Consider the following 72,089-nt stretch of genomic DNA (forward strand, 5'->3'; position numbering starts at 1 on the left):
GGGGTCTGTTGTTATTTCATCTCTTCCATTTCTGATTTTGTTTATCTGGATCCTCTCTCTTTGCTTCTTGGTGAGCCTGGCTAGAGGTTCATCAATCTTGTTTGTCCTTTCAAAGAACCAGCTCTTGGTTTTATTGACCTTTTGTGTATATATATATATATATATATATATATATATATATATATATATATTATTTATTTTTTATTTATTTTTTGTCTCTATGTCATTTATTTCTGCTCTGATTTTATTATCTCCTTCCTTCTGCTCACTCTGGGGTTTTCTTGTTGCTCACTTTCTAATTCTTTAAGTTGTAGAGTTTGATGATTTAATACCATTTTTTTCTTGTTTTTTGAGGTAGGCCTGTAGAGCTATAAAGTTCCCTCTCAGGACTGCTTTCATTGTGTCCCATAGATTTTGGATTGTTGTGTTTTCATTGTAATTAGTTTTTAGGATGTTTTTAATTTCTTCTTGGATCTCTTTGGTAACCCAATCATTATTTAATAGCATGCTATTCAGCTTCCAAGTGTTTGAATTTTTTGATTGTTTTTATTGTAGTTTGTTTCTAATATTATGCCATTGTGGTCTGAGATGATGCTTGAGATGATTTCAATCTTCTTGAATTTGGAGAGACTTTGCTTGTGACCCAATATGTGGTCTATCTTTGAAAATGTCCCATGTGCACTTGAGAAGAATGTATATTTTGTGGCTTTGGGGTGAAATGTTCTGAAGATGTCAATTAAGTCCATCTGATCTAGTGAGTTATTTAGGATTGCTGTTTCTTTGCTGATCTTTTGTCTAGAGGATTTATCCAGTGATGTCAGTGGTATATTAAAATCCCCTATTCTGATTGTATTGTCGTCAATCTCTCCCTTGATATCTCCCAGGAGTTTTTTTTTTTTATGTATTTGGGTGTTCCTGCATTGGGTGCATATATGTTTATCAGGGTTATATCTTCTTTTTGTATTGATCCCTTTAGTATTATGATGTGGCCTTCCTTATATCTTGTTACGGCCTTCACTTTGAGGTCTATTTTGTCAGATATATGTATTGCTACCCCAGCTTTTTTTTTTTTTCATTTCCATTTGCCTGAAAGGTATTTTTCCATCCCTTCACTTTCATTTTGTGTGAGTCCCTTGTTGTGAGGTGCATCTCTTGTAGACAACATGTATATGGGTCATGTTTTTTTATCCATTCAGCCACTTGATGTCTTTTGATTGGAGCATTTAGTCCTTTTACATTTAAAGTTATTATTGATAGGTACTTGTTTGTAGCCATTTTTATTTTTTGTGCCTGTATTCCTTCTTCCCTTTTTATTTCTTCTTTTTACAGCAGTCCCTTTAGCATTTCTTGCCTTGCTGGCTTGGTAGTGATAAACTCCCTTAGCCTTTTTTTGTCTGTGAGGCTCCTTATTTCCCCTCCAATTTTGAATGATAGCCTTGTTGGATAGAGTATTGTTGGATTCAGTCCCTTGCTTTGAATCACTTTGTAAATTTCCTTCCATTCATTTCTGGCCGGATGTGTTTCTGTTGAGAAATCATTTGATAATGGGAGATCCCTTGTACATAACTTTCTGTCTCTCTCTTTCAGCCTTTAAGATTCTCTCTTTGTCCTGAATATTTGCTGTTGTAATTATGACGTATCCTGGTGTGGGTCTTTTTGGGTTCATGTTGTTTGGGACTCTCTGTACTTGTGTGACTTTTTTCTTCCCCACATCAGGGAAGTTTTCTGACATTATTTCTTCAAATAGGTTTTCTAACCCTGTTCCTCTTCCTGTCGTTCTGGCACCCCTGTTATGCATGTGTTGCTCCATTTCATGTTGTCCCAAAGCTCCCTTAGGCTCTTCTCCTGTCTTTTAATTTTTTTCTCCAATTGCAGTTCAATTTGGGTGTGTTTTGCTTCCCTGTCTTCTAATTCACTAATTCGGTCCTCTTAGTCTACTGTTGAAAATTTCCATGGTGTTTTTTATTGCAGCTATATCACTTTTTATTTCTTCTTGGTTCTTACATAAGTTGTTTATTTTTTCATTCATCTGGTTTATAAACTGTATGACCCTTTTTCTGAATTCTTTTTGTGACATATTGCATGCCTCTATTTCACTTAGCTGCTGCTTTTCTGGCAATTCCTCCTTTTCTTTCCTTTGGGGGTTTCTTTGTCTACCCATTTTTGTTCTCACCAGAGGATCTAGGTATTGAGTTGTGCAGGGGCTGCTCCTCAGTTGGCAGCAACTCCTCTGGTGGGCGCTGTTTGCAGTAGTGGTGCCTCCTCTGGCTGGTTGGGGGAGGCTGCTCGTGCAGCTGCTGCTCCTCAGACAGTGGTGGTCTTCTCACGAGGCTGCTGCTCCTAGGATGGTGGGGGGCGCTCACACAGCTGCTGCTCTTTGAATGGGAGCGGGTTGCTCGCCTGGCTGCTGCTCCTCGAACTGGGGTGGGCTGCAGCGAGGTTGCTCCTCAGACAGGGTGCGTGGCACTTGCCAGCTGCTGCTCCTCAAATGGGGGTGGGCTGCTCATGGGGCTGCTGCTCCTCGGACAGAGGTGAGCTGCTCATGCGGCTGCTGCTTGCAGATGAGTGTGGGATGTGTGTGGCTGCTGCTCCTCAGATGGGGGCGGGTTGTACGGGGCTGCCATTCCTTGGACGTGGGAGGGCTGCTTGTGCGGCTGCTGCTCCTCGGGCGGGGGCAGGCTGCTCCTCAGACCGGGGCAGGCTGCTTGCACAGCTGCTGCTCCTCGGATGGGGGTGGGCTGCTCATGTGGCTGTTGCTCCTCAGACAGGGGTGGGCTGCTGCTCCTCGGATGGGGGTGAGTTGCATGCAAGGCTGCTGCTCCTCGGATGGGGGATGGGCTGCTCGCACAGCTGCTGCTCCTTGGATGGGGGCAGGCCATGTGAGGCTGCTCCTCCTCAGCCTGGGGTGGGCTGCTCACGTGGCTGCTGCTTGTGTGGCTGCAGTGCCCTGGGCTAAAGCATTGGGCCGGTCTGCAGGTAGTGTGCTTTGGAACTCACAGGAGCCTGTGCCCAGAGTGGGTGGAGTCTTGGTGACCATGGGACTTCAGCCAAGGCAGCAGGTTCCTGGTGTGGGTGGCTGTAGAGTCCTGGGTGTTATCTGAGGGCACTCTGGGAGGAGGTGATTCTGGGATCCCAGTCACAGCAGCTCTCCCCTTAAAAAAGGCAAGGCCTCTGCAGAAGAGCCGACCACTCCGGGACTGTTTGCAATGGTAGAAGAGGCTGCCTGGTTAGGTGAGCCCAGTTAGCCTGCCCCTGAAGGTCCTGTGGGATCTAACTGTGCCTCACTCACACACACACACACCCCACATGACCATACACTCCTCTTTTGCTCCCTCCCTCACTCACGCTCTCTCCCTCACTGCTGCCTTCTTCCTGACTCTGTAGTTGCGTCTGGAGTGTTATTGACCCATTCGTGGATGGAGTCTCCTCTCCGGGTGTCTGGTTATGTAGCTTGCTCTCTATCACATTGGCCAAACAGGATAAAATTCACCTCGACACAAAGGAAACAAAACACGAAAGTACTTACAACACCGATAACCCCAATATAAGTGACCACCAGAGAAAAGAAAATTAGGGGAGAGAAAATGATATGATATCGAAGACAGAAAAAATGGTATGAGAGAAAGGGAAAAGAAGAAAAAGGAAAAAAAAAATATATGGGGAGAAAACACCAGAGAACAAACAGATAAACCAAAACATACGAACACCAAATACCCCGTAAAGAGGGTGGGGGAAAAATCATATATACAGAAAGTAAGGTTCAGAATTGGATGAATATGGGGAGGACCTGAGTTCACTATCAAGGATGTAGAAAGAGGATGAGTGGATGAGAAGTAAGAGAAAGAGAAGAAAAAAAATAATAAAAATTTGATTAAAAAATAGGATAAAAATAAAATAAATTAGAATGATGAAAAATAATGCAAAAAAAAAGAAAATAAGAAACAAATGAAAGATGGAAAATAAAGAAAAAAGAAAAAAATAATAAAATAATAATAAAATAAAATAAAAATGAAAAAGTGAAGTGTCGTTCCTTTGGCTGGTTTAAGATCCTACTCTTCTATACTGTCTGCAGCTTCTCAGAGTCCTGTTGCTGGGATTGAAGGCTTCTCTTTAGGCCAGTGTGGACTCTCAGCGACTATTCAGGGTTTTGTTTTTTTTTTTTTTGTATTCTTTGTGCCACTCAGGGTGTAGTCTGGGTGTGGCTGTATTGTTTGCCTGGAGACTGCAGGTAGGGGCTGGCTATCTCTTCAGGAGAAAATGGCTGCCTAGGACCTACAGGTCAGGTATGACTCAGTGCCAGGCTTGTGGCCACCTCTTCCGGACCCTCTCTTCACCCCAGCCTCTCCCCAGACTCCACAAGTCCACACCTCTACCTGCACCTCAGCCACAGGTGAGTGTCTGTATTTGAAAGGTCCTATTTGAACTAGGTTCAGCGAACAAAAGCAAAGACCAAAAAAGGGGAAAGAGCTGCGCCACTGCGAGCCCCTCTCCACCCGGCACAGCATGGCCTGGGCAGCCGTCCAGAATGTCCCCTCTGGGCTCGTTCTCTCGTGACTGAGGACCCAGATCTAGAATCCCCTGCCACCAGCAGTCCTGCCGACCTTTCCACAGTCAGATGCTATGCCTGTCCCAAGGGACGTGGCCTTGGTGTTGTTCCGTTTCCCTCTGACCCTCTGGGCTTGGAGGTCTCGCAGTTCTCTCCAGCCCAGATCCCTGATTTTACCATTCTCCACGCATCCTCTGCCCTTCCCGGCTGCGAATTGTCTCACCAGCTGTGTCTACTTCACCAATTCTGGGTGGATGTTATTTGATATAGTTGCTCATTCTATCTGCTCTGGGACAAGACTTGGGACACATCCGTCTATTCTGCAGCCATTTTGTCTCTCAAAAAAAATATTTTTATTGACTTCAGAGAGAGGAAGGGAGAAGGAGAGAGACAGAAACACCAATGATGAGAATCATCAAGAATCAAACCATGACCACCTGGTTCATAGGTCAATGTTCAACCACTGAGCAACACCAGCCAGGCATGGTGAAGACAAAGTTTTGGTGTGGAAAAACGCATTGCTTGAAAAAATTAATCATTTGTTTTATAAGAGAGGTTAACTGGGGAAGAAACTAGAAACAGTGATACCATTTACAGGTTATTGTAATAGCTAAATCATGAAGATGCTAAACTTGTAAGGTAAAAGCTGTGAGACTGGAAAGAATGGGATGAAATATAATGAGTAAAGAATTGACAGGATTAAAAAAAATTGCATTTATAAATATTACACATAGAAAAGTCTCTACACCAAATGTATTCAATTGAATTTTCTGTGCTGTTGGGAAGTGTTCTTTACACTGTATAATATGCTAGCCGTTTAGCCACATGCGATACATGGCTAGTGAGACTGAGGAATTTAAAATTTTATTTGATTTTAATTATTTTAATTTTAAATAGTTCCACGTGGTTAATGGTTACATTATGAGACAGTGCATCATCTCTTCCACAGTGAATTGCCATATCAGCACCTAGTTGATAATTGGATATTTTGAATACTGCATTGGCAGCATGGCTCCTAGTCAGTGATTTGAGTTTGGCACTATTGCTCACTTTGGCAATTAGTTCAAGGATTTGAATATTTTATTACATTTTTTCTCTGACTACTTTATGGAAATAGAAAAATAAAAATGCTATTACTAGTCTTAATAAATGTGGGTCTCATAAATTAGATATAATTAAGGATAAGTGGAAATCATTAAGTGTCCTGAAAGTGGTAAAACTTCTGTCTCAACTTTCCTGTGAAGTCAGTTGTGGAGAAAATATAAAGATCATATATAAGAATGAGACTATATTGCAAAGTGTAATTCTGAACTTAAATAATAATTATTATTTAATAATGATAATAATTTTACAATCTATCTATATATTAAAGCCCAAGTGATTGTCTGACTAGCCGACTGGCCAGTAGCTATGATGTGCACTCACCACCAGGGGGCAGATGCTCAATGCAGGAGTTGCTGAGCTGCAGTCACTTGGCAGTGGCGGTTCTCAGGTGATGCACCTGGAACCAGAGAGGAGAGAGCCCTATTCCGGGGTGAGTCACCTGAGAGCTGCCCTCTCGTAATCCGGGACCCCTCAGGGGATGTTGGAGAGCTGGTTTTGGCCCGATCCCTGCATGCCAGGCCGAGGGATCCCACCCTTGCACGAATCTGTGCACCGGGCCTCTAGTAATAATAATAATTATTATTATCACTGCGATCATCATTATTATTTATCAACAACTCTTGTAGATGTGATGATATGGAACATTATCATACTTTTTTTCACATCCCATTTCTCTTTATAATTTCAACAATGTATTGTATATGAATGCAGGCATTTTTTCTATATGTTGCTTTTGACAGTATTGAAAGTTAATATTATCTTCATTTTGTTAATGAAGAAAATGTGATAATTTTTTCCTACAGTTACACATCTAGTATATCACAGAATTAGAATTTGAACAGATCTAGCTGATTCCCAAATTTCCATTTTTGGAAGTAGATAAACATGGGACAAAAAAATCCTCAAACTATCACATGCAGTACTCTATGTTTTAACATCTTAATTATGGTTTTATAGATCAGGTTTATTCTCTCACCAGATTTGTATGGTTAGAGATTTGATTAATTACACAAGCACAATGTATTATCATATTACTAAACTAGAGGCCTAGTGCATGAAAATTCATGCAAGAGTAGGCCTTCCTTCGCCCAGCTGCTGGCACCGGCTTCCCTCCAGCACCTGGGACCCAGTTGGCTCCCCTCCAGCTGTCGGCAGGAACCCAGGACCCAGGTGGCTTCGCTAGGCCCCGGCTTCATCCGGAATGACGTCCGGTCTAATTAGCATATTACCCTTTTATTATTATAGATAACATTTAGTGTTTATTAATGAAGTGAAAATTAATCTATTGATACAAGAAATATGTTTTCTCATGTAATATAATAGAAATATATCATCTAAAAGAAAATCTACACTTGACAGTGACAATTACTGTTCCCCACTTTTTTCCTGAGACTAAAATGTTCCTGTTCTTTAAGTTCATGAAAGGAAGTGCAAGAATGATTGTTCTTTGGTTCTAGTCCCAAGTTGCAACAAAACTGTTTGTAAACTCTTCCCAAACAATAAGCAGGGATGTTGCATTGGTCACTCATGCTTCTGAAAGTCAGCCAATACCTATATACTCCCATTTCTAAAGATTAGCCAATCCCTCCCTGCACTCCACGCTCCCTCCAAACCCAATTCAAGATCAGGATTTTGCTTTGTTCAAGAAACTGTTGTGCCCTGTCTTTTTTTGCTTTGTATGAAAGACTGTGTTTTGCTTTCTTCAAAATTTTGCTTTGTTTCAGAGACTATGTTTTGCTTTGTCTTAGCCTGCAATAAATTCATCTCTGTTTTAGATATAGTTGAGTGGTGGTCTCTTCCCTCAATATCTTTTTCCTGTTTTATTAGGTGGGTGATACCCATCTACTATCTATAACTAGATATTTCTTTGGGGACTAATGATCAAGAGGTTATCTGAAAACCTGCTAAAAATGTCTGGAGATGCTCAAAATGACATACTGAAAGATGTATGGAGTGACTGATTACAACTAAATCTTATAAAATTATAAATATTACATGTCTGTCCTTCCTCTGTCTCCTCTGTCTCTTAAGGTTCCTCCAGTACTCACCAAGAATGGGTTGAACTTACATAAGATCCAAGAGAATTGGGAGTCTTTCCCTGACCTCAAAAAAGAATGTGTTAAACATATGATTTCTTTTATTATATAAAATCCACTATTGATTTAACACTAAATTTCAGAGGGTCATATAATTGATCTCTTGTAACTTACGTTGCAGAATATTCTTCTGCCATTGTAATTCCTAATGAGGGATCTGGAATGTCATTCCAGCACTTTCCCCTGTAGCACTGCTGCTGCTGGATGGCAGTACTCAGTCATTAACAGTGGTCTGTTCTCGCAGGCTACAGAATTCCTGGGCCTGCAGAACTAGGACTAGCAATCTGACAATATTTGGCACACTGTAATACCACAAAATATGTCCAAATCAAAATCATCAGTTAAAATTTGTCTTAAGAGTAAGGGAATAAAATTGTGAATGGGATTCCTATAAGAGACCAGAAAGGGACAAGTGGCATTAAAGGGTAGAATCTTGGTTGGGGAAACTCTTTCAATCATGTCTCTCCCTGAAATGTAATTTCAATATATTTCATCATTTGTGAGTAGGTAATGATTATTTCAGTAGGAACAAGTTTAGCACATATATAGCAAGAGGTAGGTAAAATAAGCTGGATATTCATGTGGTGTGCTGAAGTCCTCAGGTATTGACTCACCAGAGCCAATTTTTATATTTTTAGGAATTTTCATAGCTGACTGATATTGCATTGGTAGCTTGAACTCTGCCATGGTGGGAGTATTTATACCAGGAAAATTGACAAACACTACAAATCAAGGCTCCCTCTCTCTGCCCTGCCCCCTGTGTTCTGTCTAGTTATAGTTACCTTTGTCTGAAGAATTTGATACCAATATATCTCTAGGAGCCACATGGACCCCATAATGGAAAGACAATATTCTTATTTCTTTGTGGAAAAGAGATAACAGTGGATAGGGATGTTTTCTGATTAAATTGGAGTTATTTACAAATTCTAAGATGAGATTGATCTAGTTTGCTTTTTCTTTTCTTTTTGTGAATACTTGGAGAAACTATAGATTTATGGATATCAGTGTTGTCCATAGTGGCTACACCGTTTTACATTCCAATTGACAGTGTACAGGGCTTCAATTACTCTAATAGCCTCATCAACATTTGTTGTTATTTATTATTTATTTATGATAACAATCATTCTAGCAAGTATGAGGTGATATATCATTGTGATTTTGATTTGCATTTCTCTGATGATTAGTGATGTTGAGCACCATTTCACATGCCTGTTGGCCATTTGTATATCTTCTTTTGAAAATATCTACTTAGGTCTTTAGCAGTTTTTAGTCAGTTTTTTTTTTTTTTTTGGTTATTTACTCTTTATCAGATATATGGTTTGCAAATATTTCCCCCCCATTCAATAAATTGTCTTTTCTCCTTTGTTGATTATTTCTTTTTCTCTGCAGAAGCTTTTTAGCTTGGTGTAGTCTCCCACAATTAAAAATAGAACTACTATATGATTCCGCAGGTCCACTTCTGGGTATATATCCAAAATAATTGGAATTAGTATTTCAAAGAGATATCTGCACTTCCAGCTCTTTGTAGCATTATGCACAATAGCTATGATAAGGAACTATCCAAATGTCCATTGACAGATTAATGGATAAGAAATGTGGTATATGCACATGATAGAATATTATTCAGCCTTAAAAAACAAGGAGATCCTACTATTTGTGACAACCTGGATGGACCTGGAAGAAATTATGCTAAGTAAAATAAGTCAGTCACAGAAGGACAAATGCTATGTGATTTCACTTATCTGAGGAATCTAAAATAGTCAAATATATAGAAGCTGAGAGTAGAATGGCGATTGCCAGGGGAGTGGGAAGTAGGAAATTCATGTTCAATGGATATAAAGTTTACATTATCCAAGATAATAAGTATTAGAAATCTGCTGTTCAACATGGTTCTTATAGTTAACTAAAAATTTGCACTTAAAAATTTGTTAAGAGGATAGCTCTCATGTTATGTGTTCTCATCACAAAGAACAAACACACCCTCCTCTCCCCCGCCCCCCAAAAAACCCCACTAAAAGGACACAAGGAAAGTTTTGGCAGTCATGGATAGGTTTATTACCTTAATTGTAGTGATAGTATAATGTGTGTAAAAATATGTCCAAAATACATCAAATATGTGTAGTTTTTTGTACATCAATTATATACCATTAATTTTTTGCTCACTAATGCTGTGAAAAAAAGTTCAAGTCTAATGACTACATCTTGATCATAGATTCTTGGTAACTTACAAAACTGAGATTCTGGGTCTCTGAGCAAATACTACCTCAAGTAATTGTAAAAAAAAACCCAACATGTTTTCAGCAGAGGTGACCTCTTCTTTTTTCAGGCTAATCTCCTAGAAAGGGTTTCTAGGGCTGCACCAGCATCATTATCATGAGTAAGCATGTAATGATTGCCTTCTTTGTGTCCTGTGTGACCTCTGGCAATTTTGGAGCTGGATCCAAACAGCAACGAATGAGAGAAGTATGTTCCTTAGTACTCTGTGGAAGGGGATTGGCCACACTTTTGAAGATTCATCTCTACAGAAGCATGGTTGGTTGCTCATTGATGTTAAACAAAGTTAAATGACCATTTGGATGAATGGGGTTATATTTTTAAGGCTCTTTTTATTTCCATTTTTGTGTGTGCTATACTCCAAGAAATTATTTAAAGGTAGATCTAATTTCCCCTTTTAGTTTTTCTTCTTAATATATTACATTATTCTCATCTCTGGCTGCACAGTAGACTCACCCATGGTGATGTAAAAAAAAAAAAAATCCTGATGCCTAAGAGCAATTGAGAACTACTGCTTTGGAATATAAATGTTAAAATTATTATCCAGATTTTATATATTCTGTAATAGAAAATTTTAATGGTGTCAAGAAAACGTTAATTTTGTTTCATCATTAAGGAATTAGTTAATCTCTAAATGATTGTTAGCTAGCACATTTCATATAGTTCTCTTACTTTTTTTGTGAGTGCATGAAATATTTTTGATCAGATGACACCTACTGGAGAAGCTGCTCTTTTGTCCAGGACATCAGTTTTATAAGCTGTAAATCTGATAAGCCAGTTGTATGTGCTTTGTTTTCCTTGATATAAAAAATAACCTATTGAGACATCAACACATCTGGGGGAAAACATGCTTTTAATATTTAGGTTGTTATTCATTTTGAATACAAAGCTATCAAATTTGACATGTATCTTTTTTTTTTTTTAAATAAATGAATCCTTATGAGTAACGAATCTGATTTTGAGAAGAAAGCCAACTAGGCAGGGAGCCTTAAGGAGCTTTCCTCACTGTTATTTATCATAGCAGAGGACCTGTGACTCTCATCTGTTGACCTCATAAGAGCTACAACTCTTGGTAAACATGGTTACATTGTTTTTTGGTTTTGTTCTGCTGGCTTATGCAGCAGTTTGTTGATTTAAAAAAATCCTCAAGACATGAAGTCAAATGAATGCCATGTTCTGGTGACTGGTATATAACAAACTGGAGGCAAATTCACATGAGAAAAGTGCTCGACAAAAATATTTCATCTAAGATATTTTCCAGCTGAGTTGCCTTGCATTCTGTTCCCACCACATTCTCTGAATTGCACGGTGGAAAAGCTGAGACTTTTAACTTATGCTCTGCAAAGTACTGGGAACTTGGGCACAGAAAACCAGGTCATTTTTTTTTTATTGCTGTCATTCTGCAAGGGTTTAGTTCTTTTTTATATTGCTTATGTAAGAGAAGGACAAAGTTAGGAATGATTTACTTCCTTTAAGAACTGTCAACTACCTCAGTCATATATTCCCATGCTTGTTGTTACTGACAAATTATATAGATCAAATGATAATTGCCTTTGTAGCCCTAATGTGTGTTACACATGCTGCAAGTATAACAATATAAAGCCTAATATTGTATGTAAGAAAATGTTTATTAATAGCATATGTGTCAATCAACAGAGACCAACGTATTTTAGTGAGAGCACATTGCCTGAATTTGGGCTTTTATCAATACTGATTATTTCATGCCAAGAATGTGTTTGGGTCTCTGTAGTAAACATAAAGTTTCTTCCTTAAGTGCTTACTATCAAAATTGCATATTATTCAGCAGGACTATCCAGGCATAAAGTGAACATGTTACTTGATTCTTCTTTATATTCTGTCTTCCTTTCTAATTTAGATCACAAACCATTTGAAAGAATCGTGCTTAATCCTATAAACACTTAGAGACTAGTAAGTGAAGTAGATCCTTATTTATTTATTGAAGAATTTCATTAGGAGATACAAAACAACTTTACTAGAGATTATAGATTATATTGAGGAAATCTGGGGAGTTTGGAAAATGGCTGAAATAGAAGAGTAGTAGTTCATTCAATATTTATTAACCATCAGTTTTATGAAAGGCACCTCTCTCTCTGTCTCTCTGTCTCTGTCTCTTTCTCTTTCCTCCTAAGGAACTCAGAGTCTAGTTGAGTGAATGACATGGATACCAGTAACTATAAGGCAAGATAGACAGTGAAAAGTGTCAGACTAAGATTTATATTTACTCCTGGTTCTACTCTTAGCTAGTTATGTGACGACAGGAAGAACATGTAGCCTTTCTGGGATTTAGTTTCCACATTTGTAAAATGAGAGTATGAACTGCTTTGTCTCCAAAATCTTTTCTAGCCCCTAAATAAACATTATTAAAAGGGGATATATTTATATTATGTACATTTTAATCCACTGAAAACATAGTCATTCTTTAGTAAGACATTTTCATAAAAAACTGATAAAAATTGAGTGCATCAATAATAGTTAGAGGAGACTGGCATGTGAATCAGCTTATGTGAGTAACCAAGAGAAAATTTCTACCAGGGTTCTCTTCATTTTCTCTCCTGAAATGACCTTTCCCTGTACTTTCTCCTGGCTATTTCCTCATCTCCCAGGTTTCTCTATAAACAGATCACCTCTTCTGAGACTATTCACAAAAGTCTCCCCACCCACATCTCTATCCCACAGCTTGCTTATTTTTTCTCATAACTCTTATTACTATCTATCATTGCAGCATATGTATTGGCTTATATAGTTAATTATCTGCTTCTCCCACTAGGATATAAGCTCTATTATGAGATAAATTTTGTTTATGTAATTTCATTGGTGTTTCACTAGCATCTAGGATAGTGTCTGGTACATCGAAGGCAAATTATCAATATTTATTGACAAAAAGTAAGCTTTCTTATAATGACACCAATTTTGAACAATAGCTTTTTATCTTTTTCTACTAGAGGCCCGGTGCATGAAATTCATGGACGGGGGTGGGCGGGGTGGGGGGCGTGTCCCTTAGCCTGGCCTGTACCCTCTCGCAATCCGGGACCCCTTGGGGAATGTCCGACTGCTGGTTTAGGTCCGACCCACAGGGTTCCCTGCAGGATCAGGCCTAAACTGGCAGTTGGACATCCCTCTCGCAATCTGGGACTGCTAGCTCCTAACTGCTCACCTGCCTGCCTGCCTGATCACACCTAACCACTCTGCCTGCCTGCCTGATCACCCCAACTGCCTCTGCCTGCCTGATCGCCCCTAATCCCTCTACCAGCCTGCCTGATCACCCCTAACCGCCCTTCCTTGTCAGCCTGATCACCCCTAACTGCCTCTGCCTCGGCCCCCGCCACCATGGCTTTGTCTGGAAGGAGGACCTGATGACCGGAAGATGTCCGGTTGACCCGGTCTAATTAGCATATTACCCTTTTATTAGTATAGATAATATCTATTTGCTTTTAGAAGTATTGCAGTAATTTGTACTAGCCTTTGTACACGAGATCCTTCCTTCCTTCCTTCCTTCCTTCCTTCCTTCCTTCCTTCCTTCCTTCTTTCCTTCCTTCATTCCTTCCTTCCTTCCTTCCTTCCTTCCTTCCTTCTTTCCTTCATTCCTTCCTTCCTTCCCTCGCTTTCTTTTGAAATGTGGAAAGGAACTTCAAGTTAAATAGTAAAGAATGTTGAGCCTTTAGTCACTTTTTGCCTAAATATCAAACTAGAAACCTCATGAGTTTTCTGTTATTTCCAAGCTTCTTCAAAACAGGTGTAAGAAACAATTCTTGCAGATTGTTTTCCATCCTATTTTTTAGGAAAACCTGAATGTACATGGAGACTAAATATGCATATTTACTTTTAATATTAAAATTAGCTTTTTGAATTTTGTAGATTATTTGTGTCTGCTCAGGTCAGAACAACAGATTGCACCTTTATTTTTGATTAATTCAAAATAGTGTCAGTGCAGTGAAAGCGAACTGTAGCTAAATTTGGTTCCCATCATGAATCATTAGAATACTTAGACAGTCACATTGTCACCGGCTACAAAGTCGATGGGAACAGTTGCATAGGATGAGTTAACTCTGTAAGGACAATCTCCTTGGGAATTCTGTAGGTAAAAAGTGGTTTGTCTTGTTTGGGGAGTGGGTGGGGGGGCGGGGAGGAGGGAATGGAGTTAAATTGCTTACATAAAACTTCTCTTCTTTCTAAACAAAGTCTATAGAATTCCAAACAAAATAAAGGAAGTTGGTTGATTGCTTATATGAATCTAAATTATAAATTTATAGCAAAAGCTTAAATTATTTGAATGAAGCAAGACAAAAGGAAAGCAATCATTGTGATTTCATAAAGCCTGTGTTTCCAGTATAACTGACATTGATTTGTAGTTTATATTTTTTATTAAATCCAATTATATTTATGAATTTTTGCTTTTTGGTATCAATAGGATACCACATTTACTTCCAACTACATAGATATAGTTATATATACCAACTACATAGATATAGTTATATATATAAATTTGGGTGTTTTTAGTTTGATTTCATGAATTAATACAATCATAAAAGAAAAGACCTTAAGTAGATTGAAATATCAGTTTTAATATTTGGATATAGGCTATTCTAACATCTGATATACTACATATGTATTGTTGGTCCCTGTTCAAGAAAGAAGCCATGGACAAAAGCACTTTGTGTAATGTGGTGCTATTTGCTGCTTGACCCACTATTATTTTAATGTTACTTCTGGCAATAGAAGGCTTTGATGGACTATGTTCATGCTACACTGTCTGCTATTAACAGGAGAGAAAATGAAGGACTCCAGTTTCAAATAATATGGGCTTCTTAATCATCACAAGCACAAAAAGTCAATCAAAATATAATACTTGTTCACCATCAGTATTAAGTTTGGATCTCTGTCCTTTCTGAAGCTGTGCAAATTGGATATAAATTTAGATAGTTAGGTTTATACAACCAAAGCAATCATGTTTGTGCTGAGTAGTGATTGCATTTGTAGCTCTGTTCGTTTTAAAACTGACTCATGGCTGAATTATGAATAGAACATTGGCCTAGAATTCACAAAAGGAAAATTTTGGACCATTGCCTTATCACTGAGGCAAAGGCAAATTTTGTCTTTCTTTTCTTTTCTTTCTTTCTTTCTTTCTTTCTTTCTTTCTTTCTTTCTTTCTTTCTTTCTTTCTTTCTTTCTTTCTTCCTTCTTTCTTTCCTTCCTTCCTTCCTTCCTTCCTTCCTTCCTTCCTTCCTTCTTTCCTTCCTTCCTTCTCTTTCTTTCTTTCTTTCTTTCTTTCTTTCTTTCTTTCTTTCTTTCTTTCTTTCTTTCTTTCTTTCTTTGCTTCTCTTTTGTAGGCATGATAGGACAAGAATATTATAAACCACTTATTTTACTAGTTAACAACATTGAGAATTTGTACTGGAGGTGACTGAGACCAGCACAGATAGACTTTGCTGGGTATAGTCTGAGTGTTGGTTACCATCTGGCATGGCTGCAGGTTCCTACATCTGGGCTAGATTAATAAATATCTCTTCTCAAGACAATTTGGTAGCTGCTGCTATACCCACCTTCTTGAGTTTCAAAACATTATACTTTTTAAAAGTAAAACGCATAGTAGTAATTTGATACAAATCCAAATTATGCAAATTCGTGCTTGGGGTCTATAAAAATATATCTGATTTATTGAAGAGTTTCAACCAAATGGATTATTAACATTTTAATTTCTGCCTCCAAGCATACTGTTAAGAATCTTTGTCTGGGTTGTAGAGCAAATGCTTAACTTTCTGGGCTGAGTCAGTTTAGTTCATTTAAAACCTTTAATTCATTGTCTGATTTGAATTGTATCACATCCCTCCTTCCAAAGGAGGATGGGCCAGAAGTGAGGAAAGGTGTGAGGTCTGTTCTTTCATCTCATTCTAGCATGTTGGAAGGAGGTAGGTCTAGCATACTGGACCTACCTCCTCTGGCATTGTGGGAGGCAGAGAGAAAGGATGAGGGGAGAGGGAAAGGGTCTCATACCGGTTTTCACTTAGTTGCTATTGTTTCTCTGGTTTTCGTTTTTTCTGGTCCCTGCATACCAGGCATCTGAAGGCTATCTCATCTGAGGGCATGTGTGTGACTTCTTCAGGGAGCCTGGGGGCGGAGGGGCTGCCTCACTCTATCTTCCCTGCTGTGTGGGTTGAAGTTGGAATGGTGGTCTTCCTCTTGGGTGGAATTCAGGTTAGAAAGCTCAGGCCCAGCCATATTCTGCAGTGTTCACTTGAATCATGGAAAACTGATGTGAACCTGCCGGTTGTTTTCACCCAACTATCCATCTCCCCAGTTCTCTCTCTTTTTTTTTTCCTCCCGAAATAGGCACTGAGGCAGATGAGCAAGTCCACTGCCTCGGAAACTATCATGTCGAAGAGTGACATACTCATCTTCTTCTCCATATGGTCTCCTCTGAACTTCACAAGTGATTCTCTTAGATTCCTTCTCATTTGTTTGGTAGGGGGAAGGCACCCTTTTCCCCTCCCGATGAGGAGGCAAGATAATTTTTTTCTCACCAAACGAATTGTGCAACTGACTCCTTTTTTTTCCTGGCCATGGCTAATGCAGAGGAGAGAGACAGTGGTAGGATGGCAGTAGTTAATTGGGTAGAGTCCTCTCAGTTGACTCTTAGTAAGCCTTGGGGGAAGGTCTTTGTCTCCAGCTTTGGTAAATCTCTTTGACATTTGGAGGTATTAAGCTCTTTGCTTTTCCTAGCCTTGAGCTCTAGTTGCTCATTTTGGGATTAGTATAAAATCCAACATCTGTTTCAAAATATCAATCAAGTCTCACTTTATGTTCAAAATTTGAAGCAATGACTCTTCCTAAAAAAAAAAAAAATGTTAATAAGGCTACCTGGTGGGTCAGGTAGACCAAGTATTGAATATATATTTTCCTTATTTCTTCCTGGTAACATTTAGGCTTCAAATAGTAATACTCCTATCCTTTGTAATATTTGAATTATGCAAAATGTTCACTCATCCTGTATGTAAAGTGTGACCAATGTATATATCTGAAGTATCATAAAAATTAGGGTATAAGAGAAATAAGTTCTCTGCAATATTTTATATAACTAGATTTCAATGAAATAAGCACTTCAAATAGAGTAATTCCCAATTTGTGTGGCCCTAATGAGTCTCTGGCTCTAGCTTCAAAATTAATACCATAACTGGTATGAATGGCAATTATTATCCACATACTGTTTAAAATATTAATTTAGAAGAAAATTTATGAGTTATTCTTGCTTACATTTAATCTTTGTCCATATCATTTTAGGCCTTGACATAAAAACAGATAAGTAATTTGACAAAGAAAATTTGATGTACTTGCATGAGATTTACAAGGTAAATTTATATTAGGATTATTTATTATCCATGAGTAGGATGTTTAAAGAAAGTGGTAAATAATGGTATATCAGGAGGCTAGGAAGCTGGTTTAAGGTGAAGGCAAATCAGTGATGCATTGCCAGTGATAGAAGGCAGAGATTAGGAGATAGCCTTGCCCTGTAATCTGGCTTTGGGTCAGGTGGGAAGGGAACAGAACTCACATAAATTATGAGAGCTGTCAGGGAACTTAGGGAAGGGTATGTGAGTGGTTGCGAGGTAGAAAACATGAGATGTCTTCACTGATAAAAGAGGTTTCAGTGGGTACTGTGATAAATCTAATGATCACATTAAACATATGTGTGATAAAATATACATCCATACATATATCTGCGTATATACATAGATATTTCTATATTTTATATTCTTGATCATATTATGATTACATAAAAGGATGAAATAACAAATGTGTATGCTTCAAAACGAGTGTAGATTGTATTTTCTTGCTCTATCAGTGTGCGAATGTGGTTCCTTAATCTATATGTGAGAGAGAGAGCTGACTCAGAGTCTCACTTATTACTGTTTGCTAGGCCCTTACCTGTTCCTGCCTCTCAGCAGTTTTCATTCCTTCCTCTTAACTCTCTGTGAGGCTAAAATGGAGTTGATTTGGTGGTCAGTACAGTGTCAACAGATACCTCATCATAATTTCCCCTCTGTTATAAGAAGGCTATTCTGGTTACAACTGCAATTTCTCCCACCTCATAATATTCCAGACCACAGAGATTCCTAGAAACTCTTGTCCCTTTACATAATCATCTCTGACTTCTATGCCACTTGAACCCCGGAGACTAGCTCAGAGGCATATGGCATCTCTGGATGGTGAGTAGGGGAGGTGGTTGGGTAGGACTGGGGCTTTGGTTGTCTAGTACCTGGCTGTAGGGCCAACCTAAAGGAAGGTGTTCAGGAGTCCAGTCAGTATCCAAGGGACTGTGCCCATTGGGGCTGATCTGGGTTGACATGAAAGTCTCAAAGTGCGCACAATAATATTTATCACGGAGTGGGGTTGCTCTGCTTCCAAGGAGATCTGACCAGATTAAAGCAGGATTCTGGTCAGTACTGAGGAAAGGAAACTGATGAGAGATACACTGCAGTCAGGGTCCTAATCCAGCAGGACTGAAATAGCCCCAGGAAACCAAGGATGGCCCTATTCATGAGAGAGGAAGGGGAAATAGGGTCAATGCTGGGGTACTCTAGTTCAAAGGTAATACGAATGTTTGGGGGCTCAGGAGTCCCTCACACCAAATTTAGGTCAGAATGACTAGTTTTTCTAGGCTCAACCTTCTGGTTGAGGAAATGACACCCAAAATGCCACCAGGCTTTGCCAAACTGGACATAGGACCTGTGGGGGTTGAAGGTCACCAGTACATTGGTGGGCAAGGCTAGGGAAGGCAGGTACTTTGCCCTTAATCTATGTTTTAGTTCACATTCAGGCCAGAGGCATCTTTAGAGGGTGTGGGCGAGTTGTGTGTGTGTTCTCATTCTTTACATCTAACTGAAAGGCAAAGTTTTGAAGGTTTGTATGTGGGTTTTCTAACAATACAGTGTTTCCAAGAAGGAGGTTGGGATATGTGGGGCGGGTTTATGGCACAGAATCTAGCAAATTTAGACTCCTTTAAGACTGGGGACTTTGTGTCTTTAAACAAAAGTGGGAGTGGATTCAGAAGCATCCATTGGTGGTTTCTTTTTTCTTTTTAAAGGCTGGCTTATTCTTGCCTGAAAATTTGAAAAAAAGTTCCTGAGGTTAGATTTCTGTCTTTTATTTATAGTTGCTATCTAGACTTTTACTTTAAAATGTTCTGGCTCTGAGCTTGGAAGGAGGAGGATTTGCAATAAAAAATGTACAGAGCGAAAGCTATAAAGAAACTCATGACAAAGGGATAAGCATTTGCATTTATGTTTATAACTGACTCATAAAGTAATGAATCCCGTTATATTTCCCCAAATGAAAGTGAAGTCAAAGCTTCTCTAATCAGGTCTGTCCTTTACTCCATCCTCCAAAAATTTCATATGGAACTTTTGGTTTTCCCTAAAAAAGAGATGGGAGTATCTATTTGGATCAATTAATTGTACTGGGAGGAAACATTAGTGAATGTTCTCTACAGCGGGTGAAAATTGGAGGTTGCTGTAAGGACGAATGCACAGGAGTGGCATGCCAGGACTGCTTGCAGAGAAACTCATACACTTGGGCTCAGTGTTTGGCCTCAGGCCAAAGGCTGCAACTAACAGGAAAGTGTCAGCATCTCAATATAATTGCATGTCCCGGAGCCTATTATTGCACTAATAAAAATGCTTTTCAATAAATCTGAGAAAGGAAGAGGGAGAAAAAACCAGGAAGAAAGAAATTGCCTGAAATATTTTATTATATTTAATAAAATTCTCATTAATGGAAAGAGTAGCTTTTTGCTAAATAAATGTGCTTTAATTTTATTTTCTGATTAATTTGATTTGGGAGAAAATGCAAGAAATACACATTTTTCCAGTGTATTTTCTAAAAAGAGCAGAGTAAAAGGCAAATAGGCATCACTGTAGGCAAATGTTCTCTCAAGGAGAGGGAAGAGGCAGCAGGACCATGGCGCTGGAAGCCTAACTAGTAATTCTGTCACTGATGTACTGAGTGACCTTGGGCAAATGATTTAACCTCTCCATCCCCACACATAAAATGTTAATGTTTCATGCTTACAAACATCTTTGAAATAATAAGAATGTCAAAGGTATTTGACATATGCACTGGTATTTATAATGGGTGTAATAGAGAGCATATATGCCCACTAACAATGATCTTAATCACACACAGCAGCATATCTGAGATCCTTTCCTCTTTTGGCATATTCTATATGAATAATTAATATTTGAAACACTCATGACAAAACCACCTGGGTATCCTTATAGAAATAAGCCCTAATAATGTTAGTATATGAATGTAATCTATAAAGAATTTTGTTCTGTGCTTTCTATAAAACAAAGAAACACAAATAAGAGGAATAATGATACCTAAATTTTGTTTCTCACTCATTATGGACAATGTTCACAATCATAAAGGAAAGGAAATACTTTTGTTTTAAGTCTCTACCATGATGAATACACCAGCTTGCCCTCAGATATTTATATACATTACCTTTCTCTTAGTGTTTAGCAAGATTTCTGACACATAGTAGGTGGTCTAAAAGTATTTGTTGTGGGAATAAATGCTTCTTGCTTTTTTTCATGATTCTAAAATTAACTGTATGAAAAAAACATTATCTCCATTTTATAGAACAGAGTAAGGTTAAAAAAAAAGTGTAAATGTTTGATTAAGAGGATACAATTAGCAGATGGCAGACCCAGAATTTGAACACTGGTTTGTCTGTCTCCAAAATGAATGTTTTTAATAATAGGAGTTTGGCAGTATTTTTATTAGAAGTTTACAAATCATTATGATGGATTCATTGAGTGAGAAAGAAGTTGACATAATGAGATCACCTACTCACTTTGGACCCAAAGGATGTGGTTAGCACCTTACACGCAAGAAAGTGTGAGAGAGGGAGGTGCTGAACGCCTCTCCCTGGTGGGAAGCTCATTGGTTGAAGTGGCCTGTGTGGGATCTTGTGGACCAAACTGAGTCACAAGAGCATTTCTCACACACAGTCATGGATATGAGCAGCCGATGAGTGGACAATTTAAGTCATGAAAGTAAGAAAGGCTCAGGTACTGTTGTGAGCTGGGAAACAGGGCGGGGAAAGGGAAAGAACAGCAGGTAATGGGAGGTGGTTGGGACAGATCCTGGAAGGAAACGGCTGCTGCTGGCTGAACTTTTTTGTCTTGACTACTTTGGTAAATTCTAGGGGGAAAGAACCTTTATTATCCATTATTGGTAGAATACTGTTTTTGCTCTGTTGTGCTGCTTGTCACTTATTGCCTCTCTGGTCCCAATCTACCCTTGTTTTTCCTGCTTTGTCCTACTGGTGTTGGAACCTGTGAACATTTCCCTTAGCCAGCTGGCACAGTGTTAAGCTTTGTGGGTAGAAGGACACAGCAGGAGGAAGGAGTTGCTCTTGCCTTCTCAGTGTATTTGTTTCTTCTTGCTCCCTGTCAAGATCACTGTCCTGCTAGTGTTACTAACACCCCAGGGGCTGGTTTCCCAGTGAGTTTCAGCAACACTGGGAAGGATGGCCTCCTGGCCAGTTTTGCCAGCAGCTTCCTGGAGGGTCGCATCAGAACCCACAGGGCAGCTTCCCAGAGAGTCTTTCTCACTTCCCAGAGGATGACTTCTTCTTTTGCCACCCCAAAAGGCAGTTTCCTGCTGGCCAGCCCTGGCCAAGGGCAGTCCAGCTAATTTCTCATCCATCTGAGGACGGCAGCCACACACTCCCTAATGAGGTTTGATTTAGCCTTGGGGAGAGCCCTCTTGCAAATGTATTCCTTATTTGAATACTTTGTCTTAGCTCTAGAAATAGTGACTGCTTTCCTTATCTGTTCTTCTCATGTTCTTTACTATTCTCTTACGCCTTTGCAATTAATCCCTGTTACAAGTTAATAATTCTTTATATTACATTTTCTCTGTTCAAATTTTGGTGAGGTTTCTGTTTCGCAACTGGACCCTAATGAATACACCTGCTTTCCCTCAAAAGCAGGGCCTGAGGCAGAGGCCTCTGTGAGGAGTTATTTGTGAGTATAATCTTAGGGAGCTGAAGACAAGGAGAGGGGGGTGACACAGGAAGAAGGAAGAGCCAGTTCACCAACGTGTTAATCAAGTTGGTCATGCCAATGGGCAACTGGTTTTTCAGTCCCTTGGGACCTCCTGAGAGGCCATGTGAAATAAACCTCAGAACCAATGAGGGGAAGAATGGAGATATAGTATTTATCCACTGACTTCTCGTCCCCATTGTTCAGAGTGAAGGCCTGTCAGATTGCATCCTATCGAAGGTGGTTGAAGCCTGCCTAGAACTGGTTGCTGCAGCAGTGGTTGGAATAAAGAGTTGAAGGCAGAAGAATGTGTAAACTGGTGCATAAAAGGTGTGTAGTGTAATGACCAAAAAAAAAATTAATTAATATTTAAAAACCTTTTCTCCAATGTCTTATAAAATTTTAGCTAAAAATTCAAGCTAAGAAAATTAAGGTAGTAATTAAAAAATGTATAAGCTGCATTTGCAACTTGGTTTCTTTATTTAAAGTGTCTATATCTAGTAGGGTGAGGGTGGGTGGTTGATCAGCCCTGTATAAAATAAACACTGAGCAGGGCAGTGTGCAGTTGATGTTAAATTAAGGCACGTTACTATAGGAATTTACCAGGAGACATGCATATACTGGGGCAAGAGGTCCACTAGTCCAAGAAATGGCATTATCTCTGTCGAAGTCAAGAAGAGGTCGTATATATCTATGGCAGGAAAGAGGAGACATTATGAGAAATGCAGGAAATATCAAGAGTCAGATCAAGTTGCTAACAACTTAAAGCAAATACTAGAAACTGAGTATTATAGGATTTTTATATTCCTGGGGTTGTGGATGTGATTAGAGAAAAGTGACTACAGGTGAATTCTGATATTGAATGGGGTAAGTTATGGAGGAATAGTGATTCCCTATATTCTATTGCCTTCTCCAATAGACATCTCCTTGTCTCCTCCTAGTAATTTTCTACCTTCTATTTCAACTCAATAAGAGAGGGAAAAGTCAATGTCTTTCTTATTCTTCCTTCAGGACACTTCCTGACCATATGCCGTAATTTTCTCTCATCCTCATCATCTAAGGCCCATGCCATATTTTCCCCCCACAACTGGTTTCAACTTATCATTTTCTAATCTGTGAGCAAAAATCACAAGGCTTGACAGTTATTTTGAAAATATACTTATTTTTATAAAGTATTTTGTTTGTTAGTTTATTTTGTTCATTAGATTCCACATATAAGTGAAATCATAAGGTACTTGTCTTTATATGACTGGCTTATTTCACTTAGCATCATACTCTCCAGATCCATCCATGCTATTGCAGATTTGATTTAGATGTCTTCAAAAATATTTTTCAATTTTTATTTTATAGAATTATTTTAAAAAGATTTAGCATTTTGAATACCAGTATGTTGGGAATTTATGTGAATCATGGGGAAAGGATATATAATTTTCTGTGAAATGGTTAATTTTTCCAAATAATGTAAAGGTTAAGGGTGGAAGGAAATTGAAAATAAATGTTGGAGATGGCAATAAGAACCAACATTGATTGAGTTGTCAGGCTTCATGTGAATGCTTTCATTTGATCTACTTCAAATGCTACCAGAAGTACATTATCTTAGATGTATGGCTGAAGGAACTGAGTGCAGAGGGACATGAGGAACATGCTCCAGGTCATACAGATTACCCTTCCAGGACTCCTATGTCCACAATCATTTCTTCCTCCCCTGTAATCCTGTTGCACATTTAATCTGTATTATGTGTGCTTTTTGGCCTTTTGGATATCCAGAGCTATACTGTCAAAATGTTTTTAAGCTCTTCAGTTAGATTAAAGACAAGGAATATTTTTTTAATATTAGTAGTGCCTAGTGATGCTAAAAGGATGAGTTCTAGGGTGCAGGGAGCAGAGGATAGATTTGGTGGATTGATGCCAATTCTGTTGCTTACCAGCTGGTGACTATAGGAAAGTCACTTAAACTTTCTGTGTGCCAGTTTATTATTTTATAAAACAGGCATAATACAACTTATCTGCCAGGGTTTTTAGGATGATTAAGCTATATGCTATAGCCATCCCCAAAGTTGTGTTCTTTGGAATACCAATTCCAAAAGGTACTCTGCAAGAAAACTCCTTGCATAATTACTTTGCGAAATGTAATGTACTGCATAAATCTTTTAATGAGTCACTAATGCAAATTACCACATTCAGGAATCTGAAAAGTTCAGCAAGAAAGAAGGCTGTTTATCTTTTTTAACCAAGTATTTCTCATACATACCTGACTAACCATTCTTTTATTTAACATATAGGTAGAAGATGCATTGGAAAAATATACATACAATTTTGTGCCTGTGTTACGGTATCAGATTTCAGGATTTGATCATTAGATGGAAAAGAGTATATGGCCACTAGGATCAGATGGGAATATATCCAAAAATGTTATTAACTTAAAAAAAAAGCAAAGTGCAGAAGATGCTCCCATTGGTGTTAATAAAAGGATATAATTCCTATATCGTATTGAAAAATTTTGAGAAGGATGCAATGAACTATTAGTAATAGTTTCCTTTGTGATGTTGTCTATTGTGGAAGGGAATTATATATGTAGGTATAGTCACCCTTTTGTACCGTTTCAGTATCTATACTAATAAAAGGATAATATGCTAATTAGACCAGGAGACCTTCTGGGAGACCTTCTGGAAGTCCTTCTGGACAAAGCCATGGTGGCAGGGCCAAGACAGAGGCGATTAGGGGCGATCAGGCCAGGAGGGGAGGGCAGTTGGGGTGATCAGGCTGGTGGCGGGGAGGCAGTTGGGGGTGAGCAGGCTCGCAGGGGGTTGCAGTTGGGGGCAAGCAGGCCAGCAGAGGGGGCAGTTGGGGGCAAGCAGGCCGGCGGGGGGGCAGTTGGGGCCAGCAGGCTGGCAGGGGGGATAGTTGGAGGCGATTGGGCCAGCAGAGGGAGCAGTTGGGAGCAAGCAGGCCGGTGGGGGGGGGGGCAGTTGGGGGTGAGCAGGCCAGCAGGTAGAGTGGTTAGGGGTGATCAGGCAGGCTGGCAGGTGAACAGTTAGGAGCCAGTGGTCCTGGATTGCAAGAGGGATGTCCGAACTGGACATCCCCGGAGGGGTCCCAGATTGGAGAGGGTGCAGGCCGGGCTGAGGGACACCCCCCGTGCATGAATTTCATGCATCGGGCCACTAGTCTATACTAATAAAAGATTAATATGCTAATTAGACTGGGAGACCTTCTGGAGACCTTCCAGATGTTCTTCTGGACAAAGCCAGGGGCTTGGCTGGCCTGCAAACCACCCCCAAATGGCCACGTCTCTCAGCAGAGACCCCTACCCTGAAGAGCCAGCCTGAAAATGGCCCTCAGCCCCTCGCCCAGGCCAGCCACACCCCCCAGTGGAGACCCCCACCCTGAAGGGGGCATGACTGGCCTGCATACTGCCTCAGCCCCTTGCCCAGGCCGGCACCACCCCCAGTGGGGACCCCCACCCTGAATGGGGCGTGGCTGGCCTGCAAACCGCCCGAGGCCCCTAACCCAGGCCGGCCCCATCCCCCAAGGGGACCCCCAACCTGATCTGGGACCCCCTTCAGGGCAGACCAGCTGGCCCCCACCTGTGCACCAGGCCTCTATCTATACTAATAAAAGGGTAATATGCTAATTAGACCAGGAGACCTTCTGGACGTCCTTCTGGACAAAGCCATGGTGGCAGGGCCGAGGCAAAGGCGGTTAGGGGTAATCAGGCCAGGAGGGGAGGGTAGTTGGAGGTGATCAGGCCGGCGGGGGGCGGGACAGTTGGGGGTGAGCAGGCCAGCAGGGGGGTGCAGTTGTGGGTGAGCAGGCCGGCGGGGGAGGGCAGTTGGGGGCGAGCAGGCTGGCAGGTGAGTGGTTAGGAGCCAGTGGTCCCGGATTGCAAGAGGGATGTCCAACTGCCGGTTTAGGCCCAATCGGGTCCCAGATTGGAGAGGGTGCAGGCTGGGCTGAGGCACACCCCCCCCCCCCCCCCCCCCCCCGTGTACAAATTTTATGCACCGGGCCACTAGTTTTACTATAAGCAAGTATTTCTTGGCTAAAAACAAAGTTAAATGTGATAAAGACGACATACTAAGAGGCACCTTAATTTCTGATTATTTTAATAGATTAAAACTTTAAGAAAGCTTTCATGGTATTAAATCATTTATTAATCACTGTTTTTATGAAAAGTAATTTTATGATTCACAGACCAGTTTCTACTTTTGTTAAGGAAGCTTGCCAGTTTGGTAATGTAAATATATAACATTTTTTTACCTTGTTATGTGAAAGCTTCAACAAAGATGCTAACCTCCCAACTTGGAAGCCACCTTCTAGATCCCCTACACTAGAGAAACCAATACTAGAGATCCTTAGTAATATCGATCTGTAGAATTAAGTTTCCCTTTGATTCTTTAATTCAGATTCAACTTACTCTAATGTTGTCTTTGAGAATTTCAGAATAATTCGTGAAATATTTTTGGTAGTTATGAGATTTCATATTTCCTGGCTTAAGAATTTGAAACTTCTTTGAGGCCAATAGATTCATTTCAAAAGGTCACACTGTGTGACATCTTAGGGTTTCAAATCCGAAAGGTACAAAGTGTTATAAAGTACATCCTATTAAACAGTTTCTTACAGGCAGAAGAAGTGGATTTGAATATGTGGTGATCGATAATGTATACAGGAAAGAAACAAAAAGCTTTGTTCCTATTCACAACACAGGGAAGGCAATTTGCAGTGTATTTCCAGTACATGAGGTACTTAAAGCACATTTGGCAACACTTAGCAGTAAGTGGCAAATCATTGTTCTGTCTCTCAGTACCCTGAACACCCTCCTCCATCCGGTATTGGGGCATTAGAACAGTTCTGTGGCTATATCTGCTCGGTAGGTCTTGCCAGTCTTTTGATTTTTGAATTTTGTCTTAAATCAACTAGTGCGTTATTTAAAAGTTGTTCTTTAGGTGTAAATGGAAGCTACTGGTTTCATCCCTAGTGGGGGAAAAAAGAAATAGAGATAGCCTCTTGTTTTACCAGCATCCTTTCTTCCTTCCCCTGCCCACCCCCCCTCTCCCGTTCACTCTCCATTACTGATTTCCCAATGGGTCCCACCCTCTGATCTCTAGCTAGAAAATTCACCATTTCTTAGTGGAGTGGAATTTCCTGTTTGATATCTATCTAAAAATAAAGTCAGAGGGAAAGAAAGGAGAGGAAGTTAGAAAGGTCAAAAGGAATGCTCTGGGGGACATTTCTTGTTCTCAGAAGTGGCAGATTAGCATTTATTTATTTACTTCCTTCCTTATTTATTTATTTATTTATTTTGTTGACACTATTACATATGTCCCCCATTTCCCCCATCTTTGCCCACCTCCACCCCCCCTTCCCTCTGGCCTTCACCATACTGTTGTCTGTGTCTATGGACTATGCATATACTAGTATGTTCTTTGGTCAATCTCTTCACCTTCTTTCATCCAGGCTCCACCTCCCCATTCCCGAATGACAGCTGTCATTCATTTCCATGTATCCATGCCTCTGGTTTTATTTTGTTCATCAGCTTATTTTGTTCATTAGATTCCACATATAAGTGAGATCATATGGTATTTGTCTTTCTCTGACTGGCTTATTTTGCTCAGCATAATAATCTCTGCTGTTGCAAAATGTAAGAATTACTTCATTTTCACAGCTGCATAGTATTCCATTGTGTAAATATATATATATATATATATATATTTTAATCCGCACTTAAACCAATAAAGGAGAAAGCAGAATATGAATCTCTTTAGGTACTTCTTTCTTGTTCCTTTCCCTGTGTCCACAATTTGAGAACTGGTAGGCAACAAAGAATGTTTTCACTGATCCTGAACCACCACTACTCAAGAACAATGTGCTAAAAGATTAGTGAGTCTATTAGTGATCAATTAGAGAAAGTTTGTAGTGTTGATCTTTATTCCTCACAGTGGTAATCATTTGTTGAAAATTATACATCTGTACCAACATTAGGATGAATCTTGATTGGTATTTAAACATTTTAGAATATTGTTAAGGTGAGATATCATAAAGATAACCTTTATTAATTTGTTTTACCATGTGTTAAGTACTAATTGAGGTGATTTACATACCTCATAGTTTATTTAACCTACATGTCATCCTAATGAGGTAGGAACTATAAATATTATTTCCAACTTAAGTAAGGAAAGTGAGGCATAACAAGGTTCAATAACTTGCCCACAGTCTCACAACTGGTGAGTGATCATTATTGGGTCCCAGGCAGTCTTGTTCTATAACTAATGCTCTAGTTTGTGTTACATAATGCAACACAATCTCTTGATGAATATAAAGAATTATAGATGTAAGTAATATGATTGTACATGATATATGCATATTTTACTTTCTCGTTTATGTATTGCATCATAGAATTCTAGAGAAGGAAGAATTTAGTAGGAGAGTGGTATTGAGAAATAATATTAATTGAGTAGCTGCTAGGTGCCAGGCCATTTGCATGTGTGGAGAGGTAGAGAAAGCATCTAGATGTTTCCATTGGTAAAAGGGGTCAGCAAACCTTTGCTGTAAAGGGCTAGATAGTAAGTATTTTAGGTTTTGTGGACCACATATGTCTCTATTTTTCCTTCTCCCCCTCCTCTTCTTCCTCTTTCTTCTCTTCCTATACCTTTTTAGCTATAAATATCATTCTTAGTTGGGAACAGTAGAAACCAGATTTGGCTCTTAGGTCATGATTTTCCCACTCACCCTCAAAAAGTAAGCTGAATTTGCTTGCTTATATGTTAAAAAGTTAGGAGGAGCTTCAGGGGACACTTTCTCGGAGTTTTGGTTCCATGGCACTGAGACTTACTGAGACCTTCTTTGTACTGTGTTTGTCCTCAGGCTTCTTCTTCCTTCATCGTAATAAGATGCCTGTGCAAAACAAGGAGAGTTCCATGCTTTCTTATTCATATTTGAGGGATGGTGTTGCGGGGAAGAGAGGGCCTGTGATCACAAACACAGGCATAAATCCTGAGCATCATGCTGATTGGACAATCTCAGCATTATCCAAATCCTAAATTGATTCCAGAGACCAGGAATGCATGGCACTGATTGGTTTAGGCATGTGTTGCATGAACTCTCAAGGATTGTGTGGTAAGCAAGATGAAGTTCTCTGTGGCTCCAACTCATTGGTATGAAATGGGTCCTGAGATTTTGCATTTTTAATAAGTTTCTAGGCTATGTTGACAGTTTTTGATCCATGGACCAGACTTTGAATAACACAATATATCTTAAACATTGTAACTATTAAATAATGAGGAATTGATAGAATAAATGTTGGGAAGGTAATTACAATGCCTAGACATTTTTAGAATTATATTTTCTGTAACTGTTGAAAATAATGCATGTACAATGTGTGAGCTAGAAACATGATATAAATAATAGCTATTGCCAAGATTTTACAGTAAGTTGCATGCTTATCATAATAAAGGACAATTTAGAGCCCCCAGGCTAATCCAGGGAAGGCATGAAAAGGTGGAGATAGAGGTGGAAGAGGAAGCCAGGAAGAGAGAGAATTATATAAACCACCTCATATGACCACACTTTTACTTGTGAATGATGGTGAAAACTGAAATGAGAATGATTTTCATGTGGAGTGAGGCAAAGGTAAAATTCGAGGACACCAGAATTTGAAAGGTAAAGGATGCCAATGTATGTAGTTATCTCCAGGATTATCAGACACCTTAGAGGTACCAGCTCAAAGGATTGGGGAGTCCTCACAGCCCAGGGAAAGCCACCCAATTTTTTAATATTCCAATTACATACAGTATTTTGTTAATCACCCCAGCAACTTTGTGGACTGGGTATTACTATTCTTGGTTTTAAAATGAGGAAACTGAGGCTCTGAGATATTGAAGAACCTATCCAGGGTTTCACATAAATCAGATTAGAAATTTGAATCCCAATGGTCCAACTATAAGACCCATACTCATTTTATTACACTAGTTATTTAAAAAAAATTGAGGAAAGAAATCCAAAATAACCCTTTAAAAAATAGTATAGTAAGTGGGTCCAGTGGTGTGTTGAGAACTTTTATATGGAAGAGGTTTGGGGCAACAGCCTGTTTGCAGGTATGTTGTGGCTAGAGGCGTGTCCTGAGGCTGTGTTTAGGTAGCCAGCGTCCTATTTTTACTTAGGTCATACTTTTATTTGAGAGTTTTTTGGGAGTTAGCTAAATCCCCTCCAACCCACTTTTTCACGATGTCACTTTGTGGGACCTCAGTACCTAACAGAGACCAACGTGAGCTTCTCTCATGCTGTCTCTGGAGCATCTCTAAGGAACCTTCAAGTGAAAACCAGTGAAATATACTTCCTGTTACTCCTAATTTTATAAATGAGGAAACCAAAATCTAGGGATTTAAAGTGAATTCTTTAGGATAACATAGCAAGTTAGCAACAGAATGACTCCAAGGATTGTTCAACCCAACTGCTTAGAGAGAGATCCATTTTCTCAATTTGTGTTTAAAGTAAAAATAAAAATTAAGACAATTGCCTCAAGTGTTGAAGTATTTTGAGGCTTGTGGAAGGTAGAATAGTTTAGATTTAGAATTTGTTTTCTCCATACAAATAGTATCAGATGAGGCATAATGGCTTTCAGAGTTTCTCTTAGTATAGTAGTTTTATTATTTATTTTTGTTTTATAATGTTTTTATTATATTATTAAAATTTTGAAGAATTTGTTAGTGTTTTGTCAGAACAATGTTACTTTTCTTTAAAATATTTGATTTTACATGAATAACCACATTCTTAGTTATAACTATACTACATGCAGAGGTCAAATTTTTGCCAGCAGAAAGTGTTTCTGAATTTAGGTTAAAATCAATAACAGGTTAAAAGAAATTCACTGTACATATGAATTCTTTCTTTTAATGCATTACTTAAATTAAATGACACATATGTCTATGTTATTGTGATTTTATAACTGTCAATTATGTTGCTGTTAATTGCCAGTCAGGCCAGTTATAAAAGAGTCTTTTAAAAAATATTGAAGAATAAATTCATCTGAATTCAGTATTGACTCTGCCTTCTATTAGGCTTTTAGCCAAAATGTGACTCAATAGGGTGAATACAGTAGCTGGAGCAATATAATAGCTTCACCCTTGGAAATCCTGTGGAATAAAATGGTAACCACAAGGGCAAAGGGACATATCTTCACAACAGTGCCTTTCATTGGTGCAGACGGTCAACTAAAGGACAACACACAATATTACAGGCTAGATCTATAATTCTAATAGCTCAACTATTTGGCAGGAAGCATCATATACATAAAAGGTCCTGAGACTAAAATAAAAAATATTCATGTTACCGAAATCTTAGTTCCCTAGATAGAAAAAAATATAAAGACAGATTGCAATAAGTGAGAGAGGTGGGCGTTGGCGGGGGGAAAGCGAGGGAGGTTTTAGTGGTTGATGTGGACTTTTGTAAGGTTGCTCAAAATGATCTTCCTCCCAGCTGAATGGTATTTTTGAATTCTGTTACTCCATACTTCCTCTCCGTACTCATCACCAGAAGTGCAGTACTCCTTCCACTGGCTTGAAGAGAGAAACCACACAAGCTCTGCTCTAATAGATCCTCCAAAAACATGCTTTTTTCTTTCTTGAATTAGAGATTCTTGTTTGTCATAATTAGGAAAAAAACTACCCATTTATTTTTTCCAAGATATATTAAAAGCTATAATAAATGAGAGACTACCCTGCCAGTAATAGGGTATTTACTTATAGAGCATAAGCATTTTTTGTTTGAAGGTTTCAGGTCCCAAATATTTATTTGTAGGACTCCCTAGTAAGATAGGGAGATAAGTATAGTAAGTTGGTCAATCAAGCTCTGGATAGACAATTTAGGAATTATTCATGTTTTTTAATCTGTTGACTTAGTTTCAAGTCTTATTTTCTACAGAATCAAATATAATTCATATGATATGAATCGAGCATCAGTTTCACAAAATGAAATAAAAGAGCCATCACTTTAAAAGAATTTTTCCCTAGGTCCAAAGCTGGATGTTTTCATATTCCTATAGTTTCTAATGCACATCGCCGTTCTTCTCATTCCAGTTTATGCTAAAGGGGATCGAAATATACTACCTTAAAGCTTGGCACTGGGCATAAGGATTGTATTGTGTTGAAGGCAATTAAGAAACAACAGGCACAGGAGGAGCTCTCTGTGCTTCCCCTTTCTACCTACAAGCAGGACATAAACTTCCCTTTGTGAAGGAGTGTCGCCCTGTCCTCTCCTGACCCACCTTATCACAGGAGGCCTAAAGTCAGTACCTTACTAACATAACACTCCCATTAGTTTCCCCTCATATAGTTATCTTCTAACAATTTACTTCCCCTAAAACCTAGATTCTTTTTCCTTTGTCTTGTTACTTTTCTACAATTCATTGCCCTTTGTTAAGATAGCATATACCCGATTCTAACCACTCCTTTGAATTACTCATCACTGAGTGTACCTGTGTGTATACTCATTATACTTGTAAATAAACTCATTTTCCCTCTTGTTAATATGTAATATGGGAGTAGATACTTTTTATTTTTAAATATATTTTATTGATTTCAGAGAGGAAGGGAGATGGAGAGAGAGAGAGAAATACCAATGATGAATGAGAATCATTGATCAGCTGCCTCCTGCACACCGCACTGGGGACTGAGCTTGCAACCAGGGCAGATGACCTGACCTGGAATCAAACCTTGACCTCCTGGTTCATAGGCTGATGCTCAACCACTGAGCCACTCAGGCCAGGCATTATGTAAGTATACCATAATTTGTAGGCTTTGATACTAAACCTAAGAAGGTAGAGGAAAATTATTTTTTCTTCTACAATATCTACCTAGAAAACTTAGATTTCTATTAAACAAAAAAGTTGGTTGCTTATTTGAATTAAATAGCTCTATATACTTAGCCTGGCCAATGTAAAACTCAAGTTTGGATATATTGGCCACTAATTATGTAGTTTTTAATTAAAAAGTAAAATAAAACAGTACTATATTTGGTTAATTCAAAGACCATATATAGGGAAATAATATATTTTTCTATGTTAAACTCTATATGACCCTCTGCCCTAACTGGGAACTTACCATCTTGATTATCCTTTTCAATAAGGTAAATTAGAGCGTTTATTGAAGAAACAGTGAGTCAGTGAATCCAATATGAAGAATTATGTGTTAATTAGTAGTTAGGAGATCTGGGTTCTGTTTGATGATTTCTGGTGGATCCAGGAAACTGGGCAGTGTGTGGATCTGGAGGTCAGGAGCAGGATTTGTATGCAGGAATAGGGTGGTCATGGTAGTGGCTGAAGTTCAAGGGAAAGAAGCTGTCCACAACCAGGGAATCTACTCAGGAAAGCAAGATAGGTAGGGGAAGAGGGAGTAGATTGGGAAATGAGGAGTTCTGAGAGTGCAGAAAAGTGGAGTGGATGAGTGGGAGGCAGGCTTGGAGAATGATGGAGAGAGAAAGTATATCTGCAGCTTGGACCAGTGTGCTAAGTTAATATAATGGGTTATAAGCAGGGATGATACATGCTATCATTGGTCTTATGTCCTGTGTGTTTTTGGCCATATTTCCCCTTTCATGAAAATTTGTCATTTCAATTAAGTTTTCATCTCTAAAAATCAGACTACTAAACCTTTTTACAATTTCATTCAGTGATTCAAATTGTTTTTTAAAAATATAATTTTATTGATTTCAGAGAGGAAGGGAGAGGGAAAGAGAAACAGAAACATCAATCATGAAAGAGAATCATTGATTTGCTGAATCATGCACACCCCACACTGGTGATCGAGCCCCCACCCCAGGCATATGCCCTGACCTGGAATCAAACTGTGACCTCCTGGTTCATAGGTTGATGCTCAACCACCGAGCCACTCCCACTGGGCATCAAGTTGATTTTTTTTTTTATTAGCTGTCATTATCATTTATTTATTTATTTATTTATTTATTTTCAATAAATCTTTATTGTTCAGATTATTACAGTTGTTTCTCCTTTTCCCCCCATTGCTCCCCTCCACCCGGTTCCCACCCCCACCCTCTGCCCTTACCTCCCGCCCACTGTCCTCATCCATAGGTGTATGATTTTTGTCCAGTCTCTTCCTGTACCCCCCACACCCCTTTCCCCCTGAGAATTATCAATCCACTCCCATTCTATGCCCCTGATTCTATTATATTCACCAGTTTATTCTGTTCCTCAGATTTTTAATTCACTTGATTTTTAGATTCACTTGTTGATAGATATGTATTTGTTGTTCATAATTTTTATCTTTACTTTTTTCTTCTTCTTCCTTTTCTTAAAGAATACCTTTCAGCATTTCATATATAATACTGGTTTGGTGGTGATGAACTCCTTTAGCTTTTTCTTGTCTGTGAAGCTCTTTATCTGACCTTCAATTCTGAATGATAACTTTTCTGGTTAGAGTAATCTTGGTTGTAGGTTCTTGCTATTCATCACTTTGAATATTTCTTGCCACTCCCATCTGGCCTGCATAGTTTCTATTGAGAAATCAGCTGACAATCGTATGGGTGCTCCCTTGTAGGTAATTAGCTGTTTTTCTCTTGCTGCTTTTAATATTCTCTCTTTGTCTTTTGCCCTTGGCATTTTAATTATGATGTGTCTTGGTGTGGTCATCTTTGGATTCCTTTTCTTTGGGGTTCCATGCACTTCCTGGACTTGTAAGTCTATTTCTTTCACCAGGTGGGGGAAGTTTTCAGTCATTATTTCTTCAAATAGGTTTTCAGTATCTTGCTCTCGCTCTTCTTCTGGCCCTCCCATAATTCTGATGTTGGTACGCTTGAAGTTGTCCCAGAGGCTTCTTACATTATCTTCAACTTTTTGGATTCTTTTTTCTTTTTGCTTTCCCAGTTGAGTGTTTTTTGCTTCTTTGTATTTCAAATCTTTGACTTGATTCTTGTGTTCCTCTAGTCTGCTGTTGGGTCTCTGTATAATATTTTTTATTTCAGTCAGTGTATGTTTATTTTCTAGTTGGTCCTTTTTCATATCCTCAAGGGTCTCATTGAATTTATCAGCCTTTTCTAGGAAATTCTTGAAAAACCTTATAACCGTGGTTTTGAACTCTGTATCCAGTCATTTGTTTTCCTCCATTTCTTTCATTTGAGATCTGTTTCTTTGTCTCTGCATTTTCGCTGCTTCCCTGAGTTGGTAGGGTGGCTTTGTGTGGTAGGTGTCCTATATGGGCCAGTGGGTCGGCCTCCCAGTTACCTGAGGTGGACACTCTTGGTGCACCCCTTTGTGGACTGTGTGTCCAGCCTTGTTGTAGTTAAGTCTTGATTGTTGTTGGTGTCACTGGGAGGAATTGACCTCCAGGTCAATTGGCTGTGAGGACCCACTGTGTCTATAATGGAAGAACTGCTGCGCTGGAGACACGCTTATGGGGCAGGACTTGCTTCAGTGGGGCTTTGGTGCTCACTGAGTCTGCCTCTTGAATGTGTCACTTATGGATGTGAGTAGTTGAAATCTGGTGTCATCTCACACTGACCACTAGATACACTAGCTTCTGGATCTCCAATGGGGTGCAGGTCAGCTACTGTCTGAGGCCACCCAACAGGAGCTATAGTGAGAACTACAGTTTTCTCCTCTTTGCTTGGGGTTTGGAGGTTTTGGAGCTGTCTGACCAGAGCTGCAGTTTGTTTGGTTAAGCTGCGATAGGGCAGGCCATTTATATGCAAAAGCTGCTGCATGGAGCTTGGGTGGGTTTGTAGATTGTGTGGGGCGCGGTCTCAGGGAGTCACTAGGCTAGGGCGTGGCAAACAGCGATGGCTGCCAGTCAGCTGTCTCTGCGTCTCTGCATTTCCAAGTCCCCACATCCCATGCCCCAGTGTAGTAAACAATGATTGCTGCGCGCACCTCTGCAAGAAAGCCACCCTCACTTTCCGACCCGATGGCAGACAGTCCAGCTTCTCCTTGTAGGAGTTTGGGTCCCAGCATCTCCCCAGAAACTGGAGTTCAGAGTAATCAGGAGCTTGTCTCCCTTCGGGTTGAAAGAAGCAGCGCACCCTGACACCCGCCACCAGCCCGATTCGCACGCCTCCGTACCTCAGCTTTTCAGCGCTTGTGCACGTCTCAGTGCTCTTTTCTCTTTCCTTCTAGTTGTAGAACTTCCACTCATCCAGTTTTCCCATGGTTCTGGGTGATAGACTTTTTGTCTTTTAGTTGTAGTTTTGAAATTGTTGTGCGAGGCAGCAGTTTCAGTGTTTACCTATGCCGCCATCTTGGTTTCTCCCCCAAGTTGATTTTTGATAGGACTTCATTTTCTTTTGAAATGTAACTTGAATCATTAAGATGCATTAGAAATACAGAAGAAATTCTGAGCAGACAGAAATATAGCAGGCAAATACCAGGTCTAATATTTCATAAAGTAATATTCATGTCAACTTTAATTGTTTAGTGTATTATTTCCCAAGTTTGTCTAGAAGAACACTTGTACACAATAAAAAGTACTCATTGAGAATATATAGAGTTCTTTAACTCAGAATTCCTTAGAACTATTATTATGGTGATCATGTTCAATACTGAAAAAAATTATTTCTTGAGGTCACTCTCATCTTGAAGTTTAACAGAACTATTTGAATCATGTTAATTCAATATGTGATCAAGAGAAGATAAGCAATTATTTTTCCAAATAATTTCTCCCCCATTCCAGAAAATTATGTCCAGGAGACAGCATCAGGAGGATAATTCCAAATGTTCAGTGGTAAATCATCTGACTTCTATTGGGGTGTAATAGTCATCCCAGCTCACTATGAGGAGGAGAGAGTATTCTCTTCTGATTGGACATCTGTAGAGCTTCAAAGGCTGTTTCAGCCAGAAAGTTCTTGGAAATTCTGACTCCTAAGATTGTTAGGGTCCCGCCTTCTTGGGCCAGCTCATTTTCTTTCATTTTGGCCAGTCACTGGAGATATTGGAAATTAGCACCTTTCCTCAGTTGCAGACCATCTTTTCCATCCTGCTTCCGAAAGGGGTTTTGATTTGTATCCTGGTGAGTGAAGTGATTTTCTAACCGAGGAAGAGATCGACACTAAAGCAGGAATGAAAAGGAATCACTTTCTCTCCACACTTGGCACTGCTAGTTGCCTGACAAGGAATTCTCTGCTTGGGCATTTCCTCCAGAAGGGCCAGACCACTGTGAATGTTACATACATTTTGCTCTCTGAAGTAACACTGTTAATAAGAAGTGCTTGAAAGGTTTAGCTTTTCTTCCTCGCCCCTGATAACAACAAAGTAATACCTACTGATCAAATACAGTTGGAGAGTTTTGTATTTAAAATATGACAAAATAAATTCTGTGTTATGCCTAATTTAGGGGAGGTCTAAATATTGTTTATTGGTAAAAATTTAATCTAAAAATTATAAACATGTGTCCAAGAAAACAATCACATACTACTTTAGAAAATCACATTTACCAGTGGGGGTGGGTGGGGAAGGAACCCTCCACTTTCTCTTATTCCTTTAAAAAGTAAAGAATACCTTTTAAACCCTCTAACAGCTTTTCTTTTATTAGTAGTTGAAAGAAATCTCAAGGAGAGGTGGATACTTTAAAAATAAAAGGAGCAACATGAAAAGGTGCTCATCTTTCTGAAACCTCTATTGTTCAGTAATGCCTAATGTTAGACATTAAAGGTTTGCGCGTTCATCATCATATTTTATTGAAGTTGGTAATAATTTACTTATTATCTGCAATGGGTTTCTGAAAAATATTTTTCTTTCCATTAAGGATTTCATTTTTAGCATTTGCTTGTCAGTTAAATCCTCACATCATTAATGTAACTTCTCATCATAGGGAAAATTGAATATTCATGCCTAGCTCAAATCACTGTTATTTTGGCCTCTTACTTTTTTTTTTCCTCCCTGAAAGTGTAGATTGTTAACCCATCATTTTACAGCTAAGATTGTTAAATTTTCTGAGACTGCTTCAGTGTGTCTATATAACTTGAAGTTTTAGTCATTTTTCCATGGGTAGTAATTTCTGCTTTTAACCTTGACAGAGTTCAGGCCATTTAGCCTTTTGCTAGGTATTTTATTAACTCTTGGTTAATGTTCCAGGTCTCAGAGCCATGCTATTTTAACCCTTTATACTGTGCCTTGCCTGCTAGTGTGCACAGAAAATATAACCCTTTAATGGTGATCAGCCTCTCAAATGTCCAACCATCACAGATAATTAATTTTCTTAGCTGAAAGACACTTGAAGGGTGTTTTTCGATGGTTAGCCTCAGTGATCTCTCAAGCTCCTGACAATCATAAGATTCTAGGATTCTATTTGTTGATTTATCTCACTTTAGAATCAACAATGATGAGGCTAGCCTTCAAATACATTTTTTTGAGGTCAAGGACTACATTTTTCTAATCTGTATTGTAGCGAGATAGAGTTTGTGTGTCCCCTCCCCTCATTACTGGTTCATAGCCATCTGCCTTCTGAGGCCAGGTTCAAATAGAGCTAAGATAATAGTAAGAGGCTTTTAGTAATACACCACAAGGGGAAAGAAGAGATAAGGACTCTCTTTGCATAATAACTCACAGGAACGATGATCTTCTGAGAACTGATGACCCTTGGCATTTTAAAAGTCTGTCTTGTACCTGCTTAATTCTAAACCATACTAGTAATCATTGAATGAAGCTTTTCTCCTTCAGATAATCCTAAGGGAAAAACAAATAAGCAAAACATTCTTTTTTTGTTGTTTGTTTTTTAGTTTATTAAAAAAATTTTTTTCTTATTGATTAAGGTATTACATATGTGTCCTTATCTCCCCCCCACACCCCGCAATTGCATCCCCACGCCCCGACTCATGCCCTCACCCCCCTGTTGTCTGTGTCCGTTGGTTAGGCTTATATGCATGCATACAAGTCCTTTGGTTGAATCTCTCCCCCTTACCCTCCCACTCCCCTACCTTCCCTCTGAGGTTTGACAGTCTGATGGATGCTTCTCTGTCTCTGGATCTGTTTTTGTTCATCAGTTTATGTTGTTCATTATATTCCATAAATGAGTGAGATCATGTGATATTTATCTTTCTCTGACTGGCTTATTTCACTTAGCATAATGCTCTCCAGTTCCATCCATGCTGTTGCAAATGGTAAGAATTCCTTGATATTAGAGAGTAAGGGAGAGAGAGAAAGAGAAACATCAATGATGAGAGAGAATCATTGATCAGCTGCCTCCTGCACGTCCTCCACTAGGGATCGAGCCTACAACCCAGGCATGTGCCCTTGACTGGAATCGAACCCAGGACCCTTCAGTCCACAGGCTGACGCTCTATCCACTGAGCCAAACCAGCTAGGGCAGAAAAACATTCTTATTTTTTTTTTTTTAAACATGAACCACATTTTATTCCAAATGGAAATGTCTGTGTGAGAACACGAACGTGCATATGAGTGTGTATATATTTTAATAGAATTTGTCTTTTTTTAATTGTTTAAAGTATTACAAATAGTAGTACATATGTCTCTTTTTTCCCCCATGGACCTCCCTCTAGCCTCCTCCACCCCCTGGCACATGCCCTCATCCCCCTAGTATCTGTGTCCATTGGTTACAGTAAAACGTTCTTAAACTGGATAAAACATTGGCAACTAGTGCAAAGTTGCATAGGAGGAGATATGAAGGTAGTCTAAGGGGCAGGGTGGATGTTGTTGGGAAGCAGACAGGTGTTCAGGAACTGCAGGACCTTATATGTTGTGGAGTGGGGAACAGGGAAATAAAAAGACAGAGAGGATGCACACCTTGGAGCAGATGCTGTGTAGATTACCTTATATGACTTGAGCTTGAATATGCTTAGTGATTTTATATTTGTTACTTCTTTGTTAATAATAAGATATTATTTTGATAATGGATTATACAGTTTTGGCTTTCTATCAGGGCATAATAAGGGGTAACATTGTTAATATGCAACTTATATTCATATAGGAGGTATTGAATAGGAGGAGATATGTTTTGTGGTAAACATATATGGTATTGATGATGAATGTCAAGCTTCAGAATGTAAGCTTCTAAAAAGTGAACATCCTACAGAATATGCAATAGGAGACTCAAGTTAATCCAGTTCTCCCTTTGCATACTCCCTGATGGCATATATATTGTCTCAGGTCATATTTAGCCATTAATGGTTGACTTGCTATCAGAGAGTTATTTGGGGAAGCCACAGGGCAAGAGAAAGCCTAATTAATATTAAACATCAACATTAATTTGGGCTTGTTTTCATAAGTTGTCTGGTAAAGGAACATGCCAGCCTTGGGTTATCAGTATGAATTTTGTGCTAATGGTCAGAATCATTATACACTGTTTAGCATACAAATTATTATGGATAATATTTTTGATATAGTAGAACTTGACTCATTCATATCACTAATCTGCAGATCCAATAATTCTCAAACCAACTTCAGCTGTCTCTCTCTCCTCTCACTAAAGTTTATTAATAGCAGAGCGCTGTCATGAAATCTCATATTACAAAGAATTCATTACTTCTACAAAAGATGCTAGAGTACATTTATTGGTCTACTACCAAATAATCTAATAAAAAATTAAAATGCAAGTCTATTTATCAGGTAGAAAGAGCAGTGCACTTTTTTGTGATATGACATCATAGCAGTTAATTCTGTCTGTATGCATAGAAAGTACTTTCAGTGATTAATTTTCTTTGGTCTTTAATAAGGTTCTTCATTAGTATGACTGTAATACTCTAAAAGAACACTTAAGTAGTAGAAGAATTCTGTTACATTACTTGGAATGTTCAGCAAAAGTAGGAAGAATATAAAATGTCTCAATGATTGGAACAAATATGAGATTATTAGTTATGTGTCTAATTTTTATGTCCTCACTCTCTATAACAATTCAATATAATTTCTTACCAAATTTACAGTTCATAAAATAGACAGACTAAAAGAGAGTCTATAAATGACAAACTCTAATAAATTTGCCATACAAATGATGAGTTAACTATCTGGGGGAAAAAAAAAGAAAAGCAACAGGCCAGAATAACAGTGATTTGAGCTAGGCATGAATATTCAATTATGCCTATGATGAGAAGTTACATTAGTGATGTGCGGATTTAACTGACAAGCAAATACTGAAAATGAAATTCTAATGGAAAGAGAAATATTTTTTCAGAAATCCATTGCAGATAATAAGTAAATTATGACCAATTTCAATAACACATGATTACTGCATGCCAGCTAATTCATTATATGCTACTTGAGCTTTGGTTAAACAATAGTATTTCTGTGTAACTCAATTCAACAATTCACAATTTGAATGCCTAATGTGTATCCTGTGTATGCATACACTTTATAAGTGCTTCCTAAAGTTGAAGGGATACAGTAGACTAGCCTTACTTATACCTGAGAAAAAATATAAAAGCCTTTGGCAGCTAAATAGAAGCCACATTTAGGGATCTTGACACAGTACTTCTCTTTCCTCCATCATAGTAAAAAAAAAAAAAAAACAACTTAAATTTTAAGGAAACAGATGTGGAACTCTCAGTAGGAATGTTTGCTCAGGACTTGTAAATAAGGATGTTTCCAAAGGAGAACTTATAGCAAGAGGCTATGGAGTATACTACCTGGAATCTGCAGTTGAGGGGTGATCCTCAGCTCCTGGCCAAAGAAGAGGTACTTTCTTTGACAGGAGAGTGGCATTCACAGAAGCTTGGATGGAGAGATTCTGAAAAAACTGGAAAGTGCCCATAGGAGAATGAGTCAACTTAAATATCCACCTATTCTAGAGATTATGATGCCATTTTACATTTCTTTCCTCCAAATGCTTTCAACTATAGAGGGGCTAAATACTGTGGTTATCTAGCTGGTGGATGTATAGAAACCTTGAAGAAACATGGAGATCGAGATTGATAGATTCATAACATAGATAGATAGATGATAGATGATAGATAGATAGATAGGTGATAGATAGTTAGACAAATAGATAAAGACAACCACTCTTCCTTTACTGAGCTAGCCTGACACATGTTTATTACACAGATTCATATCTCCATGCCCTTGTTCATGTTCTGTTCCCTGGCTTGAATAATTGTCATTGCTTGGAGTACTTATACACACATATACACACCCTCTTACAATTTTTAAGACTCAATTCAAGATTTAAGCCCTCTAGGAAACTCCCATCCTCTCAGGCTAGGTCAGGTTCCCATCTCTGTGCTCCCCAAATTGCTTTATCATTTAGACTGTGCCTATAGTATAAGTAGAGAATTGGATTAAATTATCTCCAGGTTTGTTTTTCTAGTAACCATCTTGTGTCACCTGGTGTCTCTCATTCATTGTTCATCAAATGCAATAAACATTAGTTAATTGCTTCTGCACAGAAATTATGTTAGGGACATGAGATGCAAAAATAAGTGAGGCATGGCTGTTGCCCTTACTTACCTCAAAATATATGACATGCATTTTATATCTATGGTCAGATGGGGAAAACAGGACAAGATTCGCCGGAATAAATTAGCAATCTGATACTAGTAGCACTGTGTTAGCATTCAGATGTGCCCTGGATAAGTGGTGTTTTGCTGAGTTGTGCTGTGAGAGGAGTCCTGCTGGTGCAGAGGTTTTCTGTGGTCAGCACATGCATTCCACTTGCATCTTGCTAAAAGTATGGAGCCACAGACTTTCAGAGTCAGTTTGGGCCTGTTAATCCATCCTGAGGATTTTAGCATAAGATTCGCTGCAGTGAGACATTTGGAAATCTGAACTTCCTCCGTAGCACTGTCCACAGCATAATAAAAAGAGCTTTCTGAAGAGTGAGAAGGATTTATGGCAGCTGGTAAAGTCAGAACTTAAAAATGTTCTGTCATCAGAGAGTCACACTGCTGGCTTTCTACCATCATTCCCCCCCTTCTCCCATCTTAATTCTAAGCATTATTCTGTTGTTGTTGTTGCTGTTATTTTGGTTGTAAATGATTAGGAAATGTTATAGTAAAATGTAGGAACTATACAAGACCAAAAATGCTTGGTATAATGTTTGGTTCTTTGTGATATTAAACAATCAGTGTAGAGAAACAAAAAGGTGTCTTTGCAATTTTGTTAGATATCAAAAGAATCCTTAGAAGACAAATTAGAGAAGCAATGCTGTCTCTTTTTATAATATGACAAAGAGCTAATTCAGCTTCTTTAACAGAAACTCAAGCCCAACCCTTTCAAAAAGCCTTTATATTCAATGTAAAGGAAAATGTGTCTTCAAATCCTAAGAGTTCAGCTTCCACTGGTTTCAACGGGAGCTGTACATTCAGAGCCAAGGGCTAATTTTGGTCTATGTGTTTCCCCAATAAGTTCTCTTGGGTGATCATTTTAGCTACAGCAAAGTGTTTCCTCTGGCTATAAGAGACAGTGTTTAAAAGTTTAAAGCAATGTGAATAGGCCAAAATCTAAATCAATATTCTGTAGAACAAATAAAGAGAAAAGAGATTTGGGCGGCAAGCACATGGTATGTGCTCCGATTCCCTGGTAGGCAAATCAAAGAGGTTTCAACAAGAACTTAAAAATAAAAGAGCCTAAAAAACAGATGTTAACAAAACAATTCTCTCCCTCTCAGTGAGAAATGACTGCTTAGGTTTTCAGATCAAGACACTGGGGTCATGAAGAGAAATACCATTGTGTGTGTCAAGTGAGATTTGAAAGGCAGAAAGGATTCGGATCAATAGGCAGTAGCTTATTTATCTTCTTCAAGGCCAATTATTTTAACAGAGTTTGCCCAGACTTTGTTTAGCTTTTAGGTATATTACTTTGGTTCATGTAGTAGTTTATAGGGAAATTACATGGTATGAATTCAGTATTTTCTCCTCTTTTCCACCTCTCTTTCTCCTTTCAACTCCTCCTTAGAAGTTCTCTTACTAATAACATTTGTGGGGAGGACAGCTTGCCTGTTGATCTCTAGGGCTCTGAAGATTACTTATTATCTTTTGCCCTTTGAGAACCTTGAGTGATTCTAGCTTCAAGCTGATGACTGGAAGAAAATACTACATTGAAAAAATACCCAAAAGCAATTTTATCGCAGGCCCAGTTTATCATAACATTTGACTTCAATATAACAGCAATTTGAGATTGTCATGGTAGGAAAACAAACTGCAAAAATGCATAGGACCTTCAATGATTATTTAAAAGAGGATTTTATGTAAAATGATTTAATTGCTGAGATGTTAAGTGCATTTTATTATGAAGAAATTTTGCCTTTGAAGAATATTTCATAACTGTAGTCATAAGAAAAATAAATGGAATTTGTAGAGTTACTTATGTTCCAGAGCATACTTTTACACCTATGATTTCATGAACCTTTAACGCAGTGTAAAAAGGCATTCCCCAAGATGTGTTCCCAATCAGTAGGTACAAAAGTCCAAACAATTATTTTTTAAAAAAGTGAAAAAGGACTATCCAGTAAGGAGAAACTTGGCATTATGGATTACAAAGTAACCACTCTTAAACTATGCAGTGATTTATATATAAATTTGCCCCAATTAAAAAAATTAAAGAAAAATGCAGTGATTTGACTTCAAATAGCAGAAAATATACCATGGAAATATCTCAGGTGATGGATCCTCCTTGAATAAGTAAGGGTTACTGACTCATTGGAAAGGTGTCATATTTACCCCACATTCTGATTCCACTGTCTTTTTATTTTCTTCTCCTGTGGAAACTGTGAGAGTTTCCTGAATTTCTTGACTCTGCTTTATGAAAATGCATGTGAAAGTGCTTAAAAAATATGAGTTATTTTTTGTTCTAGATGATATCTCATACCATTTTCAGAGTTTAATTCTAGTAATTTTGAAGCTTTTTACATTCCTCCCTTTTTTCACCTCTCAGTTTGTATACTGTGTTTGGAGCTACAGAGGCTACACAGAAGTGTAAAGGTGCTCCTTATTCTGGAGGAGTTTTTTACCACATTAGGAAGAAGGAGCATATACACACAGAAAGCTAAATGATAAGATGGCATATGTCTGGAACAGGAAAAACTTAGTAAGAACATCAGGGCAACTCTTCGTGTGGCACTGGAATAACTATTGAGGTCCATATGGAAGTTTTCAGATTTTGACAGAGGGAATGGAGAAAGCACTGATGGAGGGGTAGGTTAGGGAGTAGAAGTGAGAGTAGCAGAAAGGAGGAAGCAAACACCAACACTTAAGACATGGAGACAATAGTAATGAGTGTGTGCCTGAGAGACAGAGGTTTATTAACCTGCTGGTTAGCTTGACAGGAGAGGAAGGTTTGTGGTAAGGAGCTACTGAGAACTGTGGCTGCAAAGAAGGTTGAGGCCCATCCCTGGAAAACAAAACATTAAGCTATGGAGTTTGAAAATTCTTTGGCAAGATGAGCAACTAAGGTTTCTGAGGAGGGACATGACTTGGTAAAAGAAGTATTTTAGACGAATAAATCTGGCAGGAATGTTCAGAAAGGGGTTAAGACTAGTATTTGGAGAGAACAATTCAGAGCTGGCCCCAGGAAACCAGGCACCAGGTGATAAAGGTCTAGACTTATTCCAGCCATGAGCAAAACCCACATATTTCTGTGTTTTGGAAACACAAAATTCCCTAATGTTCCCCAAGAGTCCATCAATCTCAGTAGCTTTAAACCAAATGGGATACAACAATTTGTTGTAGGGATTATGAATGTATCTACATTGTTAACTGAATAAATGTGGTGTTATGGAGGCCAATTTAACTGAAATGTATAGGATTGCATAGACTAGGGATAGCAGACCTTCAGTTTATATAATCCTTGGAGACTGTCAGTAAAAATTACTACCCTATCTAGGAGGGAAAGGATTTTTGGAGACTGACCAAAGTTGCCTCGATTGGGTCCTCTTTACTTTCCCTCAGGCCTTGGCTCACTATACAATCTGTATTGCCCACTCCCTGAATTCCTTCAGTGGACTTCTTGTCAAGGAATAAAGACTTCATGTTACCTTTCTTGAGAAAGCAGGGGGGCAGCCAATCAGTGTGCAGGCTTACAACTTCCTTAATTGGCAGCACATGGCTTCTTGTTTACTTTTCTGGGACTGTTTTTTTTTTTTTTAAATGCACATATGTTTCCAGTGATTTTTAGAGAGAGAGGAAGGGCAGGAGAGATAGACAGAGAAAGAGAGAGAGAGAGAGAGAGAGAGAGAGAGAGAGAGAAGAGAGAAACATTGATCGGTTGCTTCCAGTTCACACCTCTGACCAGGGATGGAACCTACAACCTAGGAATGTGCCCTGACAATCTGCAACCTTTTGGTGTACAGGACAGCTCCAACCAATTGAGCCGCCCGGTGAGGGCTCTGGGGCTGTTTCCCCCCGCCAAGAAATTATTATAGCTGAGTTTAACTAAGCAGGAGCTATGACTTTTCTAAATATTGGTGGAATCTAAACTTTGGGATTAGTAGCAATATGGGTGTATTTTCCTTTCGGTACTTATTATACCCTTTGCAGCTCTATTTTTTTGTGTGGTCTTTATTATTCCTGAAAGTCTCCTTAAGTGAAGATGTTGTTTAGGAGTTGGTAGAGCTGGCAGACTCTGACATTACATGCTGTATTATTCATTGTTTGGTGACTAGACTTCATATCTGTGGTAAAAATAAACATGATGGCTCTCAGCTTACTTCAATCCATTCAGTGCTCTTGTGAATGGCTTCCTGTAACTGTGTGACTTTTTAAAGAATGTACGAAGGAGGAGGAGGAGGGGGGAGGGGAGGATCAGTCTCAACCATAAACTACATGACATAAGTTTTAGAAGCAGGCTGAATGGCAAATTCAGTTTACAGAGAAGGGTAGCAGTAGCCTTAGTGGCACTCTAAATGTAAAGAGTCCGTCCCCTTCCCCCCCCCCCCCCCGCCCCAACCCCCCAACACACAAACACAGCTGTTGTTTTCCTTCTCATTTGATCATTTGGAAGCAGTCCTTCTTATGTTTAGAAATCACAGGTAAAAACCAGGTAGCAATTTTTCTCAATAAGATGGAAGAACCAATTTTTGGCCATGTTGGTTTCAACTTTACTTCATAAATGTGCCAGTAGGTGTTGCTATGCTAGCACTAATATGGGCTCTATAAAAATGAACTGGTCACTTTGTGGTGAGTGGGTCCCCAAATAATTCCAAATTTGTATATTTCTTCTCAAAGATCAAAACACTGCCACCAAATACTGAAGGCCTGATGGGATTATTTTGACTGCAAAGTAAGTTTTTAAATAAAGAAGACCTATTCTGCCAGGACACCTCACAAGACTGGAAAAGAATTTCATTGACTTCCCAGTAGTTAATGTATTTTGGCCTTTGGGGGAGCAACCAATTTGTGTAACTAGAGAAAAAAGATTATTTTTTTCCTTCACTCTTCCTTATTTCTGTACTTCATTCATAATACATGTTATTATCACCACAGTGTCCCAAATCCACATTAAAACAAACAAACAAACGAGGGGGGGGGATGTCCCTGCCTGGTATAAACTTCCAGACATAGATAACATTTGAAACATGCTCTTGTTTATCAGACAAACAAGTGAATTTACACAAGAACCACAGTTTAAGTCTTCACAATACACTCCAGCATCTCGAGAATGTTTATATTGAAAAGTGTTTTCATATCCTATGTGTAGGCAGAAACAAATGATTTCCTTGTGCTAACCTCTGTAACTCTGCTGCCTGTACTAATTATTAGGCAGAAACAATAGACGCTACTACTTCTGTTTTTGACATAAGTTTGTTAAGCAAAAACTAAAAACTTAGAAAAGAAAAATATTTGCAATTTCTATATTAAAAAACTAGGTTCTTAAAATTAAAAATATCTGATAATTGATTCTTAGGCAATAAGCCAACCATTTCAATGTGTGCATTGATGAAAAAAATAAAGAGTGTATGCACATTATACTGCTTTTGCATCCGCAGTTTCATCAGTTGTGCCACATATGTGAAACTGAACAGGGGAAATCTGTCAGCGCTGCTTTTTTCTTTCTTAATTGTTAAACACAGCAGAAACCGATACACTTCAGATGAAAACTTGTGCTTTGATCTGAAAACACTGTTCAAAGAATGTGGATGTGTATTCTAATACACAGTGAAAGAAAAAAAAACACACTATAATCTAGAAGGAGATAAGAGAGTAGGCTCAGGGAAATGTGAAGAATGAGTGGGAATGGGAAGCTGTTATATTTTTGTTTTCCTAGTTGCAACTATTCAATAATATGAAGCAATAACAGTTTATTGAGCCTTTAACAGGTAGGGTGGAATCACATGAGCCAAAGTGAACATGGATTTTTCTATAAATTGCTCAGTGCTCATTTAAAAATATTCTTTAATAAAACAGTGAAGTACTTCTGTTGTAGAAATCTCTTAGCACTTTCTAAATAGCAAAACAATAAAGCATCTTGAAGAGTGGGGTTCAGAGCAAAGTAAGTAAATCTAAATTTTTCTGTATTATCTATAATAATAAAAGCGTAATATGCTAATTAGACCGGACAGCTGGATGACCTTCTGGATGAAGCTGTGGCAGCGGGGGCCAAGGCAGAGGTGGTTAGGGGTGATCAGGCAGGCAGGAGAGCAGTTAGGGGCAATAAGGCAGGCAGGCAGAGTGGTTAGGGATGATCAGGCAGGCAGGCAGCCAGCTGTTAGGAGCCAGCAGTCCCAGATTTCAAGAGCGGTGTCCAACTGCCAGTTTAGGCCTAATCCTGCAGGGAACCCTGCGGGTCGGACCTAAATCAGCAGTCAGACATCCCCTGAGGGGTCCTGGATTGCAAGAGGGTGCAGGCCAGCCTGAGGGACTCTCCCTACCCCCCGCGCATGAATTTTATGCACTGGGCCTCCAGTTTTATAATGAATTTTTATTGATTTTTATAGTCATATGATTTGTGATTTGTGATCTTTTCCTGTGCCTCCTTCCCTCTCTTCCTATTTTCCCCCATCTTTCTCAGTGGCATCATTTGGCAGCAACATTAGTATATAGCTGAGTGAAATTACACAAGGTGAAGGAAAAACACTCAGTTTTTCTCCCTGTAGAGTTTCATTATAGAAATGCTCTGAAGTCATGGGTGGTGAGTGTGAAAATGTAGAGATGTAGATTGGTTGGTAATCAACTCATTGTTTGTAAGTAACCGGAGATGTAGCATTCTAATCATTCTCTATACCATCCTATGGAAGCTGGGTTTAATTCCGCTAAATGGCCCATGCGACTTCACTCCCCTTCAATTTGGCTTCTCCCCTGTGGTGAGAGTTCTTAATCAGAATTTCCTATTATTTAGTAACTAAATTAAAATCTGTAAATTGTAGGCAATTGCATATAATGCAATGGTATATCCATAAGAATTGAAATTACTCAGAGCATTCCATGTAATGAACATTCTAACATAATAACAGTTAAACATTGGTATGAAAAATAATCTGGTAATAGTTAGCAATAAAGCATGAAGGATAACTGGCCTTTATTTCTGAAGAAAAGATATAAAAGGTAGATGCTTTTTCTCAAGAAAGTGCTGATTTAAAAGGAGTTAGGTGTGAAATTTTTCATTCCAATAATAATTAATTATATTTATGAACTGATTGCTTAATATGTGCCAGATGTTTTGCTAAGCATTTACATACCTTATTTCATTGAATATTCACAACAATTTAATGAGGTACATACTGCTATTACTCACTTTTTGCATATCAAAAAATTGAGACTCAGAAAGGTTAAGTAACTTGCCCAGGGTCACACAACTACTGTAGCGTTTGAGCTAGGATTCAAATTCAGGTATGCCTGACTCTAGACTTTGGGCTCTGAATACTGTGTTATATAAATATAATCACAATATATTTACATATTTTTATTATTTTTTATATTTTGTATGAAATGCTTATCTTAAAATGTGATCAAATCAGAGAGGTAATTGGAAGTGTGGCATATTATGTTTGTTGGACTTCTTGCCCTTGAAGGTCAAGCATTAACACATGAAACTTTGAAATAGTAAGTCAATATAATGTGAGATTATGAAAGACTAGCTTAGGTAGGCGTAGTGGGAGAAGGCTTTCTGAAAGAGGTGAGACTTTTTTTTCTTTATTGATTAAGGTATTACATATGTGTCCTTATAGCCCCATTGACCCCCCATCTCCCCACTGATGCCCTCACCCCTCTGTTGACTGTGTCCATTGGTTAGGCTTATATGCATGCATACAAGTCCTTTGGTTGATCTCTCCCCCTTATCCCCACCCTCCCCTACCTACCCTCTGAGGTTTGATGATCTGATCAATGCTTCTCTGTCTCTGGATCTGTTTCTGTTCATCAGTTTATGTTGTTCATTATATTCCACAAATGAGTGAGAACATGTGATAATTACCTTTCTCTGACTAGCTTATTTCGCTTAGCATAATGCTCTCCAGTTCCATCCATGCTGTTGCAAATTGTAAGAATTCCTTCTTTTTTACTGCAGCATAGTAGTCCATTGTGTAGATGTAGCAGTTTTTTAATCCACTCATCTGCTGATGGGCACTTAGGCTGGTTCCAAATCTTAGCTATTGTAAATTGTGCCCCTATGAACATAGGGGTGCATATATCCTTTCTGATTGGTGTGTCTAGTTTCTTGGGATATATTCCTAGAAGTGGGATCACTGGGTCAAGTGGGAGTTCCATTTTTAGTTTTTTGAGGAAACTCCATACTGTTCTCCACAGTGGCTGCACCAGTCTGCATTCCCACCCGCAGTGCACAAGGGTTCCTTTTTCTCCGCATCCTCGCCAGCGCTTGGCCTTTTTGATTTGTTGATGATAGCCATTCTGACAGGTGTGAGATGGTACCTCATTGTTGTTTTGATTTGCATCTCTCAGATGATTAGTGACTTTGAGAATGTTTTCATCTGTCTCTTGGCCTTCCTTATGTCCTCTTTCGAAAAGTATCTATTTAGGTCTGTTACCCATTTTTTGATTGGGTTGTTTATCTTCCTTTTGTTAAATTGTATGAGTTCCCTGTAAATGTTGGAGATTAAACCCTTATTGGTGATAACATTGTCAAATATGTTCTCTCATGCAGTGGGCTTTCTTGTTATTTTGTTGATGGTTTCTTTTGTTGTGCAAAAGCTTTTTATTTTGATGTAGTCCCATTTGTTTATTTTCTCTTTAGTTTCCATTGCTCTAGGAGCTGTATCAGTGAAGAAATTGCTTCGGCATATGTCTGAGATTTTGCTGCCTCTAGTATTTTTATGGTTTCCTGTCTTATGTTTAAGTCCTTTATCTATTTTTGTGTATGGTGTAAGTTGGTGGTCTAGATTCATTTTTTTGCATGTATCTGTCCAATTTTTCTAACACTGGAAAAGACTGTCTTGACTCCATTGTATGTTCATGCCTCCTTTGTCAAATATTAATTGAGCATAGTGGTTTGGTTCGATTTCTGGGTTCTCTATTCTATTCCATTGATCTATATGTTTGTTCTTGTGCCAGTACCAGGTAGTTTTGAGAACAGTGGCTTTGTAATACAGCTTGATATCTGGGATTGAGATCCCACCTATTTTGTTCTTCTTTCTCAGGATTGCTGCAGCTATTTGGGGTCTTTATTTATTCCAGATGCATTTTTGGAGAGTTCGTTCTAGGTCTGTGAAATATGCCGTTGGTATTTTAATGGGGAGTGCATTGAATCTATAGATTGCTTTGGGTAGTATGGACATTTTAATGATGTTGATTCTACCAATCCATGAACACGGTATGTTCTTCCATCTGTTTATGTCTTCCTCTATCTCTTTTTTCAGTGTCCTGTAGTTTTCTGGGTATAGGTCTTTTACCTCCTTAGTTAAGTTTATTCCTAGGTATCTTACTTTTCTTGGTGTGATGGTAAATGGGATTGTTTTTTTAGTCTCTCTTTCTGTAAGTTAAATATTGGTGGATAGAAATACCATAGATTTCTTGGTGTTAATTTTTTATCCTACTACACTGTCAAATTCCTTTATTAAGTCTAATAATTTTTTGATGGAGTCTTTAGGGTTTTCTATGTACAGTATCATGTCATCTGTGAATAAGGGCAGTTTTACTTCCTCTTTTCCAATTTGGATGCCTTTTATTTCTTCTTGTCTGATTGCAATGGCTAGTACTTTCAGTACTATGTCGAACAGGAGTGGTGAGAGTGGGCATCCCTGTCTTGTTTCTGTTCTTAGGGGAAATGGTTTTAGTTTTTGCCCATTGAGTATGATGTTTGCTGTGGGTTTATCATATATAGCTTTTATTATGTTGAGGTATGATCCTTCTATTCCCATCTTTATGAGAGTTTTTATCAAGAAAGGGTGTTGGATTTTGTCAAATTCTTTTTCTGCATCAATTGATATGACTATGTGATTTTTATCTCTCAGTTTGTTTATGTGATGTATCATGTTTATTGATTTGCCAATATTGTACCATCCTTGCATCCCTGGGATAAATCCTACTTAGTCATGGTGGATCATCTTTCTGATGTAATGCTGGATCCGATTTGCTAGAATTTTGTTGAATATTTTGGCATCTATGTTCATGAGGGATATTGGCCTGTAATTCTCTTTCATTGTGTTGTCTTTATCTGGTTTTGGTATTAGGGTAATGCTGGCTTCATAGAATGAGCTTGGAAGTGTTCCTTCTTCTTGAATTTTTTGGAATACTCTGAGGAGGATAGGTTTTAGTTCTTTGAAAGTTTGGTAAAACTCCCCTGTGAAGCTGTCTGGAACAGGGCTTTTATTTGCTGGAAGCTTTTTGATGACTGCTTCAATTTCTTCCATAGTTATTGGCCTATTGAGATTTTTAGATTCTTCCTGATTGAGTTTTGGAAGGTTGCATTTTTCTAGGAATATGTTCATTTCCTCCAGGTTGTCTAGTTTGTTGTAATAGCATAGTACCTAGTATTTTTTAACAATCTTTTGTATTTCTGTGGGGTCTGTTGTTATTTTACCTCTTTCATTTCTGGTTTTGTTTATCTGGTGAGCCTGGCTAGAGGTTCATCAATCTTGTTTATCCTTTCAAAGAACCAGCTCTTGGTTTCATTGATCTTTTGTATTGTGTGTACACACACACACACACACACACACACACACACACACACACACATATATATATATATATATATATATATATATATATATATATATATATATATATATTTTGGTGGGGGGTCTCGATGCCATTTATTTCTGCTCTGATGTTTATTATCTCCTTCCTTCTGCTCACTCTGGGATTTTCTTTTTTCTTTTCTTTTTTTAAAAATATATTTTATTGATTTTTTACAGTGAGGAAGAGAGAGGGACAGAGAGTTAGAAACATCGACGAGAGAGAAACATCGATCAGCTGCCTCCTGCACACCTCCCACTGGGGATGTGCCTGCAACCAAGGTACATGCCCCTGCCCAGAATCGAACCTGGGACCCTTCAGTCCGCAGGCTGAAGCTCTATCCACTGAGCCAAACCGGTTTCGGCACTCTGGGATTTTCTTGTTGCTCTCTTTCTAATTCTTTAAGTTGTAGAGTTAGATTATTTATTACCATTTTTTTGTTTTGTTTTTTTGTTTTTTGAGGTAGGCCTGTAGAGCTATAAACTTCCTTCTCAGGACTGCTTTCATTGTGTCCCATAGATTTTGGATTGTTGTGTTTTCATTGTAATTAGTATCCAGGATGTTTTTAATTTCTTCTTTGATCTCTTTGCTAACCCAATCATTGTTTAATAGCATGCTGTTCAGCCTCTAAGTGTTAGAATTTTTTAATTGTTTTTATTGTAGTTTATTTCTAATATTATGCCATTGTGGTCTGAGAAGATGCTTTCAATCTTCTTAAATTTGGAGAGATTTTGCCTGTGACCCAAAATGTGGTCTATCTTTTAAAATGTCCCATGTGCACTTGAGAAGAATGTATATTTCATGGCTTTGGGGTGAAATGTTCTGAAGATATCAATTAAGTCCATCTGATCTAGTGAGTTATTTAGGATTTCTCTTTCTTTGCTAATTTTTTGTCTAAAGGATTTTTCCAGTGATGTCAGTGGTTATTAAAGACCCCTATTCTGATTGTATTGTTGTCAATCTCTCCCTTGATATCTCCCAGGAGTTTTTTTTAATGTATTTGGGTGTTCCTGCATTGGGTGCATATATGTTTATCAGGGTTATATCCTCTTGTTTTATTGATCCCTTTAGTATTATGTTGTGGCCTTCCTTATCTCTTGTTATGGTCTTCACTTTGAGGTCTATTTTGTCAGATATATGTATTGCTACCCCAGCTTTTTTTTCATTTCTATTTTCCTGAAAGGTATTTTTCCATCCCTTCACTTTCATTCTGTGTGAGTCCCTTGTTCTGAGGTGGGTCTCTTGTAGACAGCATATACACTGAGTGGCCAGATTATTATGATCTCTAAATGCATAATAATCTGGCCACTCAGTGTATATCCTATATAATAAAAGGCTAATATGCAAATTGTCCCCTCGACCAGGAGTTCAACCAGCAGGCAGGCCAGCCAACTGCCTATGACCCTCCCACTGGCCAGGCTGGCCGGACCCCACCCATGCATGAATTCATGCACTGGGCCTCTAAAATATAAAATATATATATATATATATACACACACACTTAGAGGCTTGGTGCACGAAATTCGTGCACGGACAGGGGTTGTCCCTCAGCCCAGCCTGTACCCTCTCTAATATGGGACCCTCAAGGGATGTCCGACTGCCCGTTTAGACCCGATGGGATCGGGTCTAAACGGGCAGTCGGACATCCCTCTTACAATCCAGGACTGCTGACTCCCAACTGCTTGCCTGCCTGCCTTCCTGATTGCCCCTAATGGCTTCTGCCTGCCAGCCTGATCACCCCCTAACCACTCTGCTGCCAGCCTGTTTGCCCCCAACTTCTCTCCTCTGCCGGCTTGGTCACTCCTAACTGCCCTCCTCTGCAGGGTTGATCACCTCCAACTGCCCTCCCTTGCAGGCCTGGTCCTTCTCAACTGCCCTCTCTTGCAGGCCGGGTGCCTCCCAACTGCCCTCTCCTGCTGGCCATCTTGTGGTGGCCATCTTGTGTCCACATGGGGGCAGGATCTTTGACCACGTGGGGGCAGCTATATTGTGTGTTGCAGTGATGATCAATCTGTATATTACTCTTTTATTAGATAGGATAGAGGCCTGGTACAGGGGTGGGGGCCAGCTGGTTTGCCCTGAAGGGTGTCCCGGATCAGGTGGGGGTTCCCTTGGGGCATGGGGCGGCCTGAGCGAGGGGCCTGTGGTGGTTTGCAGGCCGGCCACGCCCCCTGGCAACCAAAGCGGAGACTCTGGTATCTGGAATTTATTTTCCTTCTACAATTGAAACTCTGTAGCCTGGAGCGGAGCCAAGCCTGGGGCTCCCTCTAGGCCGGCAGCCATTTATGTTGTGGTTATAATTGAAACTTTGTTGCCTTAAGTGGGTGGGCCTGGCCAGGGTGTGCGGCAAGCTTGCTTCTCCTGTTGCTGGCGGCAACCCTGGCCTGCTCTCTCAAGCTCCATCCTGCCGCCATTTGTTTGAATTTGTTTACCTTCTATAATTGAAACTTTGTAGCTTGAGTGGAGGCTTAGGCCTGGCAAGGGCAGGCGGAAAGCTTGGCTTCCTCTGTTACCTAGGAAAACTTTCTCTCTGTGGCTGTAGCCATCTTGGTTTCGGTTAATTTGCATGCTCGCTCTGATTGGATGGTGGGCGTGGCTTGTGGTCATGGCTTGTGGGTGTGTCGGAGGTATGGTCAATTTGTATATTTGTCTATTATTAGGTAGGATATACTGAGTGGCCAGATTATTATGTGTTCAGAGATCATAATAATCTTGCCAATCAGTGTATATGGGTCATGTTTTTTTTAATCCATTTAGCTACTCAATGTATTTTGATTTTAGCATTTAGTTCATTTATGTTTAAAGTTATTATTGATAGGTACTTGTTTGTAGCCATTTTTATTTTTTGTGCCTGTGTTCCTTCTTCTCTTTTTATTTCTTCTTTTTACACCAGTCCCTGTAGCATTTCTTTCATTGCTGGCTTGGTAGTGATAAACTCCCTTAGCCTTTTTTTTGTCTGTGAAGCTCCTTATTTCCCCTTCAATTTTGAATGATAGCTTGCTGAATAGAGTATTGTTGGATTCAGTCCCTTGCTTTGCCTCACTTTGTAAATTTCCTTCCATTCTTTTCTGGTCTAATGTGTTTCTGTTGAGAAATCATTTGATAATATAATGGAAGATCCCTTGTATGTAACTTTCTGTCTCTCTCTTTCAGCCTTTAAGATTCTCTCTTTGTCCTGAACATTTGACATCGTAATTATGATGTGTCTTGGTGTGAGTCTTTTTGGGTTCATGTTGTTTGGGACTCTCTGTGCTTGTGTGACTTTTTCTTCCCTACATAAGGGATAATTTTCTGGTATTATTTCTTCAAATAGGTTTTCTAAACCTTGTTCCTCTTCTTGTTGTTCTGGGACCCCTATTATTCGTATGTTGCTTCATTTCATGTTGTCCCAAAACTCCCTTAGGCTCTTCTCCTGTCTTTTAATTTTTTTCTCCAATTGCAGTTCAGTTTGGGTGTGCTTTGCTTCCCTGTCTTCTAATTCGCTAATTCGGTCCACTGCTTCTCCTAATCTACTGTTGAAACTTTCCATGGTGTTTTATGTTGAAGCTATATCACTCTTTATTTCTTCTTGATTCTTACATAAGTTGTTGATTTTTTCATCCATCCGGTTTCTGAAATGTATGACCCTTTTTCTGAATTCTTTTTCTGACATATTGCATGCCTGTATTTCACTTAGCTGATTTTCTGGCAATTCCTCCTTTTCTTTCCTTTGGGGGTTTCTTTGTCTACCCATTTTTGTTCTAACCGGATGATCTAGCTGTTTAGTCTTGCAGGGGCTGCACTTTGGGTGGCAGTGGCTCCTCGGGTGGTGACTGCTTCTTGGGTTTTTGTGGCAGTGGCTGCTCCTCAGTTGTCAGTGGCTCCTCTGCTGGGCATTGTTTGCAGCAGTTCTGGCTTCTCTGGCTGTTGGGGGAAGTCTGCTTGCACAGCCGCTGCTCCTCGGATTGGGGTGGGCTGCTCACGAGGCTGCTGCTCCTCGGACTGGAGCGGGCTGCTCATGTGGCTGTAGTACCCTGGCCTAAAGTGTTGGGCCGGTCAGATAGGAGTGCGATTCGGAACTCACAGGAGCCTGTGCCTGGGGTGGCTGGAGTCTCTGTGACCGTGGGACCACAGCCGAGGTAGCAGGTTCTTGGCAGGGGTGGCTGTAGAGTCCTGGGTGTTATCTGAGTACACCCTGGGTGGAGGTGAGGCTGGGCTCCCAGTCATAGCAGCTCCCCGCTTCAAAAAGGTGAGGCCTCTGTGGAAGGACTGGTCACTCTGGGATTGTTTGCAGTGGTAGCAGGGGCTGCCTAGTTAGGCGAGCCCTGTTAGCCTGTGCCTGAATGTCCTGTGGGATCTATCTGTGCCTTAGTCACACACACACACACACACACACACACACACACACCACGACCTCACACTCCTCTTTTGCTCCCTCACTCACTCACGCTCTCTCCCTTACTTTTGCTTTCTTCCTGCCTCTGTAGTTGAGTTTGGAGTGTTATTGACCCATTCGTGGATGGAGTCCCCTCTCCGGGTGTCTGGTTATGTGACTCACTCTCTAGCACATTGGCCAAACAGGATAAAATTCACCTTGACAAGACACGACATAAAGGGAACAAATTGCGAATGTACTCATGACACCAATAACCCCAATATAAGTGACCACCCCAGAAAGGAGAATTAGGGGAGAGAAAAGAGAGCACAAATGATATCAAAGAGAGAAAAAATGGTATGAGAGAAAAGAAAAAGAAGAAAAAGGAAGAAAAATGAAAAAAAAAATATGGGGAGAAAACACCAGAGAACAAACAGGCAAACCAAAACATACAAACACCAAATTCCCCGTAAGAGGGTGGGGGCAGAATCTTATATACAGAAAGTAAGGTTCAGAATTGGATGAATATGGGGAAGACCTCAGTTCAATATAGAGGAAGAAGAAAGAGGCTGAGTGGATAAGAAGAAAGAGAAGGAGAAGAAATTAATAATAATAATAAATTTAAAAATTGATTTAAAAATAGGATAAAAAATAAAAGAAAATAAATTAGAATGATGGAAAAATAATGTGAAAAATAGAAAATAAAGAAATTGCCCTAACCGGTTTGGCTCAGTAGATAGAGCATCAGCCTGCCCATTCAAGGGTCCCAGGTTCGATTCAGGTCAAGGACACGTAGCTTGGTTGTAGGCACATCCCCAGTAGGAGATGTGTAGGACACGGCTGATCGATGTTTCTCTCTCATCGATGTTTCTAACTCTCTATTCCTCTCCCTTCCTCTCTGTAAAAAATCAATAAAATATATTTTAAAAAAAGAAACAAATGAAAGAAGGAAAATAAAGTAAAAAGAAAAAAGAGATAACAAAATAATAATAATAAAATCAAATCAAATAAAAATAAAAATGAAAAAGTGAAGTGTCATTCCTTTGGCTGGTTTAAGATCCCACTCTTCTGTACTGTCTGTGGCTTCTCAGTTTCCTGTTGCTGGGACTGATGGCTTCTCTTTAGGCCAGTCCCTGTGGACTTTCTGAGACTATTCATATATATATATTTTTCCCTTTGTACCACTCAGGGGATATTCTGGGTATGACTGTATTGGTTGCCTGGAGACTGCAGGGAGGGGCTATCTCTTCAGGATAAAATGGCTACCTAGGTCCCGTGCATGTCTGATATGACTCAGCGCCAGACTCACGGCCCCCTCTCTGAAGTATGGTAGCAACCATGCTTAGGTAAAAACTGCTGTTTGAATTTTAACCCTGCTATTCTGGCTTCTGCACGCACTTGCTTGCTTGGACAATAGGGTGGTTACCTCAGCTTCCAGACTGAGACCTGGAGACTCACAAGGTAATTTTCCTGTGCCTGTGGACCAGAACCAGAGGAGATTGATTCCCACTGACTCAGTGGCTCCAGGAGTAGAAACTGTAGATAACCTTTAGAGATTACTGACTCTGCTTGGGTCTGCTTCTGTAAAAACCTGCTTTCCCAAGATAGGGCCACATTCCAATAATGTCCAGCAGGGGCTGGGAACCCCCCTGCAGGCTGTTCCCAGACTTGAGAATTTAGAACAAAGGAAAATTTTTGTGGTTTGGACCTTTAAAAGGACTGCCTTCACCTGGGACAGTGCGGTCGTGAGGGTGGCCACCTGTGTGTGGTACCCTCGCGGCCGTCCTGGCCAGTTCAATAAATCCTTGCCTGCTTTTTTAATCAATTAGCAGCCTCCGGTGGTCTTATTTTTGATTCCAGGGTTTGACCCCACAACACTCTCCTGGGCTCTCTCTTCATCCCAACCTCTCTCCCTAGACTCCACAAGTCCGCACCACCTCAGCCATGGGTGAGTGTCCATAGACGAAAGGTCCTATGAACTAGGTTCAGTGAAGAAATGCAAAGATCACAAGAGGGGAAAAAGCTGCACCTGTGCCAGCCCCTCTCCTCCCAGCACCCTGCGGTCTGGGCAGCTGTCCTGAATGTCTCCTCTGGGCTCAGTCTGTTGTGACTGTGGACCCAGATCTAGAATCCCCTGCCCCCAGCAGTCCTGCAGACCTCCTTTCCACAGACAGACGCTGTGCCTGACCCAAGGGATGCGTCCCCAGTGCCATGCGGTTTCCCTCTGACCCTCTGGCTTGGAGGTCTTGCAGTTCTCTCCAGCCCAGATCTCTGATTTTACAGTTCTCCAAGCATCCTCTACCCTTCCTGGCTGTGAATTGTCTCGCCAGCTGTGTCTACTTCACCAATTCAGGGTGGATGTTATTCAATTTAGTTGCTAGTTCTATCTGCTCTGGGACAAGGCTCAGGACATGTCCATCTATCCCGTCGCCATTTTGTCTCTCGAGGTGAGACTTTTAACCAAATCTTATACAAATATAGAGGTGTTTGGAAGTTACCAAAATATATTGGTAGAAAAACATGAAAATATTACTAACAGTGAATGAATTACTATCAGGAAAAAATGTGGCAATACACCAGCTAAACATTTTTCAATCATGGGTGCACATTAGAATTAGGTAGAATGTTTTTTAAAAATACAGATTCCTAGCCCTCACCTTGACTGATTTTTAAAACCTAAGGTGGAGAGAGTTGCACAGTGGTCTTTCTTAAAAGTTCTGAGTATGATTATAATGTTCTGAGCTGGTGCTAAGAGTAATTGATAAAGCTGTCTTACTGTTTTGGTGTTGGGGTCAAGTAGGAAATAAAATTGGGTGGGCATGACACAGCCACAAAAAATGGCAAGATTCTGATGTTAGATTGATGGTATAGACACCTGGATACAGCTGGAGATTTCCAAGTGAGAGGGGTCAATTCAATTTAATTCAGCTAATGAAAACTGAAGGCTTATGTGCAAGGTACTGTAGAGGGATGTGTCAAGATGCACTAAATATGATCTCTGCTCTTTAAAGTTTCATATGTGTAGTAGGAGGTATAATGAAAGCTGTATTAAAGCATGGACATACCAGGTGTACCGTTTACTAATTTGTATTTTGTAATCAATGAAAACACGAGAATTTCAAGAGAAACATCAAAAGTGCTTTATTCAAAGTAATGTCCTTCGTTAGCTACACATTTCCCCGATCTTTCAGGTAATTTGTGGATACTGTCTCAATAGAACTTTTTTTGTTTTGAGGCAAACCATTTAGAGACCCAATTTTCCACTTCTTCGTAGGTTTTGAAGTGCTGCTCAGAAAGTGCATGTGCCATCTATCGGAACATCAATCTGAGGAGCAATGTCTGGTGAATACGGCAGGTGGGTTAATACTTCCCAGGCAAGATCTTTTAACGTGTCTTTAACTGGTTTTGAAGTGCGTGATGGTGCATTATCATGAAGCAAAATTACTTTGCTGTGTCTTCTGGAACATTCTGGTCATTTCATGATCAAAGCATGGTTCAAATTGATTATTTGTTGTCAGTAGTGATAAGTATTAATGGTTTCACCTGGTTTTAGAAGCTCATAATACACCACACCTTCCTGATCCCACCAAATGCAGATCATTGTCTTCTTTCCGAAGCAATTTGTTCTTGCAGTCGAAGTTGATGGGTGACCTGGATCAACCCATGATTTTGTGCATTTGGGAGTCTCAAAATAAATCCAGTTTTCATCACCAGTCACAATTCAATGCAAAAAAGACTTCTTTTGTGCTGTTGATGCAATATTTTACTGATGACTTTTCGGTTTTCCATTTGTTTTTCATTCAGTTGATGTGGCACCCATTTTTCTTCCTTTAAAATATTTCCCATTGCTTGTAAATGATCGGAAATTGTTTGCTGAGCAACGTTTAATATTTCTGCAAGTTGTTTTTGAGTTTGACTCGCATCATCATCCAATAATGCTTGTAATTGTTGGTCTTCATACTTTTTCGGTTGACTTGGACGTTCTTTGTCTTTCACATCGAAATCATCACTTTTAAAGCTTTCAAACCAATGTTCACAATTATCTTGAGTTGGAGCATGTTCACCATAAGCTTCCCAGAGTACACAATAACTTTCAGCAGCACTTTTCTTAAAAATAAAGTAATGAATTAAAACTTCCCGCAAATGCTCTTTTTTGGCACGAAATTCGACATTTTTAAGCAAAAATTTCTATGATGTTAACACCTTCAAAAAATTTGACATATGAAGTTTTGAAGCTTGTTGTCAATACAACAAAATAGCATACATACATATCAAATTGCATATACACTGAGTGACCAGATTATTATGATCTCTGAATGCATAATAATTTGGCCACTCAGTGTATATCCTATATAATAAAAGGCTAATATGCAAATTGTCCCCTCGACCAGGAATTCGACCAGCAGGCAGGCTGGCCAACTGCCCATGTCCCCTCCCACTGGCCAGGCTGGCTGGACCCCACCCATGCACAAATTCATGCATCCATGCACTGGGCCTCTAATATATAGATATATCCTATCTAATAATGAGGGAATATGCTAATTGACTGCTCCGCCCTCAAAGATGGTGGCACCCACAGCCAATAAGGAGGGAATATGCTAATTGACTGCCATGCCCTCAAAGATGGCGGTGCCCACAGCCACAAGATGGTGGTGCCCAGTCCCCTCAGCCCCGCCAGGGTGGCAGGCATGTGGCAAGGTTGGGCCCGACCTCAGGTGGGCCCAGCTGCTCCACATGCCTGCCTCCGGAGTCCCCCAGTCCCCTCAGCCCCCCAGCCACCCAGGGCTGCCCGAGGCTCAGGTAACCAGGGTTGGCCGAGGCTTGTGCTGCTGGCAGTGGCAGCAGCAGAGGTGTGATGGGGCATCGCCTTCCCCTGATCGCTGGGTCGCCTCCCACCCCTGAGGGCTCCCGGACTGTGAGAGGGGGCAGGCTGGGCTGAGGGGACCCCCCCTCCAGTGCATGAATTTTCATGCACCGGGCCTCTAGTATATACATATATATACATATAAATACATATAATATACATATATATATATATACATATATATACTTATAATATTTCTATTATAATCTTAATACCAGGTGTACTGGTTAATAATGTGGCTTTTCTTCAATAGATGGAGTTACACGTATGTTGATGTACACTGAGTGGCCAGATTATTATGATCTCTGAACACATAATAATCTGGCCACTCAGTGTGTGTTTGTGTGTGTGTGTGTGTGTGTGTGTGTATATGTGTATATATATATATACACATATACACACACACGTGTATATATATATATATAGAGGCCTGGTGCATGAATTTGTGCATGGGTGGGGTCCAGCCAGCCTGTCCAGGGGGAGGGGACATGGGCGGTTGGCCGGCCTGCCTGCTGGTCGAACTCCTGGTCGAGGGGACAATTTGCATATTAGCCTTTTATTATATAGGATATATACTGAGTGGCCAGATTATTATGCGTTCAGAGATCATAATAATCTGGCCACTCAGTGTACATCAACATACGTGTAACTCCATATATTGAAGAAAAGCCACATTATTAACCAGTACACCTGGTATTAAGGTTATAATAGAAATGCAGAAGTGCTCTCAGATAACTTAGGAGTACTGTATTCATGTTTGGGACTATCTGAAAATTTTAAAAAAGGAGATAACTCATTTCAATTTTGACCTAAAAGTAAAATGGGATTTTTAAGAGACATGAGGAGAAGAGCATTCTTGGTTTGAAGTAATGAAACTCAGAGGCCCAGAGTTTATGTGGGTGCAAGCAGGATGGTGGAAGTGGAAAGGAGCTGGATGAGAAGTGGAGAGAATACACAGGAAGAAAGGCCATAATGTTCACCTGAAGTTCAAAGCATGGCCTCTGACTCCTTGTCATGAATTCCATGATGGAAATGAAGTATAGCTTAAGATCAGGTGGTGGAGAAAAAAAAGAAGGAAGAGCCTGCCACTGCAGATTGTTAAATGTCCTGAAAGGGATTATGTGTAACTGGCCAGGTGTTCTTATGAATAAGTAACTTGCTCAAGGTCATATATCAGTTACCTGATTCCAAAGCCTTGACTAGAACCAGTGTACCACACAGCTGTAGTTCTTAGTCTCAGCAGCATCACAATCACCTGGAGAGCCCAGACTGCTACAGTATTATGAGATGAGACCCAAGAATTTACTTTCTAACAAGTTCCCTGGTGACAATGATGCTGCTAGTCTGGGGGCCACATTTTGAGAACTATTACCCAGAAAATAGTTTGAGATGATGTCCAGAAATCATGTATTTTTTCAAAGTGTCACTAATGATAGTAAGGAGGAGCAAGTAGTGAGAATCATTGATCTTGATTGTGAGGAGCACTGAATGCTAATTTGACTTTATGATGGTACCAGTTTACAAGTGAGAGGAGTGCGGTGTTGGCTATATGTCATGATTATGAGGAGAAAATGAATTGGTAGACATACCAGATCAGAGGTATTAGACTAGGATAGACACTGAAAATTGAATCATTCCATCCTCTCTTCATTTTGTGCACTAGGGTCAAGCAGATCTTCCTAATACATTGCTTTCATCCAGGTATTATTCAGGTATTTACAAAAGCCCCTAACAAACTGCTGGTCTCAGTAACCTGGTCCTTCCCTTCTTTTCAAGGTGTGCTTTCCAGGAAACTTCAAGACCAACACTGTGCTTGTGCTACTTCAGTTCCCCTTGATGATTTTGATGTGTGCTCTTACCTCTTTAGTTCTGCCAAAAAATCAAAATAAAATAAAACTTAAAATACAGAATTAACATTCACATGGTATAAAAGCAAATAGCAAGTAAAGGTTGACAAAGAAAACTTAACTCTCCCCTGCTCCCTAAATCCCCAGTCCTACTCCTCAGGGGAAAGAATCTTTAACCCTTGTAGCCATTTAACTCACTATATTGCTAATTTGTGATGAGCAATTATAGAAACTACTTCCTGCCGATAACATAGGATAAAGGCCTCTTACATTTCCCCTCCCTATTCTCTCTTGGAAGTAATCTATTTAATCTGACTTGATTCAATAATTTTCATTATATTATTTTATTAAATAGTTTTCAGTTTTCATTATTATGACTGTATGAATATTGTTCTCTCAAGGGCTAAGTAAATCACCATTCTCATTTTATTTTCTTGCACAGATTTTATTTTCTCCAAAGTTTTGAATGCTTTCCTTTTTTTCTTGCCATGGCTTCCTTCTAATAACTCTTCAATTATTTTTCAAACTTTTTATCATATCAGGCATTTTTTTAAGTTTTTAAAATGTCCTCATTACTCTATCTTTTTGTTCCTATGTGAGATAGTTATCACAAAGCTACTATAAAGTAGTAACATTAAGACTTCCCCTCATACCTGATGGTTTGAATGAACTTTTCCTTTTTGAGTTTACTTTTTTGGCTCATATATTTTGGTTTACTCCCTCCTGTTATTGGAGCACATTTCCAAATAACTTCACAAGAAAGAGTGTGTGAGAGGACAATTGTGTGAGTTCTTGCATGTCTAATAATATCTTTATACTTAGACATTTTATTGATAGTTTGGCAAAATTCTATAGAAATAAATTTTGAAAATTATTTTCCATCAGAAATTTGAAGGCATTGCTCCATTTCCCCCTTTTCCCTTCCCCTATGTTCAGAGTTACTGAGAAGTGGCATTCTAAATTCAAAATTTTCTGTAGAAGAACTATACATTTCTTTTTTCAGGAATATTTAGAATCTTCTCTTTTTCATAGTGTTCTGAAATATCACTAGGACATTTTTTGGTATGATAATTTTCATTTATTTATAAAATATCTGTTCTTTTAGTAGGGTATTTGAAGCTGGAATCCAATCTCATAAACTTTAGACATTTTATTTTATACGTTTTTTTTGATAATTTTCTTCTTTCCATATGTTCTGTTTTTACTATTGTCACATATTTTGCATAGTTTCTGTTGGACTGTCCACTTTTTCCCTTAATCCTTATGTACATATCTTTGAATTCTTCATTTAAGTTTTTAATTCATTAATATTTTTAATTTGCAATAACTTTTTCTTGTTCTCTATTGCTTTTTTATAGCAACTTGTTTATGTGTTATAGACACAATATAATGAGTAAGGGGGTTTAAAAATGTTTCCAGTATTTGTTTTCTCTGCATCTACTAGTATTTAAAATGACAATTCTATTTGGGTGCCTGTTGGAGTTGCTGCCGTGCAGCATTCTCAGCCAATGTGTACCTGTTGTCTCCGGGCAATTAAAAATTTTCGGCATCAAAATCTTAGCGCTGGGACCAGAAAAAAAGAATCTAAGAAGCATTCGCTGATAGTCAGATTCGGAACAAGTGCTTTCCCCTTTGGTCTGTTCATGCGTATTTCCATCGGCATTAACGTAAAGTATCTCACGGGCTCTCTTCGACATGAAATCCTTGTCCTCAACTTGGCAGTGATCCTGGCACTAGGTTCTAGATGTATGTTGGATGTATAAATAAATAGTCCCAGGATATAAGAATTGGGAAAATAGAGTGGTTATCTTTTAAATTTTTCGTAGATTGGGATGAGGCAGATACAGGTTTTAGGCATTTAAGGACAGAATGAGAATGAAGGCTTAGAGGCAGTTGACCTATAGATCACATATTTGAGAAATGTAATATATAAAATATGATAGTTATCAGAGTGGCAGCATAATCTAATGAAGGAAGGCATTTTATAAATTGGAACAGACCTTTGTGTGACTAAGGCCACAGGGAAAGAGACAGTAGAAACAGAGGAATTAAAAATATGGTGGAGGAAGTATTAAATGAAGGAAATACATGTATTGAAAGTCCCTTATATATAGGAAAGTATATAAACAGAATGGACAGATGTATCTCTTTTGATATAATGCCATAAAAAGAATTCAGTTCTCGTTCACATCAAGTCACAGTACAGTGTAGCACCTTAGAGCATAGGATTTGAAACTCCAACAGTTCTTATCCTCTTCATTTTATAGAAAGATCCCAGAACTATTTGATCTTGAAGACTGATATAGATTAAAGAAGTGGCATGAATGGAGATTAGTCCAAGGTCACTTTCTCTTTGGTTTGTTAATGCACTGAACAATTCAAAATATATACATAAGATCAAGGCACAACAAGCAGATGTAACTTCTTGATGCTCCCTTTGTTTGTTTAATTTGAAGTGCATGCTAAGCTACTTAAACAAAGTGGACCTAATCCACTTTGTTTTAAGAGTGATACAGGTTTATTTCTCTCTCATGGAAAAATATATAGATGAATGGCACAGTGCTGTCACCCAAGGTTGCTCTAGTCACCATTTCACAGCCAGTGATGGGGACAAAGAGAATTAATTCAAGGCCAGCCATCTGTATGGACATGACTCAAATGTTGTAGAAATCTCTAAAAAAGAGAAGGAAGAGCCTGCCACTGCAGATTGTTAAATGTCCCGAAAGGGATTATGTGTAACTGGCCAGGTGTTCTTATGAATAAGTAACTTGCTCAAGGTCATATATCAGTTACCTGATTCCAAAGCCTTGACTAGAACCAGTGTACCACACAGCTGTAGTTCTTAGTCTCAGCAGCATCACAATCACCTGGAGAGCCCAGACTGCTACAGTATTATGGGATGAGACCCAAGAATTTACTTTCTAACAAGTTCCCTGGTGACAATGATGCTGCTAGTCTGGGGGCCACATTTTGAGAACTATTACCCAAAAAGTCTGGTTTGAGGTGATGTCCAGAAATCATTTATTTTTTCAAAGTATCACTAATGATACTAAAGAGAAGCTAGTAGTGAGAATCATTGATCTTGATTGTGAGGAGCACTGAATGCTAATTTGACTTTATGATGGTACCAGTTTACAAGTGAGAGGAGTGCGGTGTTGGCCATATGTCATGATTATGAGGAGAAAATGAATTGGTAGACATACCAGATCAGAGGTATTAGACTAGGGTAGACACTGAAAATTGGATCATTCCATCCTCTCTTCATTTTGTGCACTAGGGTCAAGCAGATCTTCCTAAAACATTGCTTTCATCCAGGTATTATTCAGGCCTAAATTTAGTCATATGATCACACTTAGCTACAAGAGAGTCTAAGAAATGCAGTCAGAAGCTGGGCACTCATTGTGGTTACTACATTTTACTTTATTTTTAATAAGTGATTCTTTTTTCCCTCATTTTATTTTATATTTTCATTGACTTTAGAGAGAGAAGGAAGAGAGAGAGAATGAGGGAGAGAAAGAAAAATCAGTTTGTTGTTCCACACATTTATACATTCGTTGGTTGATTCTCGTATGTGCCCTGGCCAGGAATTGAACCCGCAACCAACTGAACTACCCAGCCAGGGCCTGCTGTTATTGCATTTTAAATTCTTCGGAGTCTTGGATAAACATTCTCGTCATAGCATCAGTTAGGTGTTTTAGATGGGAGAACTGAGGCAATGAAACAAGACAACCAAAATGAATACTTAATGAAACATCACAACACAATGAATAAATATGAGAGAGATTAAATACAAATTTACAGAGGCATCTATTTAAAATGACAATTCTATTTGGGTGCCTGTTGGAGTTTTCTACCATGCGGCATTTTCAGCCAGTGTGTATCTGTTGTCTTTGAGCAATTAAAATTATTCAGCATCAAAATCTTAGCCCTGGGACCAGAAAAAAAATCTAAGAAGCATTCGCTGGCTGATAGTCTGATTCAGAGCAAGTGCTTTCCCCTTTGGTCTATTCATGCATATTTCAATCGGCATTAACGTAAAGTACCTTATGGGCTCTCTTCTACATGAAATCCTTGTTCTCAACTTGGCAGCGATCCTGGCACTAGGTTCTAAATGGTCATTCTGGGATGGTAAATCAGCTATCCTCAGTTGATGGCTCTAACAATGAGGAGATTGCTGGAGGCAGGTGGTGTTGTGAGGCCTAATTCTGTTGGCATTAAGTGACAACTCATATTTGCTACAGGAGCAGTAAATTGCACTGTTTTAAAACAGGAAGTCTGAGTTAAAAGCTGTGTAAAACCATTATACTGTAGCCAGCACTCCAGGCTTTTCTAATTAGGTCATTTGGAAAAAGATGACCTTTTCATTTCTGTGCCTCTTTGCTGGGGACACATGTTTCTAATTATCATTCGGATTTTACTTTGCCAAAGCTGTTGACAAGCTGAGCTTTTTTGTGTATGCATGCGTGTGTGTGTGTGCGTGCGTGTGTGTGTGTGTGTGTGTGTGTGTGTGTCCACATGCACTCTATGAAGTTAATAACATTTCTGTATTCTACATTGGGCAAACACAAGAAGATGGAAAGAATATGTATAGTAGTTTTGATGTCAAGCAATCAAAAAATCATATGGATTTGAGTGAAGAACACATTTTTGATGTCCCCAATGTTTTAGGCCAACTTGACTGTAACTTTGTCTGAAATCACTGTGTCAATATTTCTTCTGTTTTGGGCTGACAAGTATGATAACACTGAGTAAAATACAAGGGAGACATGAACTTTGGTCCACATTGTTACTGGAAACATAACTGTTTGCCATGCTTGAAATTCTGTGCAGGACCGAGACTAAAAATCTCGTGATTATCTTTTAAGGCTCACTTGTCCTTCTGTATGCTGTTTTTGGAATGTGTACAAATACAAACATGTACTGTCCTCTAATGACCACTTCTTCCAAAAGAAGTTATGAATAAAGGGACAACATGCTTATTTATGGTTCAAAAATATACTCCATGTTTTAGGAGATAGCTCAAGAAAGGAGGCATTACCCAAGGCTGGCTTTTCCACTCACTTCCTTTTCTAGTTGGGGAAAGTTTCTCAACATGCTCTCAGGTTACTCATCTGCAATCATAAAATCACAGAGCTGGCAGGACTTTGTATCTTTTGAGGCCTTTCTTAACTTAAACTTTCCGGAAATATAATGGTCTCTTCTGTATTAAATCTCTCACAGGGGGACTTGACAAGGAAGAATGACACTATCTAAATGTTTAATATATAAATTACTCTGGCAGTTTGAGGAAAATGTATGGGAGATGAGTTGAAGTTTATTATGAAATTGCTAATAATTTATTTGATTCAATTTTCTCTTAGAAGTTCTATAGTGGGTAATGATGGGTCTCTGATGGAGCACTTTCAAGTTTGCAAAGGGAGCTGGAAGTCATTGTATGACAGAGCTTGGTGACCTGCTGAGGTGCCCTGAGCTGCAGCTCTGGGGAGCAGAGCCTGGGCCAGTGCCAGGTGAAGCTACCATATCGGTGAAGGGGTTTCTTGAGTTGGGCACTCTCTGGTCTATTAGTTTCCTTGTGTTGCTCTGGTGATCCTAGAAGATTTGACTTCCCTTTTTTTCAATTCTTAGTTGGAAACTGTTACTATCAAGATGTTTATCAATAATTAAAACAGCAATTGCAAATGGCTAAAAGGAGACATTTGAAAGATGGTAGGGTTGAATGTTGTTGTACGTAGGCATTCTTAGTGGTTGAATAGCTGGTTATGGTCATATTTGTGAGTTGGTATTGAGAATGCACCTAGCAGACCTCCAGATACAGAGACTGTGATTGAGCAAGTTTCCTTAGCTGATGCACTTTGTAACTGATTGCCATATTTGCATCAAGGCCACACTTCCCAGCCAGTAACCAAGACAGGCAGAGATACTAAGGCAAGTTCATTCCTGGGAGATACACAAACTCCCCTAACAGCCAACTTGGGCTAGTGGAGTTCCCCATGGCCATGAGGACTTTCCCTTAGGCTGTGGGCTCATCTAGGAGCTTCTTTCCCTCTTTGCCTCACTCAGGGTGTGGCTTGCACGTGGATCTCACCACTCTACCAGTCTCTCCCTGCTCTCCCTCCACTATTACCTGTACTTGCCTTAGTGAAACCCTCAGGTGGGTAATTTTTATGCTCTAAACACAACAGAACTAGGCTGTGGTGCTCTATAAAACTTGGGGGTACTATAAGAGAAGAACCATGTGAAACAGGAAAACTTACCACTGCTTCAAATTTCACCAATTCTATCTGCCACTTGACATGCAATCACAGGGAGCATCTTGGTTTTTTTTTTCAAGCTGACTGCACAGTATTTTAGCTGTAAATCTAGTCCATGGCTGGGAACAAAGTTACTCAGCTTCCTGTTAAGAGTGCAGTCATCTTAGGTCTGTGAAAAAAATGAGCTCTTATTGTGCTAAGAACCATATTAGAAGCTGGATGTGGCAGTCTATAAAGCAGTCTTAAAAACCAGTTTCATCTAAAGAGCATCACAGGAAAATTTTGTTTTACTTAACGTTGATTTATTACGGCTTTGTACTCTAAAAATGAGCAGGGGCATGTGCAAAAGTATAAGAAATTTATCTTTTGTGTGTGTGTGTGAGGGGGTGTTGCATTAAAAACAAACAACAGGTGAGCAAGAACCCAGGTCAGTGCTCATGGATCTTGGAGGGCATGATTCTGAGCAACTCACAATGCCAATTATTCAATAATATCTATAGTAGAAATGGGCCCACTTACAAGAGGTAGAACTTGACTTTTATAAACTCTTGGTCTGATTTATAGAGACTGATTTAAGGAGACAATGAATGTTAGTAAAATTGCTTCTAGAATTTTAGATCAAGTTATCTTAAATATGTATTATTAGCACTGAAGGACTGGAAGTGATGGTGGGTTATGAATTTTAGTATTTTTCTTTATTTTCTTTACTTTTTTAATCTGGTTGCTTTGAATTTTTTCCACTTGAAAATTTGGGTTCATAAAATTACAACAGAGTGAAAAAACAAAGTTCCAACTTAAAAGAAAACATAAAAGATGTGTGAATTGTTCCCTGGCTCTCATATCATTTTCATTCCATTGGCCAGAACAAGTCACAAGTTCATTCCAAACCTTACCTAAGATAATGCTTTACGAATGATCTGATACTAAACTGACTGCAGAAGGCTATTTATTCAAACACTGCCTTATTCCCAAAACAGCTATTAAAAGAGGTTGTTTAGCATTGGGGAACCTTCTCTGAGGCTTATTTTTTTAATAGGTCATTATATTTAATGACTTCACAGTGAAGATAATTATTTAGATTATAAAGGTCAAAAGTTGGAAAATTTTGGAGGCATGTGGGGGTGAGGCATTTTTTGTCTATTTTTTATCTTTCCATCTAAGTCAGGTGAAGAGTTGGGAAAGAGGGAAACAGAACATCAGATAACTCTCTTTATGAATAAGTGAGGTTACATAGTGAAGTGAATCCACCTCACTGCCACAAACCTGAGGAATCATTCTAAGTGAATGCTGAAGACAAGATGCCTTCTTGCATGAGAATCTCTCTCTTCCCTTGTGTTGTTGAGAAGACCAGGAAAATCATTATCCTACAAACGCAAGGTGTGGCAGAACGAGTACTGGCACTGGAACCAGCCAACCTGGATTGCAGTCAGTAGCTGGGGACATCCGATAGGTCATGGGGATTCTCTGCACCACAGTTTCCTCTTCTGTTCATTGAGGCTGGGGCTCTCAAAGGCCCCTTTTCTGCTCTAATTCCTTGTTTCACTTTGTAAAATTATGCTTCCAAAATTCTTTGATGTTTCCTATTTTATCTTAACTATTTATGACACTTTGCACCCAAATGTGTACTTTTGTCTTTATAAAAATATTTTTTTTTCCTTAAGAGACTCACTTCAGTTTCCCAAC

This window comes from Eptesicus fuscus, chromosome 4 (genome assembly GCF_027574615.1).
Source record: "Eptesicus fuscus isolate TK198812 chromosome 4, DD_ASM_mEF_20220401, whole genome shotgun sequence".
Taxonomy (NCBI): domain Eukaryota; kingdom Metazoa; phylum Chordata; class Mammalia; order Chiroptera; family Vespertilionidae; genus Eptesicus; species Eptesicus fuscus.